General features: G+C 41.1%; 3 protein-coding genes and 1 long non-coding RNA gene across 6 annotated transcripts; 1 reads left to right on the forward strand and 3 right to left on the reverse strand.

Moving 5' to 3' along the window:
• Positions 1-1,764: 1,764 nt before the first annotated feature.
• On the reverse strand, positions 1,765-32,633 carry rbm46 (RNA binding motif protein 46). 2 transcript variants are annotated; one of them, XM_026163171.1, is made up of 11 exons: positions 32,494-32,633; positions 31,848-32,027; positions 30,772-30,952; positions 30,418-30,574; positions 29,511-29,640; positions 27,806-27,903; positions 24,624-25,017; positions 13,425-13,624; positions 11,469-11,571; positions 2,692-2,956; positions 1,765-2,416 (listed from the first exon to the last, which is right to left on the reverse strand). In XM_026163171.1, exons 1-10 carry the CDS (start codon positions 32,510-32,512, stop codon positions 2,694-2,696), a joined length of 1,725 nt encoding a protein of 574 aa, XP_026018956.1. In that variant the 5' UTR covers positions 32,513-32,633; the 3' UTR covers positions 1,765-2,416; positions 2,692-2,693. The 2 variants fall into 2 exon arrangements, with proteins under 2 accessions (XP_026018956.1, XP_026018957.1); XM_026163172.1 differs by lacking the exons at positions 1,765-2,416; positions 2,692-2,956 and adding an exon at positions 9,652-9,967.
• Positions 32,634-33,147: 514 nt separating this feature from the next.
• lratb.2 (lecithin retinol acyltransferase b, tandem duplicate 2) lies at positions 33,148-38,110 on the reverse strand. The gene is made up of 5 exons (XM_026163173.1): positions 37,474-38,110; positions 37,223-37,328; positions 37,023-37,097; positions 36,127-36,279; positions 33,148-33,507 (listed from the first exon to the last, which is right to left on the reverse strand). Exons 1-5 carry the CDS (start codon positions 37,689-37,691, stop codon positions 33,352-33,354), a joined length of 708 nt encoding a protein of 235 aa, XP_026018958.1. The 5' UTR covers positions 37,692-38,110; the 3' UTR covers positions 33,148-33,351.
• On the forward strand, positions 33,365-37,543 carry LOC113019444 (uncharacterized). Of its 2 annotated transcripts, none has more exons than XR_003272014.1 (3): positions 33,365-33,423; positions 37,034-37,368; positions 37,488-37,543. It is a non-coding gene; the product is annotated as an uncharacterized LOC113019444 (long non-coding RNA). The 2 variants fall into 2 exon arrangements; XR_003272013.1 differs by having other exon boundaries at positions 37,034-37,379; positions 37,488-37,532.
• Positions 38,111-38,238: 128 nt separating the features above from the next.
• Positions 38,239-43,996, reverse strand: LOC113019445 (lecithin retinol acyltransferase-like). Its single transcript, XM_026163174.1, has 2 exons — positions 43,119-43,996; positions 38,239-39,430 (listed from the first exon to the last, which is right to left on the reverse strand). Exons 1-2 carry the CDS (start codon positions 43,692-43,694, stop codon positions 39,278-39,280), a joined length of 729 nt encoding a protein of 242 aa, XP_026018959.1. The 5' UTR covers positions 43,695-43,996; the 3' UTR covers positions 38,239-39,277.
• Between the last annotated feature and the right edge of the window lie 11,791 nt (positions 43,997-55,787).

Below are 55,787 nucleotides of genomic sequence, written 5' to 3' on the forward strand. Positions count from 1 at the left end.
AGTTTTTTGATTTAGCCTTCTGTTATGTGTAGACACAACACTGGGTAATCCCTCGAGTTAGGTGCGGCTTTTAATGTTTGAATGACACATAGATCAGTGTTAAGTGGCCAAGCAAACAAACAAAACAATTCAGGTACACAGACTGGACTGAAATGAGTCAAGCCTACAGAAAGTCCTACAAAACCCAAACCACTGCTCAAAACCACTTTCAAATTCAAGAAAGTCTGGCTTCTTGGGATCAAAATGAAAAGAAATGAATGGGGACTCGAGACTTTTGTATAGTACTGTATTTTATACTATTCAACCATTTCTTGGGACAAAAAACAGTAGAGGTGTACGTGAATCAACTGTGGCAGGGTTTTATTCCAAAATACTCCCACTGTTTAATTTTTGGAAACAAGATTCCTGAGACTAAACTACAACACAGAGATTCACATGAATACACAAAACTCTTTATCTTCATGTTCTTGAAATTTAACTGTGTGGCAAGTTTATAAGCAAACCCTTCATTACTTTTTGTTTTTGAGTGCTGTGAAATACTTCATATCTGTTTTTAATAAATACGGTCACATTGGGAGCAACTAAGATTTATTCTTTTACACACTATCGTGATTTTTGATTGGACTTACTATCACTATTGTTTCTGCTTTTCTTATTCACGACTGAAGAGATTTCAGTCTGCTGTCTGGTTTGGATTTCACTAAAACAAAAACTGGGACGAATATTCTGACATGCATTAAAAATATTCAGATTCTCTGTCACAAACAAAATCTTCTGTCTGGTTTTAAACACAAATTAAACCTTTTCTCCTAAAAATCAACAAAGTCGAGCAGAGCAATATGTTGCAGGAACTTTGTATGAAACAAGGGAATGAACATGAAGTAAAACTATGCAAACACAGTCCCTGTAAATACATATAAAACATTTAAAGTCCAAGCAACATGCATCAGTCAAACTAATCAAGAAAGAGAGAAAAAACATGAACTTAAAACACTCCGCTGTTACTTTGATCTTAAAAACGATCGATTTCAAACCTTCAAGCACAACTTTCAGTGCGTTTGAATTCATTTATTAAGGAACCGTGTACAACTCTCTCCTCTCAACTTCAAACTCCCCCATTGCACAGCAGAAAAGTATTTATAAATTCTGCTTGCTTTAAAAGTGTAAAACTGCAAGAAGAAAAAACATACAGCACGCCCTCATCTCCCAAATATTTATGCAAAATCTGTAATTTTGTAACAACTTTCTGTAAAACGGATCACCTTTAAACATTTATAAAATTTCTAGAAAATTTTATTTGGAATTTCAAAGTGTCTCCAAAAGAAAGAACAAAACAAAATAAACAGCATTTATCTGTAGTCCTACCATTAATAATTGTACTTTTAAACTGATCAATCTGCTGATTATTTTGGCAGTAACTACTACTACTACTACTAGTTTTAATTGAAAACTTGCCTAAAAATGAAGTAATTACCAATAACAAGTGAATTTTGGGTCCCATAAAGAGAAACTCTAAAACATAAAATACTAAAAAAGAAATACTGAGTTATTGATTTTTATTAAACATTCTACTTTTTCGCCATTAACTAAGGACCCCCTTTAATTAAAGGTCTAAAATGTTATGACAATGAAAGTCTCCAAAAATAAAGAAGTACCATCAATATTATCACTAAGGCATGCAACTACTAATTGTTTTGTGAATATAAATAAAAATGCTGATTTTATGATTTCTTCTGCTTTTTTAGTTGTAAATTTAAAAAAAATAATAATTAAATGCAAGCTCCAATTGTAAAGCCAATATAATAAATATTAGGGGATATTTACTCAGGCGGCTGCTTTTGGATAGATCAACGCTTTAAAAGGACCCCCCGCCCCATTGTTGTTTTTTTGAAATTACTGATAAATGAACTTTTCTTTATGAACACTAAACAACTAGAATGTGAAACAAAACCATGAGAAACTAACTGTGCCTCTGTTTGTGCTGAATGCAGTTTAAATGAGACTAAAAGCCCAACAACAAAAGTTGTTGCAGAGCCTCCTTCTTCCTCGTGCTTAAAATCAGCCTGGATGCAAAGCAGCTCACACAAAATAAGAAAAGACAAAAATGGTCTTTTGTTTTGGAGCTTCATATTTAGAGTCGGATTGTGAAGGAAGTCAGCAGCTACAAAAATTCCTCTAGAAGAAGAAGAGGATGATAAAACAGTGACTCTGCCCCCTCCTTCGCCACATAACAGGAGGACAAAAGTTAACATAACAGAGGCTCTAATTTAAAAAAGCACATTAACAATACAATTACACCGTGTGCAGCGTAATTGTAAGAAACACAGCCTGCCTTTTCTTCCTCGCACTTTTCCTTCAGTAGATCTTCCTCTAACTTCTGACCTTCAGGCGAGGCAGCGCCTCTGGCAGAAAATGACTGGAGGGCATAAAGAAAAAAGACAAAAAACATAAGATAACATGCTCTGAAGCGCAAAAATAAATAAATAAACCCCAAATAATGTCACATAAAACTAGTTATACTGAATTAGGGCATAAAATCAAATCGCCTTTACTCTGTCTCCTTGGAAACCTTTCTTATATTAGTAGGACACAAAAAGTCTTCAGAGACAGTATGTATCTCCTCGACGAGGCAGACTTTGAAGAACATTTGATTAAGCACAGTTTAAATCCCTCCTCACTGCAGAGTCTCACCATCAGTAGAACGGCGACTGCGGGCTGATGTAGAGTCTCTGAGTGTGAGAGGTGGCAGGGCTGAGCGATGAGAGAGAAGACAGGGTGGAGAGGGGGTATGGGGACTGAGGTGGTGGAGGAGGTGGAGGGAGGCAGGAGGCGAAGGCCCGGCTGGCGCAGGTCAGGACACCTGGAGTGGTGACAGTGGCAGCAGGTGGGGAAATGGCGAGAGGAGGAGAGTTGCTGCTGGGAGAGTCGCAAGATGCTCCGCTCAGAAAAGACAAGTCTGGAGGAGCAAAGACAAGACGGGGGGAAAACATTATTTGTAAAGCACTTCTCAAAACACTCAGGTTGAATAAAAGCCACCAATTGAAGATATATATGCTCCAGCAATAAGACACATAATTAACGATAAAGGTCTTAAAGTCATCACAAGATACATACTTCCATACTTGTATGTTGTTTCACTCTAGTTTTTATTACTGTATCTGTAGTTCTCAAAGGTTGGTCACTGCATTTGCCTGGTACCTGCTTTGCACCCAATGAGGCAAAAAGATAAAAAAGTGAAAGGTGCAAAGATGCATCTACGTGCATCTTATAACCTACGGTTATTAGGTCCTTCCGTACAGCCCCACAGGGGGGTGGGTGGGTTTGAAGCCCATCCTACCTGTTGCAGGCCTTCATGCACTCTAGTCTTGTTCTAAGTGAGTGCATTGAAAGCAATGCAAGGAGATTATCTGCTCTCCTCGCCCACTCTCATCAAATGATTAGCTGTCATTAAAGGGTATGAGCTGAGCCATTTCCAGTCTGAAGCCAGCACATATCACAGGCCGGCAGGAAACACTGAGATCACATTACACAATCAATTAAGGTTAGTTAAGCACTGGCAGCTGGTGACAGGTAAGTCCTCCCAAAAACTCCCTGTAGAGCCTTCAGCTGATCCAAAATGCTGCAACAAGAGTCCTGACAGGGACTAGAAAGAGAGAGCATATTTCTCCTGCTTTGGCTTCCCTTCATTGGCTTCCTGTTAAATCCAGAATTGAATTCAAAATCCTGCTCCTCACATACAAGGTCTTAAATAATCAGGCCCCATCTTATCTTAATGACCTTGTAGTACCATATCACCCTGTTAGAGCACTTCGCTCTCGCTCTGCAGGCCTACTTGTTGTTCCTGGAGTATTTAAAAGTAGAATGGGAGGCAGAGCCTTCAGTTTTCAGGCCCCTCTTCTGTGGAACCAGCTTCCAGTTTGGATTCAGGAGACAGACACTATCTCTACTTTTAAGATTAGGCTTAAAACTTTCCTTTTTGCTAAAGCATATAGTTAGGGCTGGACCAGGTGACCCTGAATCTTCCCTTAGTTATGCTGCAATAGACGTAGGCTGCCGGGGATTCCCATGATGCATTGAGTTTTTCCTTTCCAGTCACCTTTCTCACTCACTATGTGTTAATAGACCTCTCTGCATTGAATCATATCTGTTATTAATATCTGTCTCTTGATGGAGTTTTTCCTTCACACTGTCGCCATGGTGCTTGCTTATAGGGGGTTATATGATTGTTGTTTTTGTTTTTTTTTCCATTTTCTTTGTCTTACTGTATAAAATTGAACTGAACTGAACAGTTTAGTGTGAGACAGCGTCATACAATGGAAGAAAGCTGAATGCCGGTAGTGTTCATTGCAAAGCAAGAGAATTGTAGGTGTGACGCTCAGGAGTGCCTCCACCTGCTGCTCAAGTCTGGTATGAATGATAGTCGGCATTATTTTGGTCAACAGTGAGATTACAAATATTTGACGTGACTCATCATAGTTTGATTTGATTTTGATTTGATATACCTTTATTAGTCCCACAAGGGAAATTTCATAAGGCTGCCGACCTATTGCACGCAATGGCGGCGCCATCTTACCCTCCGACCATACATACATTACACAAAACATCACATGGGGAAGACAGGTCAGAGAGGTATAACAATGGAAAATGCACCACATGAGGAAAGATAAGGAGAAAAAAATAACTCCCCCCAGACTGAGCTCCAACATGGAGATCAGTTTGAGAACAGAAAAAAACACCTCTGCACAAAGCACATGAAAAAACTTAATACACCAAAGAAACACATGACAAGCAACAGGGGTGGGTAAAGGGTGAGAGACAGCCAGTGTAGACAGTACATCCGGGCCTGCGTGCGCTGGTCTCCTTGATCCGCTGTCAGCATCGGAAGGAAATAAGCGTCGAAGGCGTTTGGAAAGGGAGGGGGAATGAGTGTGTGCATATCAGTGTATATGTATGTGTGCGTGTCCAGAGTTCAGCTGAGACAGTGTCTTTCGCCCTGCCAGGCTAAGTAAACAGTCTTCCAGCCAACCCAGGTGGCCTTGCATGGAATGGGGGGGACAGACTAAACACAGTCGTTATCAGGGTGTTGTTCAGCTCCAGCCTTGACACCGCAGCTGGCGGCAAAGGGGGTCTCCGCATGAAGTGATGGTGGTTTTTACTTTAGTGCGAACAGCTCATATGAATTTCAAAGCAGTTCTACAGTCCAACACTGGTCTCTCAATCTCCCGTTGGAGAGCCGTGAGCTTCGCCATACTTGCGTTCTGTGATGTTGTCATTTCTTGTGCTCAAGGAGCCGATTCTGAGAACTCACAGCAGTGTGCCTCCCCGAGGTGTGATCCAATTTACGCACAGAGATGTTATTCCGGGCTAGCCCTTCCGAGATGTATCCAGTCTGCAGTCAGAGATCTTATTCTGAGTATTCTGAGTATGAATGTGAGAGTGAATGAATAGTGGTATTGTAAAGCGCTTTGGGTGCCTTGAAAAGCGCTATATAAATCCAATCCATTTATTCACAGCAGCCGTAGCCTCTCCAAGATCTTATTCGTGCTGCACTCAATGAGCCCATTTTGAGAAACTCACGCCTCTCCCATCGTTTCAATCCCAGCGGGCAGCCTTGTGAGGGTTTGAACAGCCGGTTCCGCTTTCTTAATTCTTCGATAAGTCAGGGCCAAGCCAGCTCCGATCAGCCAGAACCCTGTTACCATGGTTCCGAATAGGTAGATATCTTCAGCAGTCAGGCTCACCCGAGCCCAGACTTCTCGTTGAGAAAGGGGTGTCAATTGCATTTAGGGACCAGTTGATCCAATCTATAATTCCTCTTTTAGGTTTTAGAGAACAGACTGTGAGAGAGTGTTCCAGGGAAAAGTAATACAAAAAACACAAGACTAGACAAGGACATAAGAGGCTAAGCAGGGAAGCTACGGGAGAGGAGGAGAGGAGAAAAGTGCGACCGCCTTCGTCAAGAGCAAGAGCAGAGAGATAATAAATACACTGTTTGTTCAAACTTTAAAAAAGAACAGGAAAAGGAAAAAAATCATTTTTTCAATTAAGTTGATATTTTTGAACTTCAATGTTATTTTAACTGCAGAAGTAAATGAAAGAGAAATGAATTAAACACGCCGAAGCCCAGAGGGGAATCAATGTGGACTTTTATGAAGGGGCAAAGGTAAAGAAAAGGTATGTGCTGAAAGGCAAAAGCAGAATATTATTTTTTCTCAATTATCTTGTTTTAATAATTGTTGGCAGGGAAAAAATGAATTCAAATTAACTTTAGAGCCCAGACAAAGAGCTGCTATTTTCTTCAGGTATGAATACAGACAGGCTTAGGGCAAAAAAAGTTTGAAAACCACTCTTTTTTTACACAACGAACTTTCATATTCTCGCTGCTTTATGGTGTTTTAGAATAGTCAGTTGTATTTGTTGATGTTGGGGAGTTTAGTTTGGTCTCACATGCATAGCACAGAGTCAATGAATGTTACAGCAGCAGTTTTTTTTTTACCTTGTCACACATAACAAAAGAAAGGTTATTACAATGAAATTAAACTACATTTTGTGTGTACATACTGAGACTTTGAGATATCGATGTAACATGGATAGTTGTGTTTTTATTGCTGCATCCATTATTATATATAATAATAAGACAAACAGAAAAACACAAGCAGTTAAACTTCAGTTTGTTCAGTCAGGAAGCAGACACTTTTGTGAATGAATATTAAACCTGCTTTGGTGTAAATAAAAGTAAGAATGCACTGCAAACGAGAGAATGGTTTAGGATGTGATGGCCACAGATCACTGCTCTGTCTTTATCCCTCTTGACTGATTTTTCATTACTTTGTGTTACTGTGTCTGTTACTGGAGCTGGATGGAACAGGGCCAGAACTCTACAACAGTGGGCTACTCACGCATGTCTCCGATTTAATCTGGCTCCATGAGGGTCCAATATCCTCATTTAAACATCATGTGCCACATCCAGCCCACGTTGACATAAGATGGACCAGATCAGTGAAATTCCCTTTTCTTTCAGCCTGATGTCTGCCACTCCTGCTCTTAGTGGGACCTCACTGTTTATCTGACTCTACCCAGAGATCACCAGGACTATTGGTGCCCCGTTATCTTCACAGAGGAGAGCAGGTTTATACTGGGCGCATGTGACAGATGTGAGCCATGGCATCCTGCCTCCAACATCATGCAGCATGACCAGTTTAGCAGTGAGTCAGTAATGGTCTGACTTTGGTTTTTCTTCTCATCTTCAAGTAGCACCAATGTATGCAAGATTTAAGCGTCTAAGCAGTGTATATATTTATATACTGTGACCTGGAGTGCCTGAAGAGAGATGAAGGAAGCCAGAGAGAAAGGGGAAGAGACTGAGGATGTGCAGAGATCTCAGGCTCCCCGTGGAGCAGCGAAACTGTTAAAAAATGGATTCGGTGCAAATAAGGCTGATTAAAAGCGTCCAGTCGCCGGGGCGCTCCCAGCTTTGCTCTACGCTTTTTAAAAACAACATCTTGTTTTCAAAAGGCAAAAAGAAAACACTTAATTATGTCAGGGTTCTGTGCTAGTCCGAGCGTCAAACCACCGGGACACAAACCTGCTTCCTGAAGTCAATTAAGAAAAACACCTGAATCGTATTTCAGCCTCTTGGTGCTTTAAAAATCACTTCTTCTTCTCCTCATCCTCACACTCATGTCCAGACGTCTTCGAGTTAAAGCTGCTTTTAAGCTCCAACCACAAGAGACCCATTCAGAGAGAAACTCGAGCTCTATTATATTTTCGTACTATCCTCAACTAGTAATCACTTCACCTGAGAGCAGCGGTATGAAAAGAAAATGAGGTCATGGGTGTTTCCGGCCTTGAATTCAGGAGGAAGACTGTGGTTTTTGTCCTGTTCGTGGTCATCAGGTGAGCTCCTTGTCCTCTCAAAGGTATTTCAGGGTGTGTGGGAGCTTGGCCATGGGAGTAGGCTGCGTTCCTCTGGATGTCCTGTGGTGCCTCAGGAGTTTGAGGTATCTAGTCTGTGCCTGAGCTGAGTATGAAGGGAGAGGTGTCGATTTACCGGTCGATCCACATTCCTACCCTCACCTAAGCCCACGAGCTCTGGTGGAGACTAAAAACAACGTGAAGGTAGAGACAAGCAGCAGACACGAGCTTCATTCAAAGGGTGGCAAGGCTCAGACTTTGAGGCAGGTTCGAGCTCAGAGTAGAGCTGCTACTCTTTAGCTTACAAAAAGGAGCCAGCTGAGGTTATTTTGGGCATTTGATGAGACGTTCCAGGCATGTCCTCCCAGGAGGAGACCCAAGACAAAGGAATCATGTCTCTCAGCTGGCTTAAGAATGCATCAGGTTCCCAAGTCAGTTGCTGAGAAAAGGTAGCTAGTGAGAGGGAGGTCTGGGTTTAACTTGCTTAGACCACTGCTTCTGTTATCTAGCTAATCACCAAGGATGGATGGGTGCCTCTGGCTGAATAAAATACAGAGGGGTGGTGTCCCCCTAACAGGTTTCCAGGTTTAATGTCAACCGAGGTGGCATTAAAGTGAGAAGAGGCCCAGTATTACACAAAGAAGGCGTATTTTGAACTGAAAATCATGCAAAACTACAAACGGTTTTCACGGGCCCTTCAAGTTTCGCCATTCACATGATTTTTCTTCACTTCTGTTCAAATATATCTATAAAATACTTGTAGACTTGGTTTTTTTAGCTGTTAAAAACACCTAGAAAAAGTTCTTCACTAACAGAGCTGATAAGTTTTATTCCCCGCAGCCTGCAGGTGGTGTTGATTTGAAATATCTCACTTTGAACAGATCCTCTCAAAGCTGCAGTGTTCAGGGTTCAGGAGACGCTGGCTCAGACAGGCAGCGCTGCGATTGGCTCCCAGGGAGATGCAGGTGGAGAGAGTTCAGCCTCCGACAGCTGCAGCGACGCAGCACGACTGCCAAGCAGCTTTTTCCTCTCAGGGGAAACAACCACGTTTCTTCTTGCCTTCCTTCAGCTTTTAGGTGACCTAAAAATCACTGCCCGCCAGAGTGGCCCCTGCAGGGTCCTGAACCGTGAGCCAATCAGTGGCTATGCTCAAAATGCTTGTTTCACTGTAGGTACATTAGTACTAACAGTTTAAATACTCTGGATATAAACACAACTGAAAAAACACCAATTAAATAAGAACATGACTCAAAAACTGCTATTACTTCATTTTAAAAGCTGAATTTGGTGGTTTTTGTTTTGTCTTTTTTATTTAGGCCCATGTCCGTTTTTCATTTTTAATGTTTTAATGGTGCGATTTGTTAGCTTCCACTTTGATAAAGACAATGAAATCTTTAAGGACTTGTTTTTAATAAGCATAATTACAGAACATACGCAGTGAAATATGGATCGAGATGCTAGAATGCATTTTGGGGTTTTCTTTTTTATTTAACACGTTAGAAAAGCCTTAAAGTGACTGAGAGTTGTTTAAACAGTGCAGGAACAATGTTGGAATTTCTCATCAATTTAATATTTATTTATCAATAAAGACTACATCCATTATTGTTGTAAGCTAAAAAGGTTGGAGCACACTTGACTTTCTCTTTTTGCTCAGTGTGAGTGTTACACCCCCTGCTGTGCTGATCCACGTTACTACACCCTAAAATGAAGGGTGCAGGATGAAAAAGGCGACAACAATGAAGCATCTTTTTTTATTTTTAAACACTCCATCTTCAAATGCGTTTTCCTAAAGCACATTTACAGGAAATGTGTTTTCCTTTATTTTAATGTCAGACTTTAATTCCCTGCAGGAACCCTGGACAACAACATGAATGAAAACAAATGAGAGACTGCAAAAAGCAGACTGCTGCTGAAAGGAGTCCTGCTGTATGAATACTGATGATGGAGAGAACTCTTATTATTATAACCTCATTAAAACAGCCATTAAAGTGAGAGAGCCTCCTTTTGAGATCCTTTACATCAGTGTGACTCATGAATCCTCCCGTCTGAGATGCTGTTGGAAGACACACAATCTGCCTTTAATTTGATAGTTGGTGACTTGTCTGCTTGAGTGAAGACTTTGTTTTCTTTTTAAAGACAGAAGTGCAAATCTGAAACTGTTGCTCTTTTTTTAAACTACACATGTTCTGACTTTACAGCAGCCTGTCCACTGACCCAGGCTAAGTATTTTAGACCTTTCTTGTCTTTACTTTTCTTATTTTCTAAAGAGGTTAGAGGAAGTTGGCAGGGGGGTGGCTGAAATCTATCCCAGCTACCACTTAAGTTGATCACAAGTTAACTTAACCCCACTAACTACATGTCTCCGGTGGAAGCCATGTGGGAGGAAGCCAAAGTACCTGGACAAAACCCACACAGATCCAAACTCATCACAGAAAGGCGTGACGGTGTCCTCCTGTGTGTGGACCTTGGAAAGTTTTACCGGAAACCTCAACTTTCTTTCCTTGTTTTCTGTCATTTACACGCCGCTCCAATGCTGGAGGTCGTTGAAGACCAAGAGGAGATGTAACCCCGACAAAACCAAAGCAGAGTGTCTGCTTGTTTGGCTGCACCTAGAAAATCTCTACATTGGGGCTGTGTTATATCGTCTGCTATGCAGTTACATTCTAAACGAGATAATATCGAGATGATATCATGTCAGAGATCTGCAAGCGATGCACGTCAGCTGATGTCGATTTTGTAGCTAAAAGGCGAGTTACTTCCAACAAAGAACAGTTTCCAAATTATGCAAGAAAACAAGCAGTTTCACTGTTGAGTACATCCAGGCTACGAAGGAGAAGATGCTAGCAGCTGGTCATGTGCGACCTAAATGTAAACAAACGACTGGCTAACTACGCTCCACATGATAGGAAGAGTAGGGACGGAAACCACTGATGTTGTTACATGGTGGGACTTTCAGCAGCTGGTTAAAAAGATTGACCTAACTTCATCCTAGCTAACAGGCTTTTTTACACTTTTATTTAGTTTCCAGAGAAAACACTACCTACGATACTTCTTAACTTCTATTTGCTGCATGCCAAGCTGCAAGCATCGATTAAAACACCGTTCAGTTCTTTTATCTATATCATCAGAAACATCGTTATTAACAATTTCTTTGAAATATTCTCCTACAATTTGTTACTGTCCAATTAAAGTTGTGAACTGTTACCAAAGACGAACCCTGGTGACGTCCACCGCACTCTCCAAATTAGTCTGACTTACTGGAAGAAATGCAAACCAAGAGTGGGGCTGAAGAGCCCCAAATAACAGACCCAATACTCTCAGAACATCCCTCAGTTACGACACGGTCCTAATCCGTGTCTAAGTCCTGGTCTGAGGTTCAACTCAACACACTCTGCTCTCCAGCACCCTGGCATACACCAGGGAGGCTGGGCAGTGTGTGGGTGTGGCACAAGCTACTCATTTATTCACATGAAAACTGTTTACAGTGTGTGTGTGTGTGTGTGTGTGTGTGTGTGTGTGTGTGTGTGTGTGTGTGTGTGTGTGCTGAGGAGTACCCAGGTTCCACAGGGTGGTCTGAGCAGCAAGCTCCTTGGCATCATCCAGCAGAGCACACAGCTTGTCAGGGATGTACGTCCTTCGTGTGGATTGTATCACCACCTACATGTACGTACACACACGCACACACACATAGTGTTTGGTTAATGTAGAAACAAACAATCGTTTCACTGAAATGAAGACACACAAAGACCGGGGAGGTAATTAATGGGGTAAGTCACAGTCAAAACTGCATTGCTGGGAAACAAAAGAAAAACAGGCGAGCTGCTGGCTGGTTTTATGACTGTTTCTGTAACTTTAACATCTTGTGAAACAGTTTAAATAAAAAAAATTTAAAAAACAGCTTTAAATGGAACTGCTGAATTTTCCACACACTACAGAATATAAATGTTATTTTTTTATGTTCATATGCTGATAACACAGGAAGAATCTGGATGTTATAACGGGATAATGTTAGAGATGGTCATGATATGTAAGACTTCACTGAAACAAGAACACGTAATAAGCAAAAATTCACTGAATATCAATTTATTTGTACTTTTAAAGTTGTGTTTTTAAATGTTTAAACTGAGTAACATAGAAATATTTCTCATCTATGTACATAATTGTGTTGCATTTCAGCTTTGTGACGTACATAATTTACTGCTGTGGACTTTGCAGCCCGCAGCACAACCCTGTCCCACCAGGCTGTAAAATAATCTGTCCTTGTGCCTGCAGCAGAATCACATGTATGGAATATATAGAAGCTATAAATAATTCAGTACGGTCAAGCTGTGTTTATATTTGTGGTTGCGTCATTAATGTTATGCATGGTTACAGACACACACATATTTCTGTATTACACCTTCTCGCAGCTGTTTATGGAGATTTATGGAGTACATGTTTATGCATTAATGCAGTCTGCAGTGCTCTCGTGCACAATCTCCTTTTTATTTTTTATTACTGTTGTATATAAAAATTTTGCACTTTAATTTAAAAACCATCTCAGCCTTGCCTCTCTAACTTTGCCTCCAAACCACTCAGCATGAGCTGTTCCTCTGATGTCCTCATTTTGTAATCTTTTCATCGTGTCCTTAGCATCTTCAGCTCGACTTCCTGTCTTTTTGTCCGAGCTGACATCCTCAAACCTTTCCTTTTACTCTTGCTGTTGTCCTTCTGCCACAAATCAACCCTCACACTCATCTGCACCCAATCCACAAGCTTAGCCCCCTAGGTGCTACATGTGGTACAGGTGGTATTTTGTTCATGTTAACAGGTATGTTAACGTTAGCTAATATTAGCCAGAAAAAAATCAGTCACCTATGTAATCAAGCCCATTTGAGCTATGACGGAAAACTAGTGTCAACAACAACAGGAAAACTGATTTATGGAGTGAAACGTTTAGCTTTTAGGGTCAATCCTGAGCTAACCTTAAGCAAGCTAACATTATTCAAAAATCTAGTCTGTGATTTGCCATTTCCTCCAAACTTCCAAGGCTGATCTCGTAATTTAGCTGACCTTTTTCAGATAATGTCACAAATCAGGAGTCACTTGATTCATTGAGTATAGTCAAGTTACAGCTAGGAGTTAGCTTCCTAACCTAGCAAAATGGCATCCAAATGAAAATGCGGATAGCATGAGCCACAACAATATTTCATAGATAATAGCAAACAGTATTGATTTTAGCCATAAGTCTATTGTGTAATCGCACAAGTTAAGAAGTATGACTAACACTACTTTCTTTAAAGACAGCTACAATTAGCGTGGATAGAGAGCTAGCTAACACTTAGTTACACAGCACATGAAGAGGTGCTAATGATCCAATACACTGTAAAAATGTCAGTGCAGCAACTCTAAATGTCATTAACTGGATCCTGCACATATATAAGGACAATGGATGTGCATAAATTCCGACACCTCTCAGATATGTTTAACTGCATGCATGTTTATGTGTTAACATCTAGTCAGTCTGAAACCTTGTACAGTAACAGAAGCTTTCCATCCTGCCCTGGTGTGGAGTACAGGTAGTATTCTGGGGGCAACCAGCAGTTTTTGCAGCAGTAAAAGTCGAGCAGGCTGACGGCCGAGGTGATCTGACTCTGCTTGAGCGACAGCAGGCTGGTGCCAGTGAGGGGGGTGCCGGGCAGCAGGGGGTACATGCAGCGCTCCAGGTCATCTGACGGTACAAACACATATACAGGGGAGCAGCATTAAGTTAGACGGGTGCTTCCTTCAGCTCAAGGTACATACGACTTCTTTAAGACCTCACAGAGTATAAGAACAACATCACAATGAATAAGAATTTGCAATTCGTCTCTTTAATTTATATACACCAGTAAAGCCAGTTGTAACTTAACCTGTGAACCCAAAATACTACATTGACCTTTACATGAAACTACCAGCAGCAGGAAAAAGTTTCATGTTATATAAACACTCTTGTGGAGCGGACAACACAGCGGAAAAATTGTGCCGTTTATGCTGGACAGCGTAAGTGTTTCACTCACATTTGTGACTTGAAAATCAATTTAACGGAGTATAAACCCATGTAGGAGCATGTGTGAATAAAAGGCCTTAAAAGATTCAGCTTAAATGGATCCTACTTTTCTCAAAAAGCCCACTGAAAACACCACAGCAGAAAAGATGATCCTGCTGATTTCACAGCCTCTCAAAAGCCTCTCAAAGAGGCAGTGAAGTCAGGTGGAGACAAATAAAATGTCTCTGAAGTCTCCACAACGGCAGCCCTGTGTACCCTTTAGTGCTAAAAAGACGAGTGATACTGACATGCAGGGGTGTGTCTAAAGGTGGGCATAGGTGTACTATAGTAATTTATTTGTGGAATAGTCATGAGGACAATTTGAAAAGATTTACAAATATATATCAGTTTTAAAAATTAGATTAAAAAAACCTTTAGTTTATAAAGCACCACATGAATGAAACGGGGTAATACATCGGGCCGTCTCTTCTCTTCCACTTATCCACTTCAGGTTCTGATTGTCAAAATTTATTTTAAATATTTAATACCCTGTCTCGTCCATATATCAAAACCATAGGGGATACAATGGTTGTACTGCACATTAAATATGGATAACTCGATATGATGACATTTAAAATACTGGAGGCAGCCCGTGCACTTATGGCATGAATTTGAAAATCCTAGTTGATTTCCAGTCTCAGTGAGCTTGAAGTCAAAGTCAAGGTCATTGAGACTTGAACTTGTCTGTGATTTTCAGAATCCTGTGTCACTTAGTCTCAAGTTATGGTGTTCACTTCCCCTCCTGGCAGGGGGAGTATTGTTGCAATAGTTTTTGAGTTAATAATTATGGATAATTAATAATTATGGACGTAAACAAAAAGATGTATAGACTAATATAACAAGGGAATGTGTATAATTATTATTATTTATTTATAGTGTATAACCAAAACAGATATATTTGATCAGTTAAATAGGGGTGGAATAAAAAAAAACCTTTGCTTCTTTTTCGGTTTTTGAGCAGGAAATGTTTTTGTGAATGTGAATAAGATGAATTTCATAAATTTAATGTTTACTGGTTTGTTTTTCGTGCGTAACATTTGTTACTTATATATTCACGACAAAGTGTTTGCTATGGGCGAGTTAACTCTGAACCACTGGCAGTGAGGTCAAGCGAGGAAACGTACTTATGGTGAATTTCTTCTTTGTTTAGGATTTACTCACTGGGATATAGAATAGTTGGGAACCCATGGCAACCATCAGAAAAAGCCTATTTTAGGTAGGAGTCACCACTGGAGAGCATTCTTGGTGAATAAAGGGTGGTGTGATGGCGCTGGATGAGCATCATTCCTGCCCCCCAGTTCTTCTCGCGGTTCACTGAGTTTAATACTTTTGACTGCAGCACAGTAACAACCAGGCTCATCTCATCACTAAAGCAGCAATCATAAAGTGTGACTGACTCAGCTCTGATCCATCTTCCCCAACTTTTCACTCAATTACTCCCTCACTGACTCTCAGTTTATCGGGCGACAAATCAAAACCCAGAAATAACTTTAATTGGTTTCTATCAGCAGGTTTTTTTCAATTATGCAACGTTTGAAACTGGTCTGAGAGGGAAATGTGGCAATAAATGAAAAGAGGTTGCTCAGCAGTCCTTTGGGTTTTCATCTGCACGTCTGTGTCGGTGCACCTCATCTTGCAGCCTCACTTAAAGAGGCTCCAACAAACTGAGCTCATGTACATCGTATTGTTTTGGTTTAATTTATGAAACTAATTATTTTCAAGTTGTTGCGTAATCCCCCTGTTAAGTGCCAAGGCTTTAGTCTTTTTAATGTGCAGCAGTGCTTTGATGAGTCCCCAGAAATCATCTGACGATCCTTCTTGCCCTCTGAAGTTTTCCATTAGCTCTGTTTGTGTGCAGCACGTCTTAAAGGTTTTAAAAACACTGAACACAGTTAGCATTTCAGAAAAGAATCACTCGCGGGTCACACTCAGGTTTGAGTGTGAACATTAAACTTCTATTGGGACTTTTCCATAGCGAGTAATCCAAACTACGCAGCTAGGACTGGGCGATATATGGAGATTTTTAAACATATCAATATATTTTTATATGAGATGTGACAATATCGTTTATATCGATATAGCATCTCTCTTTCGTCCGCTTTTGACTCTACGCTGCGTTACTCTGCCTCACCTCGCACCTTCACTGAACAACTCCCCCTCCCCCATCGCTTCACCTGCAGGTAACGACAAGATGGACATGGAGCTATCGAAGAGGAGCTGAAAACATTTGGAGATGACTATTTTAGTGCTGTCAGCGTTAATCTCGTTAAAATGACGTTAATGCCTTAACTTCTTAACTTATGGCTTTAACAAAAATATAGAGATATATATCTTATATCGCCATCCAGCTGAAGAATATCGAGATATGAGTTTTGGGTCATATCGCCCAGCAGCAACATATTCATGATCAACCTCGTGTTGTGGACGTTCTCTTGGTTGACTCAATAAGAGTAATGTATTCTGAATACTTTGGATTACTTAATATATTATCATGCTTTTTACAACTACATGAATGTACTATTGCTGTGACTGACTTATTACTATTACTGAAGGTTACTCTCCATACCAATACCAACTAGATTTTTAAATCTTATTATAAATGAGTAACAGTAGGTTGACATTAGGTAAGGCTGCAGTGGTTATTATTATATTTACATGCTTCCAGCTCCCGTTTCTGCTCGGTGACAGCTCGTACTTTTCCACTCTCCTTTTTCTCCCTCCCTCGCTCACAGACACATAATGGGTATGGCAGTCCATTCTCCCTGCAGCACGGACTACACTGCCCATGAGGCTACATTCTTTAGGGCTATGCCTGTAGCAGTCTGCTATTGCCTTCATATTAAATTATTAATTAAATAATCATTTTAAAAAAATATTACTTCACGTCATTATGTGGGCTGCAAGTAGAGGTGACATTGGCCGTGAGATTGAGACACAGACATTAGAGTCCCTTAATGTGTGTTTTGTTTGCGTTTCCACCAGCGTGGAATTACCAAAAATAGAGAGGGCACAGCCTAACATATAAAACAGGAAAATACCGCCGTGTAATCCATTTATTTCAACAAAGTCACTGTATTCTGAGTATCACCCTTTTAAACTGTAATGGAATACAGTTACTCATATTTTGTAAATACATAATGCCCGTACATGTATTCTGTTACTCCCCAACATTGACCATAGCTCTGTAGCTAGCCACCTAGTAGCACTTCATTATACTGCATGTTAACTAGCCCAACTGATAAAAGTTGTAGTAGCGCTCTACTGTGTACTTGCCTGTTTTTTAATAGAAATCCTTCAATCATAATATATTATATTATCTTTAGATGGAAACTAACTAGCTGACTTACATTTCATAGATATCTGTTAGTGCCCGTTTCATGGCGCTAACAGAATTTGGATTGTTTTTAACTCTTAGCAGCGCCTCAGCATTTGTTTTAGGCAATTTAAGGGGCATTTAGCCTTGAAATAAAAGATGGCTTAAGTGGATAACACTAAGACATTTCTAAATTTACCAGCTGCCATGAGTCATGGAGTTTTATTCATTCAGATTTATTCAGCACACCTGCTTTATGCAAAAATCACCAGTTTGAAGCCAGACAGAATGGCCTAGCAGAAGCAATCAGATGAGGATCATTGTGCAGCCTCTTAATGAACCATACAATGCCAGGTCTCCATGACACCGGACACTCATACATGTTTACAACTCTCTACTCGACACAACAAACGGCGAGAGTCACTATATTGTGGCACTTTCAGCACTTAATTGTCGCCTTAGAAAGGCTGAGGAGTAACAAGAAAACATAAAATGATAAAATTAAAAACAAGTTAATTAAAAAAAAGTAGAAGATAAATGATGCATAAATGATCACAAACAATAATAAAGGCTGAGGACAATAAAAAACAATGTTTAAAAAAAAAGAAAAAAATCACATAGGTCTATAAAAACACCAATGTGATTTTTTTTTTTTTTTAGAGGCGATGTGAGGGAATTCTGTGAGACATGTCTCCTCGGGCAAATCAATCCCAGCGATGATGGGGGGGTCGTGATGGCAGAAGTTATAGTTACATTTCAGATGTCTCTTTGATGGCTGATGGTGTAAAATTGAGGACGGCTGTACAGAGAGACGGCAGATTTTATTGTGAGCCGGAGGCCGAGTGGAGAAAATGATGGATGGGGATAAGCGGTGAGACAGATTTAAGAGAAGCTCGTTTGGATCATTATCTGAATGAAACTGAAGCGAGGCGCTGCGATTAATGGAAATTAAACAGCATAGTTTCTGCCACAGCAGCCATCATCGTAAGTATGGGTGACACGGGTCAGCCCGACCTCCAGACACCGGTCACTAATGCAGGACACTGTCCGCGGTGATAATGTCTGTATCTGCGGTCGTGTCGCTCTTTTTTAACGGTGGCAGCTGTTTTTCTTCTCTGTCAGGCCATCGGAATCTGAGGACGGTGATTTCTACAAAACTTCCTTTTTTATTTCTTCTTTTCCATCTTAAAGAAGAGGAAAACAAAGAAAAGAAACTGAAGAGGCCAGGCTGAGATCTCTGAAGTAGAGAATGGACAATTTATATCTGACACAAAGATGAGTTAAGAGTGTGAGCTTTGTCAGTGCTGAGGTGGTGAACGCAATAGACTTCAGAAATATCAAAAACAGAGTTCTTCAGCTAAATGAAGTGCCCGAACAGTAGACGGTGTTTGTGCCTTCTGGACCACTTTAAAGCAACTATCTGACAAACGATATGATTAGCTGTGAAGTCAATTGCACTAACAGCCCAGTAAGTCAGTGCTTCAGATATCTGTGTGCCAAGTAAGAATCCTGTTCCAAAATGGACAAAACACTTCAGTTGAGGCCTGGAAACATTAAGAAACCAGTCATGGTGGCTACATCTATCCAAATACCTGAATCAAAGCCCATGGCTCTAAGCTCTAAGTGACACAAAGTCAAATATGCATAAGGACCCTTTATGGAAAATAAAAAATGAACAAACCCTAAAGGTTGAAGGCTTTGTTGGAGAGATGAGTTCGGAGGAGTTTCGACTCTTTCCCCAATAAAGAGGACATATGACAACCTCCCCTTTACTTTTACAAAAACTTTACTTTTACAGAAACATGAAGGTCGCTGTGAGGGACAGCAAGCATAGACCCATTCTATATCACTCTGAATCCTTTTCAGCAGCATCTTCCTGCTGGGTTGGACGATGAGTTAACATGATGATGTCATCGAGTCTTCTGAGTCAGCAAAGCGCTGTAGATGTTGTGTTTCTTCTTCTTCTACATCAGACTTAATGCACTCTACAGCTACCATTTTGCCAGTTTCCCAATAACAAGATGGAGATTTTTATTTTTGTCTAATCTAGAGCCTTCATCTGATCTGAATCTTCTACAGAAATAAACCAACTTGACGCCTTCCTGAAATGGAGAGAAAAGACTGTGTGTGGCTGAATGTGGACAGTGAACAAGATCTGAACCCTCCCCAAATGAAACCTCTCTCTCTCTCTCTCTCTCTCTCTCTCTCTCTCTCTCTCTCTCTCTCTCTCTCTCTCTCTCTCTCTCTCTCTCTCTCTCTCTCTCTCACAACCACTTCATCTCTCCATATCCTCGTCTCTTTCTGACATCTTCCCATCATAAATATTTCACAGCCCATTTATAGCAGAGTTAACTCACAAACTTTTCTCATTTTCAGAAAATCGCCACGAGCATGAGGGAACATCAGCTCGTACTCTGACACCAGATTATTATTGCGGCTTTCTCAATATATGTGAGAGGCTTGATAAATGTGGTTTGTAATGGATGAGACACAGTCAAAACCTGCTCATATGTACAGGAAGAACAATCTAGGCTTATTTTCCTGGCAGAGTGAAGAAACAGAATGACCCTGTGTTACAAAAAAGGGAAAAATAAAAACAAAGTGCAGCTCATTAGAAAGCCGCAAGCGGTCCAGAAGAGTTTATTCTGACAGCAGAAAGCACTTTCTACTCTCCCGGGGAGGGGATATTGATTGTTTGGCACTACACATGATTTCCTGTTAGAAATGGGAATTATTTTAGAAATAAATAGTTAATGCCATATTTTGAGAATTTATCTGCAAGTCAAAACGCATGCTGTGTATGAACAAGCAGACCTGGACATCCATCCATTTCCTTCTCCTTATCTGAAGTGAGGTCGCATTGACAAGAGGGTAAACTGACCATTTTAGACCCCTTTCCCCACCACCACTCCCAGTTCATCCTGGGAGATCCTGATGTGCTCCCAGGTCAGGTGAGACACAGAGTTCTGGGTCTAATCCAGGTTTTACTCTCAGTTGTGGTAAAACCTCCTGAAGGATTCTGACCAGAGGCCTTCCCCACCTCACCTGGAACTCCAGCTTCTCACCCTGAGGCTGAGACCAGACAGTGTGGAGGATGCTTGTATCTGCGATGTTATTGTTTTGGTCATTACCATGATGATCTCATGTGAACAGGTGGTGGCTGGACAACCCATTAATTAAAGGTTTTGTGGTGTACTACTGAGGTTGGGCCAACTCTGGTGGAGTCAACACTAGGGATGGGTACCGGTATCTGACATAAACGGTAGTAACCAGACCGAAAAGCAGCGCACATTTCGGTGCTTTTTTTTCCTGAGATGTCATACACTTTGAATTCTAGCCAATCACTTTACGTTTCCGAGGATAGTAGGCGGGTCCAGGTACGTACGTTCTTTTAGAGCAGAGCTACATATTAAAAATGCCCAAGGCTAAGTGGTCAAAAGTCTGGCTGTACTTCACAGCAAAAGATGCAAACTCAGCAGCCTGCAACAAGTGCTTTAAGCTGATACTGTGATACTGTGCAAAGGAGGTAACTCCTCAAATCTGATGAAACACCTGGCGACGCATAGCGTTTTTTTTAAAAGCCAAAAAATGCGCCGTATTTGATAGCTTGCTGCGAGACCTCACACCGTGCACATCTACTGCGGGTGGGTTGCCTGTTATCGGACCCGGAGTTAGCAACATCCCCCAAAAACCCGAAGAGGAGAGTCCTGGCCCCTAGCCCTGCCAGTGTAGCAGAAATGATGACGGATGATGATGGCAGCAGCAGCCGTTCTTCTCTGCATGAGTAGCTTAATGTTGTTCGTGTGTAATTTACGTTGAGTAGGCTAATCACGTTATTACATTAATGCATGTAAGGTGAACTAGCAAACACCGTCGTAGCTACAGGCGGCTGTCTTCTTGTTTGATGACAGATACTCCCTTCACCCTGGCCAAAAAGGCTAAAATGACCAAAGAAAAAGAGGGAAACAGTTAAACATGAGAGGTTTTTGGACAAAGTTTGTGTTTTTTCCATTGTTTAAGCACTGCTTCCAGCCTAGAGTGATGCCATAAATCCCCTATAGCTGCAGAAAAGGCTAACATTGTTATCTTTTTACAAAAAAAAAAACAAAAAAAAAAAAAAACAGCTGAACATGAGAGGTTTTTGGACCAATTTTGTGTTCTCCATTCTTTAAGCACCGGTTTGAGCACTGTTTGAGCACCGGCACCATTTCAAAAGTACCGGTTTGGCACCGGTATCGGATAAAACCTAAACGATACCCATCCCTACTGACAACACGCAGTGAAAACATGCTCGAGCTTCAGAGTAGGTCCACTCCTCCACTGCCAGCAGAGATTTGATGTTACCCCCTAAATCTGAGGGTAAGACTCACCTATTTCCTGAGGAGGCTCTGTAGTTGGAGCACAAGCTCCTATTTTATAAAACTACTCTACTGCCATCCCCAAACTGGATTCTGTATGTTTGTAGCAAGCAGTGACCCACTAATATAGACACTGGCACCTTAGTTCTATGGTACTCAAAATCAACATCAGCCAGTATTTGTTGTTGACTCATTTTCCACCATAATTTGCAAATAAATTCTTTAAAAATCAGACAATGTGATTTTCTGGACTTTTTCCCCCTCATTTTGTCTCTCATAGATGAGGTATACCTATGATGAAAATTACAGGCCACTCTCATCTTTTTAAGTGGGAAAACTTGCAAAGTTGGTGGCTGAATAAATACTTTTTCGCTCCACTGTACTTTGGTTAATTCTCAAGGAAGCAAATGACTACAAGAGAAACATAAAACTGTATAAAACCGGTGACAAACTCAGCCAAACTTTAATCTACAGCTGGATTATTATGAGAGCTATTCGATCAGAACTGATGAGAGATGTGGTTATTATACAGAAAATGAACAATTTCACAAATAAAACATCAACTACAGATGAGGAGAAGATCTATGCTGCACAGTTCTATCTAAAATTGAACTGAGAATGACAGAAAATTCATCCACGTTGTTCAATGTTTCACAGAAAATATTTAAAACTGTCTGACAACCAGCTTCACAGTTTTACGCAGCCGGTTAAACTTTGAAAAGGGGGGACTGATTTGACTCCTCACAGAGGAAAAAAAAAAAATCCATTATACATTAAACTGATGACTTTTTATGTTTTTAGTTTTTGCTCATTAAAAAGTTTTAACAAATATTCTTCTTTTTTTCCTCCCTACAACTGCTGCAGCTAATGAATGCTTTCGATTAAAGTTGAACTTTCTAGCATGTTTTGGATTCATTATGCAGTTGTGGTCTCCACTCCCAACCCACCTGCAACCTCTCCTTCATCCTCCACTCTGCTGCTCCTATCACAAAGTCTGGCCCAGGTTTATCATCATCAGTCGACAGTATACCAAGTAAAACTAAACTAACAATTACAAGTTGTTGTGATAAAACATTAGAATTCACTTAAATAACAATAAAAACTCAATTTTAGTGAAAATTAAAACTAAATAAAAATATAAAGAAAATACTTTTAGGTAAATGTTATTTTGACTTTAGAGAAAACCTACTGGTTTTCCAGTAAAATTAAAATAGTCCAGTTAGTCCTGAAACCAAGTCCAAATACAATATGTGTTTGTTAATGTGAGGGAGAGACACGTAATAGTGAAGCTGCAACGAGCAGAGAACGTGAAGGTGGATTAGTTTAAATCCCCAGAGACAACCATCCAAAGAAGGAGAGGGGAAGACGAGACTGCAGTCAGGGGTGGTTTACGAGATATTAGAGAGAGCTGCTGTGATGTGTGGTTTGCAGAAGGTAGCACTGACAAAAAGACAGTGGATTGTCATAGGGCGTGTCCAACATGGACGAGATAATCAATGAGTACATCAGAGGGACAGGGCAGCAGTTTGAAGAAATTAAAAAGCTAAAAAGGCAAGGCTGAGATGGTTTTGGACACGTGAAGAGCAGATAGTGGAGACAGAGCTGCCAGGCAAGAGGAAAAGAGGAAGGCCACAGAGACAGGGTGAGGTGGAGGTAGACGGTCCGCTGCTGTGACCACTGAAGGCAGCAGTTGAAAGAAAGGAGAAAGCAGACTGTGACCTGAATAAAAAGCTGTCATTTTTAGATGTGCCGAATCTTCTCCCTTACATTACTTCATATTTTTGTCAGTGAAATCTGCTATTTTCTGCATAATGCTACTTCTACGGTAAAGTGGCTGTTGAGGTACAGCCGGTCATAGACTAATCCAGCCTGCATGCCAAAGTAACTGAAGCCCGAGTTGCTCTCTGGTGCGTTTATAAGAATGTGAGTGTGTAGGAGGGATGTGGTCTCTGGCCTGCTGCAGTGGAGAGGTGGTGCAGTGAGCTCATGGGGTGGTGCCGGGATGTCAGAGGGGACAGGTGATAATGATGGCACTGATGACTCGCTGCCCTTTTAAAGTGATGAAAGAGACTGGTGGAGCGCTGTGTGTAGCGGAGAGAGCCACAGAGAGAGCTGGCTCCGGGCTACAAGACAGTGCCAAACATAAAAAGACGCTTGTGGTCAAAAATAAAGCCGAAACCATGACAACTGTACACTGTGTGGGTCCGGTCATTTCACAGTGTTAGATAGAAAGCTGGTGTGAATGAGGCATGTTGCATAGAGTAAAAAAAAAACACTCTTTAAAAAAAAACAGTCCATTTGCCAAAGTTTACATCTGATTTTGTTTAAAGCAGAGCTTTCTGTAGAGTTTTCACTGTGTTTATTTGGGACTTAAAGTCCTTAAAAAGTTCAAATTTATCACTGACTGGTGAAAAAAATTGGAAAGAAGAAATCAGCAGTCACCCTCCATGTTCACTTTAGCTCAGTTAGCCTCTCATGTGTTTGACCTACACACGAGTAACACAAGAGTACATGAGGGGCTCAGCTCCAAATACTGGACGACTCAGTAAAAATAACTGAAGGGAGCCAAAACTTTGACAGCTGCTTCTTCATCTTCCCCGGGCATTTCAAAACTCCTGGCCTCTTGCCTCTGTCTCCTAACCCTTGGACTTCACTTTGAGAGAAAACGTCATTGACACAAGACCCTTTAATAATGCCAATCTGTGGATCTCTGCAGAAGACCGTCTTTTTCACGTCACTACAACATTAAATGCAGGTTATAGAAGCAAAGCCCACCAGTGGCTTCATTAAAAAGGCTGGAAATTGAAAGAAAAGGTAACCTGAGACTATCAAATTACATATTATTTTCTTATTTTTCCTGCCGGAGACTTTGTGCCTCTGGTTGGAATCGTACCAGCGACCTTTCACTTCTACATAAGAGGCAAAAACCCCCCCAAACATATAAAAGATTTCTATTTTTTCCCCCACTTACCTCGACTCCCACTGTAGAAGGGGTTTGTCAGTGGCAGGGACACCAGTCTCATTGGGTCTCTTCCCATCATCCCTCCATCATTCTTGTGCAGCCCAAATGTCCCGTTTCCTCCGTTCCCTCCTCCTCCTCCCTGACTACCTCTGATGCCGCACTTCCGGCCAGCTGCACCTCCGTCTTTGACACCCGCTGGTTTGGCCAGCGTCACCTCCACAGCGGCTCCGTCGATCTGGGCTCCGTTCATGAGGCTGAGCGCGGTGAGGGTGTCGCTGCGAGAGCGGTAGTGGACGAAGGCGTAGTCGGTGAGCTTCTTGACTCTCTCCACGCAGCCCGGCTTGAAACGGGAGAACTCCTGACGAAGAGTTTCCTCCGACGTCTCCAGCATGAGGTTTCGCACCTGAAGTACAAACGAGATAAGTGGCTGCTCAGGCTTTGAAAGCAGAGAATGAAATAAAACACACAGCAGACAGACGATGCAGATCACTTTTATTCCTGGTAACCATGTCCGAACAGCAGCAGGAACAACCCTCTGGCACCAAAGAAAATGTTAGATTTCACATTTTTAGTCAAACCTTTTCAAAAATGATCAAACAAAAGGCGTGTGGCATTACATGTCCTCGTTGATCTCACCACGTTTTGACCCAGAACCATTTTATTTGTCATGATTTCACCTGATGAAGTGAAAACAGGCTTCCCCACTCACACCTTACCTCAGGTGACCTCAAAAGGTCACATGACAGTGTGGTCTCAACCCCCGGTGATGATAATGGCTAAAGCCTTTTTTCACACATTGTGGGTCATGTGATCAATAGAGGGTTAACAGCCACCTAAGAGGAGAAACTCAACTACAGTTTAAACTCCATCTTTTGGTTTCAGAACTGAAAGCGCCTCTTGGGTGGGAGCAGAAATGTCTTCACGAACTTAAACAAGTGCAGCTGCCTTCTATTATTTTTACAAGCTCTTAAGGAGCCAGTGTTGGGCAGTGTTAGGAGAAGCTGGCTGAGATATGCACCTAGTTTTTTCAGGTTTTTCAGGAAACTAACTGTGACCAGACCAAGCTAATTCTGGGCTTAGACCCAGAATTAGCTGGAAAGATTATTTCTCTCGTCTGGCCTGGAAATTCCTCGGAAACTTCCAGGAGGAACTCAACTCTGGATGGAAATGGTGTCAATTAAATCACCAGAATAACAAAATAAATCCAGACAGGCAGAAAGTGCTGGGAGTTTAAGTGAAGAGCCAGATAGGAAGTAGATTTGCTCTGTCACTAACCGTTTATCAATACAGGACACTAGGTTGCCTAGGTAACCCTGTAAAGTATTTATTGCCCTGCCAATCAGCGGTACCCAATGGCTTGCCTCGAAGCTGAGAAATCATTTAATTGATTTCCCATCATCTCTGCTCGCCGCGTTGCTTCTGTTTGCTTCCTTTTGGTCTCGTGTGTTGAGTACAGATGAATTTAAATGGTTTTTTTGTGCATTTTTCTATTCAATTCAAACAAATCACAACCGCAGTCGCCTCAAGGTGCTTTATATTGTACGGTAGGGACCCAACAATATTACAGAGAAAGGCTCCTGTATGTTTAGTGTCAGCAGCTTTTGTGGCTCTGCTATTTTCTAGCAGCTCGATGGTGTTTTAGAGCAGCTGAATTCAGAATAAAGCTGTTCCCTGTTTTTGTTGTCAGACAACTGCACAAGCATGAAACAGGCACACACACCCTCCCTGTTAAGACCTAAAAACAACTTATGGCCATAAACAGTTGTTTCAGTTACTTTGCTCTGCTTTTTTATTTTGTTCAATTAGCCTTCTTGCCAGCGATAAACTTGTATATTTAGTTAAGCCCATCTACCAAGTCCTGCCACACAACTTTTCCATGACATGCTCAGCAAACTCAGCCCAGTTTAATGCAGAGATGTGCATTAAACTTAATGGTAAAATGATCGGGAACGTTTTGGTTGAGATTCCCTAGATGGAAGACCTGAACTGAAAACCAGCTCATTCGCGATGCATGCAGCAAACCAGCAGGATAAGCCTCAACTACCGTGGAGCTGCAGATTTATCCAGGAACAAGCTTTCTGTTTTGGACACGTGAGCTTCATCGAACTCCTTACAAACACCTTTAGAGTTTTAAAGATTTACTGTCTTTGTTACAGCCAAACCGAAGCAGAAGACAGTGGAGCTGGTGACTGAAGAGGTATAACAAGAGCCACCCGAGCACATTAAAAAGCATCCTGATTAGTGTCTTTGAAACTCCATCTAACACCAATGTTAGTGAAAAAGTCTTAACAAACTCAAGCAGTCACATTTTGTGCAGACGAACAGATTCTGCTCGACTTCTCTCTAAACTTCATCGCTGTGGCTGATGAGAGGCCGAGTGAACGGAGCAGCTGCGAGCAGGTTTTCTCGAGTCGAGGGCTTGGTTTGCTAAAAATACCCCTCGCACTGTACATGCTGGCCTCGGATCACACCTCAGTGTTTCAGCCTCCTCAGTAATTGATCCCCTGGAGGGTGAACGGCTCCTGCTGCTGCTCACCTTTGATATGGGTGAGGCAGATGAGTGTTTCATGGGTTTCTGCCTGAACACACGCCGACCTCTGCTGCACAGCGCAGCTTTCGTTACACTCGCTGAGGCCCGACTCGCTAAACCGAGGGTTGAAGTCAGGTTTAGGAAAGGATGGATTGTCACAAACGATGCAGCCAGATCCAGGCCTGTTTCCACCAATCAGAGTTCAGCTACTTATCACGCTACATTAAATCTACAGTGACAAATATTAGTTCAGTTTGTTTTCCAATCAATTACTGGTTCTGTCGCTAGCTAACATTAACTAATGTAGCAACCAATAAACCAGCGAGGTGGTGTCACGTTCTGTACCGGCAAAAAGATGGCGCTAAACAAGCTTTAGAAAATGTAAACACTTCTTACATCCAGCGTCACAGACGGTGTTAAATCTATGACAACAAGAGCACTTGCAGAGCGCAACACTTTATGTTTTTTATCATAACACGTTGCCATCGTTGTGATGTAGTAGGGCGTACATTGGACAGCTCTGTGTTTTCATATGATATATTACTCAACATGGTTCCTTGAAACTGTTTTTTCAAGGTTAACTTTAACCTTTAAACTTGTGGACACTACACTGCTAACAAACAAACTAAACACGTGTGTGTTTGTGTGTGTGTGTACGTACATAAAGGACCCTAACACGCTGCATGACCTCCTCATCCACATCTTTCTCAGGCTCCGCCCAGTCGACCTGGATGGAGTGACCCCACAGCTGGAAAGTTCCTGCGGGACACAGCAGCATCACGTGACTGTAACGTGAGGGTGCTGACGGTTTAAACCCGTCAATGAATGAACAACACGCACACAGCTGGCTCTCCGCTGGCAGGACACACACATAATAAGGGTGGCTGTTAAAAAGAGGAAGTTTTCACGTTGCTCTCAGCAGATGAGGCTCCTCTTCCTCCTGATTAACTTCCTGTTTCACACCATTGTGATTCTCATTTTAAATCTCACTTTCATTAAAAATTTTTTTTAAAGGGAACAAAAACCTTTTCATCTTTGTTTCCCTTCTAAAGTTGCTGCTGGTGGTTAGAGTAATAACCTCGGCTTTATACCTTCAGTTTCCTGTAGCTGCCCTGAATCAACACCTGCTTGACAGGTGTCCGACTCCACCGTGCAGGAAATCTGCAGGAGCAGCAGTTTGAAGATAAAATAAGCAGCTGGGGAACATGTTTGTGGTTAATCCGGTGAATCGATTGACTGAAGGATCAATGTCCAATGCAGCCCAGGGGCTGAGACAGGAGGGAACCGATAGCTTAATGGAAACAGCTAGCTGAACCTCCGGACAGCAGCGCAAACTCATCGGGAGGGGAAAGGAGGCAAAGGGGGGAACACTGCAGGGGTGTTCTCATACTCACGGCTCAGTTATCCAACATGATTAGCACTATTAGAGCCACTGAACGTGATTTTTTCCAAAGTTTGAGCTTTAAATATGAGTAAAAGTGAAAAATAAAGACAAAAGAAAAAAAAAAAGAGGCGGAGGTGAACACAGTGCCTCAAAGCAGCCACATGGAGCCTTCAATAACACCTCATCCCCTCTGCACACAGCTGGGTTACACCTCTGGGCACCTACAGTGTTTGGTTCAAAGGTTCAGTGGGATGCAGAAACTGCACACGTGCTATTGTCTGCACAATGTGTATTTTCTCAGATTTTCAGTTTCAAATTTCCAGACTGTCTTATTTAATCCACTTAACGTACATAATTCACTTACTTTCTGCATGTAATGCTACTTACTGCACATAGTGTCCTTCTGTATATATCCACTTAATGTATCGTGTGTCAGGATACATTCCACTGCGTGTTGCACTTGTATGTGACAGATAAATAATCTTGGCCACTCCCCTTGTCTTTGCAGACCGAACTCATCAATGCAAGACACACCATCTGTCCTGCTTCAGATTCATTACAGCAGTTTGTTTCTGCAGTACTCTTGTATCACAGCAAAAAGGTTGTGGGTTCAAACCCATGTGGAGTTCTGAATGTTCCTTCTGCCGTTACAAAAAGCAAACATGCCGGGTTGGGTTGTTTTCTCTCTTACATCATCGCTTTAAAAGACTCGAGCACTCCTGTGGATTCTACATCAGTGAACTCATCTTCTGCTGCTTAAACGATCAGAGCTTTGGAAGCTGCTGTCTTTCCTCTATAAACCCTCGGACCCAGAAGTCAGTCTGTGCTGCCCTCTGCTGGACGCTGAGAGGAACTGAGTCAGCTTAAAGGCTGCAGGTGCACACGTGTGACTCGGCACAGTGAAAACAAACAGTGGACACACAGATGTCTTCAAAGGTTAGGAAGGAAACACGTGGAGGAGGAGGACGAGGAGGAAGGCTACCTGGAATGAGCTTCCTGCGAGCCATCGCTGCAGCTTTGTGGGACTCGTACTCCACAAAGGCGAAACCTCGATTTCTGTTCTTGTCTGTGGTGCTCGGGTACACGATCGCATCCACCACGCCGTCCGTCACCTGGACACATAGACGCAGAGGGGGAGTAGCAGAAACTGAGATCTGAGAGACACACACTGCTTCAGAAAAGAGAGCAAACAGTACGACAGGGAGAGTGAAAGGAATCATCTGATTTTGAAGTGCCTTAACTTGTCCTGTTAGAAAGCCCTTTGAAATAACAATATATATATTATGTTTTATCATCATAAAATTCACAAACCAGCTCCATAAAAGTAGAACAGGAGGCGTCCTGCACAGATGTGACTCCCATCAAAAACCCAGTGTCAAACTAACAGACGGCCAGTGGGCTGCTCTGCTCTCTTTCCCGCTGAGGCCATTTTTACCATCTTTAACATGACGTTTATAAACAAATATCTGTAGGGGAACCATCTTTCTACTGAATATTTTCAGCTATTTTTTCAGGTTTTTCATCAAAGACGGAGAGGAGGAGGAGGTGGAGGAAGCTGCCAAGCAGCAGATCAATCACTGCTGAATTAAACAGCAGCTGTGCAGAGAGCAGACAGCTGAGGCTCAAACTGAGAGGTGGCCGCGAAACTCTGCAAAGAAGCAAAGCTTCCACAGTGAGGACGCATTAAAGCTGCAGAGCAGGCCAGACTGAATCTGAAATGATCCATCTGCTACCTGTAAGACTTTAACTTAGAGCATCTTCTTCCTCTTACAGCGGTCTGACCCTCCTCCATTTCCATTAGCAGTGATGAGGAATAAGCTTGGACACAAAGATGCTGGTATCACATATGGAAACCAGGAACTGTGGGTCAGTGAGTGAGTCTGCTTTACCTTCCTCATCTCCTCGATGATCTCGTCCTTCCTCTTGTCTTTGGGGATGGAGCCGATGAAGAGGCGGCAGTTGTCCAGACTCACGCACACGCCGATGAACTTCCCAGGGCGCACCTCGTAGTTGTCCAGCATCTGGATGGCTCTCTGCGCTGCTTCTCTGGAGCACAGAAACACTCGTTTTTAAGCTCTTTGCACAGGTTTCACTTCACTGGACTGCTTAACTACTTTTACCAATAAGAAAAAATAAATGAACATATACTCAGTGTGACGTGACTCAAAATGCCTGTGTCCTACACATATAAACACCTGAAAAACAAACGCAAGAGTCAAAGAAAACTGAGGAAGACGAGCGACCTGTCGGTGTACATGACGAAGGCGTAGCCGCGGTTCTCTCCGCTGAACTCCATCATCAGTCTGAACTCGTAGATCCTGCCGGCTTTCTCGAACAGTGGCACCAGGTCATCCTCGTACATGTCTCTGGGAATCTTTCCAACGAACACCTCACAACCCCGCGGGGGGGCGGGACCCTCCCAGCCTGTACCACAGACACAGAGTCAGCTGATCAAAGCCTTCATATTCATAAACACTTCTATCACTTATTTGATCAGATTAGAAGGTATTTCTGGGATTTCTACTGGGATTTTCGACTTTTTAATTAGGAGCTTAAGTAAAAAAAAACTATTATTATTATTAAAATATGTGGAGTGGAGCAGATGCTGCTGCAGGTATTTTTGACAGCTGTGCAGATTACAGCAAATCTGATAAACTGAAAGCAGCATAAATGTAAAAAATGAATGCATGACTTACAAAAAAAAAGTTTATGTAACAAATTAATTTAATAATTGAAATAAATTTAAATACTAAAATTAAAACTTAAATAATTTATATTAAAATCAGTAAACTAAAGTGTCAAAATAAAATTTAGAATATATAAATAATAATTTATTATTGAATTGACTTTTTAATTAAAACAATAATTCACATTTGTAAAAGTAAAGAAAATTAAATGTGCAAAAATAAATTATTTGAAACTCATTAAAGCAAAATGAATATATAAAAGACGTGTTTATCTGTTAGTTAAACGAGTACTGTATACTAAAAATAAAATCACCAAATCAAAAGAACAGGATGCAAAATATTTCAGTTTTACACAAATACAATGAACTGCAATAAAGAAGAATATCATCAGTTATTTAAAAAAGTGCAAATAATTAAAATTTGTGAATTCAAATGTATGCCTTAATAAAAATAAAATGGTTTTAATGAAAACAAAGCCCACAGTTTCCCCTCCGATCTCTGCTTCACATCTAACCAGGAAGCCACCTTGGTACCTGCCTCTCTCATACACATCTGTTTTGACACAAACGGGACTCCACAGCTACCCCGGGGCTGTTGTTTGTCTCTTTTACTTGTGTCGCAGGTTGACATACCTGGAGGTGGACCTCCGTACTTCCTCTGCCCGTTCTCCTGCACCATGTTGTAGCCCGTCTTATCGATCAGGGACAGCAGAGCCATCTCTTTAGCACAGATCACCTTTAAGTCCTCCTCCATCACCAGCGGCCTCGCCTCTTCACCCGAGTCCGTGTCCACGTCTCCCTCCATGGGATCCTCTGTCCGACAAACAGCTAGGTTACCTGCCAGCTCAGGTGAGACTGCAACACTCAGAAATTGAACCCGAGGGTGATGTGAACTTTTAGTGTCTTATAATTGATTTTACTCTCTTGAAAATATTATCTGTGCTTTTTGCCTGTTTTCTAAGTCACCGTTTTGTATATACTAAAGCCGCTATAAAAGCTAAACTAGCTTTCATTTGCTTTTGTAGTTTATTTTTCACACTTTCAAGCGTTCACTTCACATCTTAACGCCAAACAGCAACATTTAACACTAATAGTTTCTTTCTAAACTGCTCGTGTAGCTAGCTTTATTCGTTTAAAGCTTAAAAGCAGCCAACGATCCGCTGCTAACTCAGCATGCTAGCAGTTCCGTGATATAGCTTAAACTTTCTCATCGTCCGACCGTTTGTAAACCATTAAACCATGATAATGAAACTTTATTTTGGGTCGGATAAAATCTTACCGCTTCTTTCCAGCTCCATTTCCTGTCACAATGAAATAAAACCCTCCCGTTCCCGGACGATGCTGCGCTCTTCATCAACGACTCACCGAGAAAAGAGGCCGGGCCAACCTGACACCTGTGAGTGACAGGAAGCTGGCCTCCCGTCAGCCAATCACAACGTTCCTCTGTATAGGCGGGGCAACAGAAAAAAGATAAAAAAAAAAAATCTAATAAAACAAAATAAAATCTTAAACTATGACCCTGAACTTTGGAAATTGTTTTATAATAATAATAATAATAATAATAATAATAATAATAATAATAATAATAATAAATTAATTAATATACCCCTCCAAAAATCTAAATGTGATTTTATTTACATTAAAAAAACAAATAAACTATAACACCAATGAAACGAAACAAGGAGCAATAAAAAAAAAACAAAATTACAAAATGTAAACGAAGCATGTGTAAAATAATTTTGGAATAATTATCTAATAAAAACAAAAAATAATAAAATGACACAAAACCATATACTAATCATGTTATGTTAATAAATTTGCTTCTTGAACTAAAATTGTGATTAAAGCAGATCTACACTTGAAGTAACCTGGAAAAGACAGAGACTCAAGTCTGCTGAATTAAAATAAAATTTTATTTAATATATGACTTGAACATACAAGAAATAAGGCAAGCTTATTTTTCTTGTTCTCCTCGACTCCAAACATTTTTTCTCTTGGTGATGACTCAGACTAAAAGTCTGTAAAATGCCAGGACTCAACACTTATTGAACTTTAAATATTTTATTGAATTTTCCTTTTTGAATGTTTTGTTGTTCAGGGGGCAAATTTCTGCAAGTTTGAATGGCTGGGTTTTTCTTCATGAGGCCATCCAGATGAGGAAAGGCAGTATAACAGCCAGTAGCACAGAGCACAGACTCACAGCCTGCAGGTAAAGCACCAAACACAGTGCCAGCACTGCCGCTGACTTGGCAACACGCTGACTCAGTAGCAGCTTCCTCATCGTCTTACAGAACTGATGAGGAGAAGAAGAAGAAAGGCAATAATGTAAAACCATCTATTATAGTGATGGTAATTTAAAACCCTTAATCTGCTCGTCTTATAGTGTGAGGAAAGAAATACACTGACGTGTATAGGGGGCAAATATTCAGTTTTGTGTTGAAATGAATTGAAAGGAAAAGTTTTTATTTTATTAGAGTGGTACCTGAAATTTTCCCAGTGTCACAGTCACAAGCCTAACTTTAGACACACCTGTTTAACTGCACTTTGACAAAAATATCTAATCGGCCAATCACATGGCAGCAGTTGAGTGCATTTAGGGCCATGATCAACCTGCTGAGCATCCGAATGGGGAAGAAAGATGATTTAAGATGATTTGTTGGGTGTTTCAGAAACGGGTGATCTGCTGGGATTTTCTCACACAACCATTTCTGAGGTTTGCAGAGACTTTTTTTTTTTCACTCCGTGTGAAAATGCCTGGTTGATGTCAGATGTCAGAGGTCAGAGAGTGTCTGGTTTGACTGATAGCAAAGCAACAGTAACTCAAATAACCACTCGATGCAACCAAGATATGTAAAAGACCAACAGCAGCAGATAACTGCACCAGGGGTGTCACTCCTGTCAGCTAAGAACAGAAAACTAAACATACAGTTTGCACGGGATCACCAAAAACAGAACATTGGACAACAGAAGATTTGAAAAATGCTTCTTGGTCTGATGAGTCTCCATTTCTGCTGCAGCATTCAGATAGTAGAGTCAGAATTTGCTGTAAACAGCATGAATCCATCCTGTCTTGTAACAACAGTTCAGGCTGCTGCCAGTGGTGTAATGGTGCTGAGGATTTTTTTTAAACCTACAGCCCATCTGAGTATTGCTGCTGACCATGTCCGTCCCTTCTTGTACCCATCTTCCTGATGAATAGTTGCCCCTAACATGCCACAAAGCTCAAATCATCTCAAACTGGTTTCTCAAACGTGACGATGAGTTCGCTGAGTTGAAATGGCATCAAAAGTCACCGGATCTATTTGGGACCTTTGGGAAGTAGTAGAACTGCTCATCATGGATGCTCAGCTGACAAATGTGCAGCAACTGTGTGACGACATCATGTCAATATGGACCCCAACCTCAGAGGAATGTTTCCAGCACCTTATTTAATCTGGACCACTAAGAATTAAGATGGCTCAGAAGGCAAAAAGGAGGCCCAACCCAGTACTAGCAAGGTATACCTAATAAATTGGCCAGTGAGTGTGTGTTCTTTTGGACTGCAGTGCAGAGTTTAAAATCAGCACTGTGTTTCCACTAGATGGAGTAGTTGCACAGTAATCTGGTTTTCATAGCTTTACATTTGTAGACAGTCACTTCTGAAACAAGTGAAAACCATCCACAACACATGCTTTTGTGCTTGTTTATCAGCTGACCGATAAATTATCTAATCTTAAAGGTACTGCCATGCTACCACACAGCTGTCTTTAATTACAACTTTCGCTTTTTTACAAGTCTTCTATCCAAATGACGTTCTTTAAGCCGCTTTGCTCTTTTTAAATTTCACTTTAATTGCCACACTCGTCTTCCTCCAGTTCATGCACTGCCTTCTTTCACGATTATGGTACATGCTTTTAATCGCATGCTGCAATCAGACGGCCTCGGAACAATGCAGCAACAACAAAAGAGCTTTCACTCAGGGCCTGTTGCTGCAACAGGGAGGCTTAACCCTATTAAAGAGGCAGGCTGGTCTGATCTGTGGTCAGTGTTAATCTGCAGCAGGAAACAACTGCTTCGCAGCTGAAGTGTAGGAAAGAAGCATGATCTGATGTGTGTTCACTGTTGGAGGAGCTGTTTGCTGTTCTTTCAGAGATTCTGAGCCTTAAGGTCAGAGTTTGGGTGAGAAGTTTTTACATGAGGATAGATTGTCCGATGGTTGTTTAAATGCATTCACTGATATGCTGTCGAGTGGCGCCCCCTAGTGAAGAATGTCACACACTGGTATTGCAGACTGAAACCGATTGAAAGCAGTAGGTTAGCAATCTGTCTGCTTTTATAAAGTGCAATTATTTGCCAACCAGGAGGATGCAGGTAATCCAAATTGTGGATTACAGGTCTCCTGTGCAATTGCCTTGCCATTAAAAAAAGACCCCCAAGAGATTAAAGATGTTGGTGAACAGCTGGTTGACCAGATTGGTTGCTAAATATGAAGAAATTCAATGAAATTGCTAATTTCCCCTGATCGCAAGGAGGTTCCTGTCCTGTTCTTGCTTTACTGTGACAGTCAGTTACCTTCATAGTTTAAACATCACAAGCGCTTCAACTGCTATTTCAGCAGCTTAACTTCTTAATTCCATTTTTCATTTCCAAAGTCAGGAGCAGGATTTGAATCCATGCCGCCCACTGAGGAGTTGGACCTTGAATGTTGAATTTTGTGGCATTTACCCACCCAGAGACGAACAAGTGGTGCCATTACAGCTGCTTTCAGTGCTTCCACATAAACTGAGGAGAACTACAATAATAAGTTGAGCTTTCTATCAGCTATAAAAGACAGACTGACAACAGTCGTGCAGTTGTGTGATTGATTTTCCAAACGTGACTTTAAGATGCATCTATTAATAAGAAAAAAACACATTATCATCTCTAAGATCACCTGAAATGTCTGGAAGCTCATGACAGTGCCGTATCTGCAGTACATGACAAAGTGTTCACAGTTGTACCACAGCAGGCTGTAGGGCACTTCTCCCTCTAGCTTCTCTGCCCTTCTGGCCACATCCTCCCCTTTCAGCACTGCGTGGCTTAATACCTGCACACAGAAGAGAGCAGCCCGCATGTTGAAGTATGTTTGGGCAAGATCCCAAACCCCAGGATTCCTCTGTGTGGGTGTGTGTTTGAATGTTTGATAAAATGCTCAAGCACAGGAAAAAAGTGTTTGTATGACTGTGTGAATAGGACTTGTAGTAAAAAAGCACTTTGAGGTCTCAGTAGTAGCAGAACCGTGATTAAGTGCCCGATTACAGTAGGAAAGTGCTTTATATTCACAATTGTAGTAAAAAAAAAAAAGAGCACTCAAATTGTAGTAAAAAGGCACTTAATATTGGTGAAAAGCGCTATATAAGTACACGAGTATTTACCATAACCCTACGTTGCCTGCAGCTGTTGCCACATCTATAATCCCTTCAGATTAACATTTATTTAGAAGGTTAGTTCCCAGTTTGTTGGCCAGAAACATTTGAAAAACAACATCGTGTTCTCTCTTTTTCTCAGTTTAAAGCTATAAAAGGTGTTGCTTCACAGGCAAGTGTTTCTCTTTTTACTCACTAATTTGGATTAACCCAACAGTGGGTTCATGTATATTAAGCCCACAGTCTAGCATAAAAATAGTATAAAGAATCCTTAAATGTAACTTTATGACATCTCATACCAATAAAGTGCCTTTGGGTGTATTACTATTTAGACTAAGGATTTATCAATAATAGAATAATGTGTTAAGTACTTTAATTATAAGATGTTAAAGAAGTTAAAATGTTTGTTTTGTCCTGATGTCACCTTATCCATAGGGTTGACCCGTATGTCTGCTCCATAGGCAAAGTCCTCTACTGAGTCCACCCTCACACTGCCACACTGAAGACACAAGACACGGGTTAGATCTCATTTACGACTGATTCTTTACCTGCTGTCATGTGATATGAGAGAATAAGCTGTTGCACATTAAACCGGATGCTCAGCTGCTGCACCACTTCGTGTACCTTAGCCAGTACTCCAAGTAGGAGTCTGGTGTTGGAGACCATCTGACTGATCCGATACTGGTCACTGGAGATGACGGGCATGATGTCTGGGATGAAATGAGCTACTCTGTGGAAAGGAAAGGAGTCATGAAAAATAAATGGAAAGTGTGAGTCATTGGTGAGAAAGGAAGGAAAAACATTTTCACTTTTTTGAAACAGAATTTAAACCTTTGAACTGTTTCACTGATATTCTAGCTGTCTGTCACCCTTACCTGTCTCCACCCAGGTAAATCCCAAAGTGTATGAAGAGAGTCCTGGGAACCTCCAGCAGGTCTCCTCTGGTGAATATTGTGTCATATTTACTCTTCCTCTTCTCCCCTCCATGACACTCCGGCTCCTCTTCACTCTCCTTCTCTTTCTTCTTCTCCGCCGGTGGCTCGAATCCCGAGGCTGAGATAAAAAGCAGACCGAGGAGCGGCAGGGGAAACATGTTGAGAGGAGACCAAGGGGAAAGTGGAGCTGTCTGCGGTGTGGTTTTGTTCTGCTGGTGGGTGGGGCAGAGAGGGGATTAGAAACTGCTGGGAACCTTTAAGAGCCTTTTTTGAGCAGCACACTCTACAGTCACATTTTACATTGTTGACGTTGATCTCTAACAACATTTTAGAGTCTTAAATGTGATCAAAGATCCGTGCCTTGGTCACAAATAAACTTTAAAATCTTGATGCAGAATCTCAAACTTGATTTGAAACATAATCTTACCATCTGTCAGATAATATAAGCTGCAGCCATTGTTTCCATGTAGTTGTAGTTCCCACATGTCACCAACAGATGGAGGTAACAGTGTACCAATCCACAGAAGACTACGTTTATAATGAGAAACATGAGAAGCGTCGTATGAAGCAAAACACTTGGGACGAAGCTTGAAAGTGGATATTTGGTGTGACCACCTTTATTCTTAAAACAGCCTGAATGTTCTATTGTAATTTTTATAAGTAGTCTTGAGGAATAGTTCTCCAGACTTCCTGAAGGACATTCAAAGCTCTTCTTTGGATGCTGCCTGCCTTTCGTTCTGTTCTGTCAAAATGATCCCACACTGCTTCAGTAATGTTGAAGTCTGGACTCTGCACGGTGGATCATACATTTTTATGTTGGACGCTACTTTTCATCATTTCATCAAAATCTCCAACGGCACTGAAATGCAGCCCCAAATGTTTCAGTGTTGAATCTCTTCACTTTGTCAGGTCTTTGAATTTCATTGGTAAAAATCATTTACAAGACTTAAAAATTCTAACAAAAGGAAAGTAGTTTTTCTAACTTTCACATCCTTGACTGACAGAAGAACCTCGGAGACTCCAACAAGGGTGGAATTGACGATGTGGTTATGTGGCTGATAAGGAATACAAGATATGTTTGCTTCCATTTCCTTTATTTACATATAAAACACAGCACATTGTTACAAAGGTAAAAAATAATTCTGTACAAAAGCTTGTGACTGTTAGGAAACAATCAGGTCATGTAGACTATCTGCAGACATTTACACACGAGCTTCACCTGGTTACAGTACTAAAAGGAACATTCAAACGGAGGGAAATTAAACGACTGACTTTTAAGACGGTCAAGATGGAAAGAGTTAATTTTTTTTTCAAGTCAATAAACCCTTCAGAACCGTATGTATGGTCTCAATAGAAAAATAAATAAGTCATCTTTGGTTCCTTTACCAGCACAACCTTTCACCTTGAGACATCATTAGTCAACCAAATTGCGTTGGAGACACAACATTTTTGAGTTTTGGTGAATTTTGAGCCTGTTGCTAATTCTGTTAACTACCCATCTCCAGTTTTTCCTCTTTTTAAAAAAGACAAACAAAAAACTGAAAAAATAAAAAGCAAATCACTTTCTGTGCAGCAGAAAAAAGCTACCAGATGGTGAAGTACAATTTTAAAAAGTTTTTTGAAAAGTTAAAATGTTTGCAGAAGACTGCGTTCACACTGTTGGTCTTCCAATATGGCGGCTCAGTGAGCTCTGAACCAGCGGTAAGGCTTGAACGCTGACAGTAAGTGCAGCTCCAGGCGGCTTTTAGCTCGCCATCCACAAGGTGAAGGGGATGAGGAAGGCTGGCAGGGCGGTGCTGACGGATATTCCCATATAAGCCATGGAAAGGAGCCCTAGCAGTGCTGTCAGCATGGCGTGTCGCTGGTCCCGGATCAGCAACTTCAGCCACTCGCAAAACTGGAGAGAGAGGACGAAAACGGGCACAAAATTAATTATGATCATATTAATAGAGCAGCTGAAGAGCTTTAAATGTGACAAGACAAATATAAACTCAGGATTAATTTTATTTCTCAGTGAACAGAGAGGAAAAAACCCTAATCAAATCAACGTGACACAGTTTTTAAAACCAGGGCAACTCCCCAAAACACTCAGCAGTTTTCCAAGGTGTAAAGCAGGTAGGTTGGTTGGTCTATAGGCCTTTTTTTTTTTCAATTTACACCCAGTGATTCGCTCAATACACAGATAAAACTATTAGACACAGGATAAGTTCACTCTATTCCCTCCCCCCAAAGACTACCCAAAAAGCTCAAATCAAAGAGCTTTTTGTGGTTGATACAAATGAAGCAAAGCACCAGTCTTAAGACTTTCTCTAAGCCGACCTCTTGTAGCAGAATAACGACCATAATTGACCTGATGTTTATTTTTGTGAGGGGCCCTCAGAGGTCCTTTTAAGAGCTTCTGTTGGCCCCTAGCCTCCCTTGAAATGAACCTGCAGAGGCAGACTCTGAGGCTGCAGACAGGTCTGATGTTTAGGTTAGAGATTGCAGGAAGTGAAACTTGATCAGGGGAAAGTTTCTCTGCTGCAAGAGAGAAACCACAGTCTGTTCTTTATTCCTGCTGCGTTTAGCTTCAGTTTCATTATAAGATAGGATAATATTTTATATACAGCAAGAATTTTCATTTTGTATGTGTGTTCAGAAATGCATATATACATATATATTTTTAATGTACAAGAAAATAAACTTTTAAATGTATTTTTCCTTTGTTTGTTTTTTTTAGCTGAGGAGCATGTACAGCTTTCTACCACTAGAGGTCTCTCTTCTGCACATTGTGCAAGACAGCGCCCCCTGTGACGTTAACTGGTTTGCCTTTTGTTTTTTTTACGTGTAGGTCAAGTGCATTAAGCCCCAGTTCCACAGGCCTACAGACTGCTTGCCAACCACTGGTCGCTAGGGAAACTGTAGCTGTGTCCCAAAACTGTGTATATACTTTAACGGGGTTGGTGGCGTGAAAGTGGTCGTAAAGATGTATTTGGTGGTGCACTAAAAACATCCTCGCGATTGACTTGGTCGCTAACTGATAGCTGCGGTCACCTGCAGTTTGTATGAAAGATGCTGAGTTGTTATGACTCGCCAAGCAGTAGTGACACTAATAACGCAAATTGTAAATCAGGAATCATTGACCTTCAAAGTAAGAGCTGCCTTCTTTTTTTTCTTTTTTACATGTGTGTGGGTTTTTGCAGTAAGCCACAACTTTTACTGTGTTCAGTTTTTTGAGTCACACTTTTTTAAAGATTCACTAAAGCTTAGAGTGTAAAATCTGTATTTAACGCAAACTATTGGCAACCATGGCAATCTTCCTCTAATGACCAATGCAATCACAAGGAAGTTGTTGGTGCAGCGCCCTTCAGCAACCTAGGGACCGTTTCATTGTGGGGTCTTTACCTTAGAATATAAAGCCCCTTTAGGAGACTATATAGATAAAATGAATAAATGAAAATAAAATAAAATGAAATGAATAAAATGAATCAAACTGAATAGACTGGAGGTTCCCAGGCGGTCGCTGACCGGTCTCTATGTGTGACTGAGGCACTGCTTAAACACGAACAAAGAAAAACAACAGAAAAATACAATGTTTGCTGAGTTATCCTAGCTAGCAAGTAAACTGTTAGCTAAAAATAGCTTTGGTGCTCAAATAATAATAAATGATATTCCTGAGTGTTAAATACTCAATATATTAATTACCTGTCAGTTTTTTTGTTTGTTTTTACTTTTTGGTGCTTTTATGTCAAATGTAATGAACATTTCACTTCGAACTTTTTACTTTGAACTTAGATGTTCAGAGGAACTGGTAAAAATGGTGTAACATGCTAATAATCTGTTTTCTCATTAGCATTTTGTATTAGCACGGGGCATAAAGTAAAGCTGAGGCTGACTGGAGTGTCTCTAGTTTTTCAGATATTTGGACAAACCCAAAAGGACTGCACCCATCTGAACTCAAACAGCCTCAAACAGAGTTGCTTCTGTGATGCCTAACCACAATCTGAATTAACCACAGAGAGGTCAGCTTTCTGATGTGCAGGAGCCTCTGCTGCATCATCATCATTATCATCATCAGAGCGTACCAGCCCAGATTCTGCTGCTGCCTTTTGGTTTCTGGCAGGCGACTCTGGTCTGAATGCAGCTCTTGTTCTCAGGACTTTTCCAAGGAGTGACCCAGATTTTCCTTTTCTGCTCAGAAGCAGCTTCACATTCACTTGGAAACAAAGGCAGAGAGCTGTAAATGTTGTTTTTAATGTCTGAAAATGAAGACTTAAAGCTCTTGAATAAATCACTGCGGTGAACAGAGTTAGCTGCACAAAGAGACCCCCCCCCCACACACACACACACACACATTCATTTTGGATGTGTTTTTAGCCGTGATTATTGCTATTATGGCTTCTTTCCACTCCTCTCTTCTACTCTCTGTAGGACTTTTAAAGATCTGTGGACAGGAAATAAGTTGCAGCCAGACTAGAGCATGGCAGAACACAGTGAGCTGGTTCTACAGCAATAATAATAACTAACTACTGACTGTTTGTGAACCTAAGCTGCAAACGATGCTGTGATCCTGTTTGCTGTGATTCTTTTTATTTTTAGGCCACTTAAGTGATAAAAGCTACTATGTTAAAGTAACGTCATTGCATTCAATCAATAATAATAATGTCATGTAGGTGACTATTTACTTTTAGTGTGTTTCACTGTGAAAACTGTTGTAATATTACTTCATCAGTCTAAACAGATGTCAAACATGCGGTTCGTGGTCTAGAATCAGCCCGGCAAAGGGTCCGATCTGGCAAAGTGGATGGCTTTGAAAAGATGTAAAAACCGAAAAGGATGAGGGCATGAATCTTGTTCTATTTCCTCGTTAAAAATGTGTAATGACACCAGAGTTTGAGCTGTGAATGTCACCTGAGGTCTGAGTCAGTGTCACGTTTTCTGCCAGCACCCACAGCCATCTGCACCAAACTAGGTAACAGATAAAGAGTTCAGATTCAGATTTTTTGTGGCCCCACATTTAAAAATCCAGCCTCAAGTTCACAAACCATCTACACATTCAAAATCGAATGACTGCTGTAAAAGAAAAGGAAAACAGGGCTTTGTTTACAGCCTTTTAAACACGCTTGGATGCACCTCGACTCCACATTCAAAAGGTTGAGAATAAATAAAGATTTACAGCAGAACAAACTGTTTCTGCTTACCGTGAATAAAGTGTATCACTGTGAAGCATCAGTGCAGCCCTGTCACTGTCGCTCTGATGTTGCGCCAAAAATTACACTTAAACTGTCATAAATGACTTGTTGGCCTATAATTTGTTAAAATGTGTCACACATCTGTCATAAATGATACGGAGTCACTCTGAGTGTCAGTGACACCAAAAATGTGTTTTTCAAGATCGATCTGGCAAAGAGGGCAATAAACCTTGTGGCAAATATAACTTAAAGTTTGTTTACAGAACTTTTTTTATAATGGAAATACAACGACACATAAACAGAGCAGGTTCTCCTTCATCGATCCTGTTCACTGCGATGTGTTTACCATCAGGAGAGATATTAGACATAAAACACCCAGCAAACACGCCGGGTCGGTCTTGGGCTCGGGCTCACCTTGTCCGTCTGCAGGCTCTGCGCGGTGCCGTAGCGGCAGTAGGTGACGAAGTGCTCGCAGTTGTTCCATAGCAGGCTGTAGGCGACGGTGCCCACCAGCCGCTCCGCCCGCAGCGCCACCTCCTCCCCGGCCAGAGGGCTCTTGCGCACCGAGCGGTCCATGGCGTTCAGCAGGATCCCGGCGCCGTACGCGAAGTCCTCCACAGAGTCCACGCGCACGCTGGCGCGCTTCGCGATGACTCCTACCAGCAGCCGTGTGTTGGTCACCATCTCCTCGATCTGGCGGATGTCGGCGGTCAGCGCCGGGAGGATGTCCGGGATGAGATGCGCCACCCGGTCGTCGCCCAGGTAGATGCCAAAGTGAGTGAAGAGAGTCCGGGGAACCTCCAGCAGGTCTCCCCGCTGGAACCGGTGAGAGGCTGAGGCGGGCAGCGGCGGTGAGTCTTCCCGGTCACAGCGCTTGCTGGTGGGCGGCGGTTCTGCGCACTCTACGCCCAGAGGAGGCAGCAGGCTGGAGAGCTTGATGTGCGCGAGGAGGAAGAGCTTCTCCAGGAGGAAGGTGAGCGTGTCCAGCATGGTGAAGCTGAAGTAAACCGGTCTGTGATCACTGATCTGCTTCTCTGTGGCCTCCTCTGCGCACAGCCACGAGTTTTCCTCCTCACTGTGGATGGGAGGGGGCGTGACGTCATGGCCGCAAAGAGAGGCTGCAAGAGAAAAGCGGGTGTGGGACTGGGAGAGGGAGGCAGAGAGGGGGGAGCTCTCAGGGATCTGCAATAGGTTTGTGAGTCAGGTATGAGGCCACGGCAGAAAAACAAAAACAGAACAGAGCTCAAACCACAGAGCGTCGTCCTCCACCGCGTTCACCACCTCCACACCAGCCAAAATGCAGAGAGGTCACAACTTCCTAGCACAGCAAAATGTGGCTCTCACATATTCATCACAACCACCTTCCTGGGAACTGTGCTGAGGTCGCAGCTTTTCCAAAGTCACCAAATGGCCTAACACACACACACACACACACACACACACACACACACACACACACACACACACACACACACACACACACACACACACACACACACAGGGAGGCAGAGTGAGCTGGCAGTGTGTCTGCAGAGCTGTGTGTGTTTGTGTGTGTGTGAGAGCTGCAGGCTCAGCTCCTGTTTGTTAAACTCAGAAAACTGATTAGTAAATAAAGTCATTATTCTTGGTGTCACTTTAAACTCCTTGTTTACTTCCGAGCTTCCACCAAAAATCCCTGTGGGGCCTTTAAACACATCATCACCTCTGGAGCTGGAAATGCCAAAAAAATGCCATTGTTTTTGTAGGCATTTACCGTAGCCTGGTACCAGGTACTCCTTTCTCTCTTCTTCTTTTTATTTCTATTATTCTATTCTATGGATGGATGATTCTATTCTTCCCTTTTCCCCCTGCTGATATTTCAGCTGTTCTTCTGCCTGGTAACAGATTTGGGGTTTCAGCTTAGATGCATCCATATATTAGCATATCTTGCTAATATATTTTGAGCCATAACTGACATATTTAGCATTTTTAAAATAACTAATTATGACCCAAATTCATTATACTTTAAAAAATCCTCCTGTGAGACACTGGCAATCCCCCCCCCCCCCAAAAAAAAAACAAACAAACAAAAAAAAAAAAAAAAAAAAAAAAAAAAGACTTGGCATGAGTTGAATTCCCACAATCCCCCCACTCTTTGCATGGCCATACAGCTACAACTCTGGACACCTACACCAATTAAACTTGCTGAGAGGCATCGTAAAAGTTATCACCCCCAGCTGCATTAAGCTAACATGCTGTATAGATAGGTGCCAGATTTCTAATTGGTGCAAAGAAAATATAAAATATAAAAAAAAATACAACCAATAAATATAAACGTCTGCAAACTGAAACATAATTAAAATAGAGGATTCATTAGATGAGCAGTGAGGAAACAATGACGGTGTACTCAACACACTGTATAAAAGTTCTGGAACAATTTCAGGACTTTCTTTTGGCTCAACGTAGATTTTCTGGGAGTGATTACACACCTAAGCCTGATTAGTCTCTATATAGTTCAGGCAGAGTCATATACTAACTTTTGTTTTTGCTCACAGCCACAGGAAGTCACTGGAGGGGAAAAAAATAGTTACATGGCGCTCCAGAGCAGCAGCCTTTAAAGCTGGGTCACCTTTGGTTATTAGACGAAAGGACCTCAGTGAGTCAAACTATGGAGTTCATTTTGTGTCACCGATCCATGAATGGCTTCAAATCAAATGAGGTTTGCATTTCACAGTTGAGAAAATTAGCTTTTCTCTAGCAGCTGAGGTTTTTAAAGCCTTTACAATCGAGGCGGAATTTGTCCAACTCATAAAGATGTGACAAAAGCATTAATAACTGTTCTGACAAAAGCTGTTTTACCTGCACTGTCCTCACACGAGTTTAAGGTTAAAGTCTACGCCATGTCCAATGTAACTGAATCGAACACTATGGCTGCTTTGCATGTGTGAAAACAGATTTAATTACCAATGCTGAGAGCAGCAGTTGTAGTCAGGAGGACAGAAGCTGTTTTCATCCACCTCTCATTTCTGTTATTCATTCTTCTCCTGCCTTTCTTCCTTCAGAGAAGAAGGGGATTGGGAGGGGATTAAGGGTCGATTATAGAAACACACACACACGGACACACTGAGCCGCCATCCCCCTGCTGAGACAGCCTAACTGGTGCTGAAAGATTGAGGAGGGACGAGATTTGCCTGCTGAATGAGTGTTGATGTGATCCCTGCTGAGACGCTGCTAAAAGGTGAATGGAGTTGAGTGACAGGCTGCTCAGCGGGTGTGTGGGTGTACCTATGAATCTGTTCATGTGGGGACCAGGAACTATTTCAGACCTTGTGAGGACTTTGTGCATGAAGGCATTATGTCTGGGTTAAGTTGTTATTTTGTTCTCATGTTTTTAACTCGATGGATTTTTTAATCTTTAGTTTCACTTTGATCTTCTTCTTTCTGTCGTTATTTTGTGTCTGTTTGTGGTTGTTATGAGTTAGTTTGCATCTCTGATACTGGTCATTGTCCCTGCCTCTTTTTGGTTGTTGTGAGTGTGATAGTTGTTTAGCACTTCTTTGCAAATATTTGCATCTTTTTCTCTCTTTCAGAAAACTCTACGTGACCTTTCCAAACCATTGTTATTAACGACGTCTTCAGCCATGACAGTGAAGATGAGCTAAACAGTGATGACATATATGCTGTACAACATGTGTTGTACAACACATCAGAGACTAGCATGTGTACTGAATATTGGAATAAAAAGTTAACTGTTATTAAGTTGCCAATGTCAGATACATGCTAGCTAACGGCATATGTTAGCGGTAACATTATTAATTTGTGCAATTACATGAAATCAATGAATCACGTGTTGAACATGATATTATCACTGTACACGGGTTAGCTGCAGAAGTGATTTGACAGGCTAAGCTAGCATTTCTAATCAGACCTGATTGTGTCAGTAATAACATTTGTACAGGCACTGGTAAATAGCTTTTTTGTGTTAGCAGGGTCACTAGTGTTAGCTAACCTTAGCAGAAGAAACACAGCTTACTGGGGATCTATGCTTCAGCGACAAATCTGAAGCTATATCATAACCGCAAACCCCTCTGAAACTTATGTAGGTTAAAGCTGTGCTATAACCTGCAGCGTACCTCCCTAGAAATATAACTTCACATCAGGTCTACGCAGCCTGCAACTACTGTGATTGTTCAGTATTCCTCATGTGCATTGATCGTTACTTTTTCCCTACAGTTGAACCATAACAGCCCCAAAAGGACTCAGAAAAGTCAGCAAATTCAGCGATTGACGAAACTATGGATGTAAGAGGATGTACAAAGAATTGGAAAAACTTGAGAGACAAATGTGTTTATCCCCAAAGAAAACTGACCACAACAAAGACAGGGACCCAGAAGAGGAACAATCCCCATCTCTAACTTATGTACAGTGGGGCAAAAAAGTATTTAGTCAGCCACCGATTGTGCAAGTTCCCCCACTTAAAATGATGACAGAGGTCAGTAATTTGCACCAGAGGTACACTTCAACTGTGAGAGACAGAATGTGAAAAAAAAATCCATGAATTCACATGGTAGGATTTGTAAAGAATTTATTCGTAAATTAGGGTGGAAAATAAGTATTTGGTCACCTCAAACAAGGAAAATCTCTGGCTCTCACAGACCTGTAACGTCTTCTGTAAGAAGCTTTTCTGTCCCCCACTCGTTACCTGTATGAATGGCACCTGTTTGAACTCATCATCTGTATAAAAGACACCTGTCCACAGCCTCAAACAGTCAGACTCCAAACGCCACCATGGCCAAGACCAAAGAGCTTTCGAAGGACACCAGGAAAAGTATTGTAGACCTGCACCAGACTGGGAAGAGTGAATCTACAATAGGCAAGCAGCTTGGTGTGAAAAAATCAACTGTGGGAGCAATCATCAGAAAATGGAAGACATACAAGACCACTGATAATCTCCCTCGATCTGGGGCTCCATGCAAGATCTCATCCCGTGGGGTCAAAATGATCATGAGAACGGTGAGCAAAGATCCCAGAACCACACGGGGGGACCTGGTGAATGACCTGCAGAGAGCTGGGACCAAAGTAACAAAGGTCACCATCAGTAACACACTACAACGGCAGGGAATCAAATCCCGCAGTGCCAGACGTGTTCCGCTGCTGAAGCCAGTGCATGTCCAGGCCCGTCTGAAGTTTGCCAGAGAGCACATGGATGATACAGCAGAGGATTGGGAGAATGTCATGTGGTCAGATGAAACCAAAGTAGAACTTTTTGGTATAAACTCAACTCGTCGTGTTTGGAGGACGAAGAATACTGAGTTGCATCCCAAGAACACCATACCTACTGTGAAGCATGGGGGTGGAAACATCATGCTATGGGGCTGTTTTTCTGCCAAGGGGACAGGACGACTGATCCGTGTTAAGGACAGAATGAATGGGGCCATGTATCGTGAGATTTTGAGCCAAAACCTCCTTCCATCAGTGAGAACTTTGAAGATGAAACGAGGCTGGGTCTTCCAACATGACAATGATCCAAAACACACCGCCCGGGCAACAAAGGAGTGGCTCCGTAAGAAGCATTTGAAAGTCCTGGAGTGGCCTAGCCAGTCTCCAGACCTCAACCCCATAGAAAATCTGTGGCGGGAGTTGAAAGTCCGTGTTGCTCGGCGACAGCCCCAAAACATCACTGCTCTCGAGAAGATCTGCATGGAGGAATGGGCCAAAATACCAGCTACTGTGTGTGCAAACCTGGTAAAGACCTATAGTAAACGTTTGACCTCTGTTATTGCCAACAAAGGTTATGTTACAAAGTATTGAGTTGTATTTTTGTTATTGACCAAATACTTATTTTCCACCCTGATTTACGAATAAATTCTTTACAAATCCTACCATGTGGATTCATGAATTTCTTTTTCACATTCTGTCTCTCACAGTTGAAGTGTACCTCTGGTGCAAATTACTGACCTCTGTCATCATTTTAGGTGGGGGAACTTGCACAATCGGTGGCTGACTAAATACTTTTTTGCCCCACTGTAGCTTACCTAAATTACCCCTCAAGCTCCACAAGGATTCTCAGCAGAAGTCTAAAACAGGCCTTAGAAGTTTAAGTCTGTATTGTGCTTGAAGCTAGTTGTTTGGTAACGTTAGTGGACTAAATTCAAATTCAAATTCAAATTTTATTTGTCACACACACACAACCATACACAGTATGACATGGGGGTGAAATGCTTGTAGCTGTACAATGCCCGACCATTAAATGACAGAAGAAAAGTTTTACAATATTTACAATTTACTACAAAAATTTACAAATTAACTTAGGAATTTACAGTAAAGAATGTGCAAATAGCAGAAGAGATTATAAAGATTATAAATTATAGGAATTATAGGATTATAGGAAATGTGTGGTGGTGCGTGTGGTGACGTGTGTGAGAGTCCAGTCTTATAGTGACGTGTTTGGGAGAGTCCAGTCCTACACCTGGTTCAGGCCCCGAATAGCCTGGGGGAAGAAGCTCCTCCTCATTCTCTCTGTTTTGGCCTTAAGGGAGCGGAAGCGCTTCCCAGACCTCAACAGTGAGAAGAGTCCATTGTTGGGATGGGAGAGGTCCATCATAATCTTCCTAGCTTTGGACTTGCACCGCTTGGTGTAGATGGACAGCAGGTCAGGGAGCTCTGATTGAATGATGCGTTCGGCTGAGCGCACCACCCTTTGCAGATCTCGTCTGTCCTGCTTGGTGCTGTTCCCAAACCAGGTGCAGATGTTTGCCGTCAGGACGCTCTCGATGGTGCAGGAGTAGAAGTTCTTGAGCACCTTCAGTGGCAGATGGAAGTCTCTAAGTCTTCTGAGGAAGAAGAGACGCTGACGGGCTTTCTTAACCAGGGTGTTGATGTGATAGGACCATGACAGGTCCTGAGTGATGTGGACACCCAGGTATCGGAAACTGTCCACTCTCTCCACTGGCGTGCCACTGATGTTGAGGGGTTTGTAATTCCTCGCCTGCTTTGTAGTGAAGTCCACGATCAGCTCCTTAGTCTTGCTGATGTTTAGGAGGAGGTTATTCTCCTGGCACCAGGTCTCCAGGTTCCTAATCTCCTCCAGGTAGGCCGTCTCGATGTTGTCGGAGATCAGGCCCACAACAAATTTCTAAGCTAGCGTTAGTTAGTGTTGCTAACTGTAGACTGTCATAGACTTTGTTAATCTTATACTAGACAAATTTACACATTATGACAGCACAAGGGTTAGTAAGAAAAAGTCAACTAGAAGCTATAACAATTCTACAAGTAACTCTTACTATTTATGAATGATTGCTATATAGAGTAAATACACAAATAGAAACATCTTTGTATGTACATAAAGTACATTGGGGTGGCAATATGTAGTCCTTTGTGTTTGCATTTGTGTACAGTACAGTCTAGTTTGACTGCTGTCAGGATGAAGAATCTGTGATAGTGTGCGATGAACATCACATTGTTTGGATTTTCACGGAAAACTTCATGCTAAGCCCTTCACAGTTAAAAAAGAAAAGAAAATGATTTTAATACATGAAAAAGTTACATAAGTGTTTCTGTGTCTACTTACGTTTTATTTAATTCATTTAGCTAATTATGTTTTGTGTCTCTTCTTTGTTGCTTTCATCTTTTGTGTTTTTTGTCTCATTTTGAAGTAAGGCCTTGGTTTACATCAGTTTGCATTTGTTGCGTGTCTGTTTTCTGTGAAGTTAGTTTTCGTCTGTTTGTGGTTGATTAATTTGTTTTCAGTCATTTTATTGTTTCTACAGTTGCATGCATCTTCCTGTTTCTGTCAGCACAAGTAGTTCTGGATCATTTTCTTTATATTTGTTGTTTTTCCAGAGCATTCTGTGTTACTTTGAAGCAGTCTGTTGGAGTGCATTTATCCTTTATTGCCTGATAGTGTTACAGCCAGCGCAGGGCCTGCTGTGAATTGGCCTGTCTGGATGTGTCCTGGCTGCTCTTTTGTCTTCTTAGCTGCTACTTTGAACATTTTGGAGGCCAGGTACAGGAGAGCTCCAGTATCAGAAACCCTTTACTTTGTAGCTTGTGAGCTATGCGTTTTGACTCTTGCTTCATGGAGAAGAAGGGATAATAAAAGTTTGATATTTTGATATATTTGTCCCTTTTTCCCCCCAATCCAGCGCCCTTTTTGTTACTTCCACCACCTAACAACAGGCCTATGGAGTAGGTGACAGTGATACGGATAAATAAGAAATAAATTCAAATATGAAAGACGGTAACTCGTAGAAATATGGATCAAAATCTGGTCCCCAGTTATAAATTCAAACCTCTCTGTCAAAAAGGATTCTTACCACAACAACATGCACACATACACACATGTGTTAATGCTCTCCAGCTGCTTTGAGGAGGAGATATGGGATAAACACAGCAGCTCATGTCAAACAAAACCTACATTAGCATCTTATTACAGGTGAAAGTACTCACACTGGGCGGAGATCCTAAAAACACAATCAGAAATGGCACCAGAACTTTTACAGCCTCTCCCATGTGTGTGAAAACAAATCATACTTTTTTATGAAATCCAATATTTATAATTTTAAACACAAGAAGCATACCTTGACTTTTCTGAACCAGAGTGAATCCTATTAAGTCAACGGACATTGAATGAGTCCTTATAAGGAGTAATAGCCATTTTATTTTAGCTATTATTATTTTGTCATTAACGACTCAGATCAAGGTACTTCTGGCATCCTCAAAACAATGTCAATTATTTCAGGGGAAACTATAAAAATAGGCTACAAGTATCTAGGTTATTATATACCCAGTGCACCAATAGAGACCACTGACAAAGACCAAAGGAAGAATTGGTTCTTGAAAAAGTGGGTTAACGTCAAATATGGACCCAACGTCAAATGTTTTTGAAGAAAACTGTTTTTTGAGGCTAATTTGAATGTAATTTAATGTGTCTGTAGGGATGGACTAGATTTTTGCATACTAATCCAATTATGGGGCAATCCTTTTGTGGAGTCGTACTCTGGGAGGTCACAGCTCCAAAATAAGACGTGAGAAAAGTGGGAAAGCAAAGTGAGAAAAGCCCAATAGACACAAAGAGGGAAGAAAAATGACCGATGGGGAGTAATTCATCTCCTTTTATCAATCTTGACAGCACAACAGAGCGACTTTTACCCTACTGAAACAATACGACTAGTTAGAGCACTGCAGGACATGCCATTAATTAAAAGAAGAGAAAGCTATCCAACTATAACGTCAATACGCTTTATAAATGAAAGGTTATTCATCTAGTTTGAGTTTTAGACTAGCTCAGAATTGATAAATTAAGAAATTGTGGAGGCAAAGTATTATTAGCATTCGTATGTGAGAAGCCTTGCGATATAAAAACCATCAAAAAATGACAGTGCAGTCTAGTACCTTTTTAGTGTTAGCTTAAAAACTAAAGCTAAGCTAAAACTTATACAACTATAAAATAATCAAGCCTCAAAGCCAGTGATAACCAAATAGGATATGTATCATGAATAAAGTTTAAGTTCATATTTAAAGAGTATAAGCAAAATAAAAAGCTTGAGCTGTGCTTAGAGTATCACACAAATATTGGTCTCAGAAAAAAAGATTTGCTAACCTAGCTTCCTACTTTAATAAAAATTTGTCTTTATTTCTCCTTCTTTATCCCACATAAATTAAGTATCACGTATAATAACAGACATATTTTATACATATTCACCACATACAGATAGAAATCGAGCAGATTCACCAACTAAAGTTAGGAATCATCTTCACTGTTATGTAGCATTACGATGTTTACCAGTTAGCTACATTTTGATTACTTTAAATGTTTATGTAGCTTATTTAACTGTTATAGTGTATTCAGGTGGCTCAGAATAATCTTTTTAGCTAAAATAATTCACAAATTTACTACGTTTTTTTGAAGTGCCTTAACCTAACCAAGTAGTTTTTATAATATAAACATGAGGCCTTGATTATACTGTACAGGACATGGACAGTTAGAGACGCAGTAGCCCTTCTTGTCAATTTATGTTGTAAATTTATGTTGCATGTAGCACCTTGGTCCTGGAGGAACGTTGTTTCGCTTCACTGTGTACTAACTGTATATAGTTGAAGTGACAATAAAGCCAACTTGACTTGACTTAAGGGCAGGTTTGCCTCAAGTATGCCTCCTGGGGCACATGGGCAGCTGACACATTGTAATATGAAGTCTGCATGGTCACAGAAAATTGGCAGTCCTGCTTGTGTCCTTCTTGGGCCCAAGCAGACACTAGTGGACTTGTAGATTCAAAGTATAATCAAGGCTTAAACAGGTTTTTAAAAAATAAAAATAAAAACACTAATGTTATTAGTGTTTTTATGTTACCATACTAGGACCTCAGTTTATGCTCACATAACCACAGACTGAAATGAAATTAAAAGCGAGGTGGAAATTAACTAACTTGAAAACACAAAGGTCTCATAATGCATTTCTTTTTCTCCCGGTTCTCACCAGCCACCACAGTCCCAAGCTAGCGTGTCAGAGCATGATGCTAAAGGACATCGCACACATAACTGGGAGACACAGGAGAAATTTGATGAAGCTGCATTATAAAACGTGTTGGGATAAACACACATAGTTTTTGCAGCACCACCAAACTTCTTTTATGCTCCAGTAGCTACCTGGTGGTCTGGTGAGCAGATTTCAACAAGAACTTGTTTGTGAGAAACATCTCCCATCCTCCCAGACAGATTTGGAGGCCCTCAATGTGTTGCTATACCTCGCTGTGCATCAGTCCGAGCAGGACAAAAGTATTGGCGCCGTGACAAACGATTCAACAAACTGGTGACCTGCTGCTTTCACATTGATTAATGCACACACACACTTGTTCCCATGCTGTCTGCATGTTCTGAATGTTAATCACCATCCTTCATCCTCTGTTTGTCAGTCTGATGTTCACCGTACTCTGTAGAACTGGAAAGGAATTTAAAAGACTTCCAAAATCCAACAAAATTGTTCTCTGATGTTCCACAAGGCTCCATTTCTGGACCTCTGCTTCTTCTTTCAAAGGAATACAAGTATTTTTTTCTAGACTGAAGTAGTTAGGCACTGTATGGGTACATATCACCAAATATGAATTGTATTTATCAAAAACTATTTACCAATGTTCCCTTGCTTATCATTAAAATTTTAATGTTTATTTTTGATTGCAAGTCTTTACTTATGGTCTATTCTCTTTGTTATGCTAACTGTTATTATTACACATATGTATGTTTATATACATACATACATGCATATATATATGTGTGTGTTCTTTAAATGGTAAATGGCCTGTATTTATATAGTGCCTTACTAGTCCCTAAGGACCCCAAAGCGCTTTACATATCCAGTCATCCACCCATTCACGCACACATTCACACACTGGTGATGGCAAGCTACATTGTAGCCACAGCCACCCTGGGGCGCACTTTAATTGTAGAGAAGAAATCTGCTGTTCTTTAACAAAACGTAAAACTCAAATTACAGGAAAAATAAACAGCAAAACAGAAAAATTAAGTAAAATTAACTTAAAAAAGCTTCTTTTTTTAAAAACTTTTATTAGTAACTCTGAGTATAAATGAAGGGAACAGTTAATGTAGCTTTCATATAAATTCTTATAATCCTATCCACTTTTACTGAAACATGTTTATTTGCTTATAATCTTTTGTCACTTTAAAAAAAATGCTTTGTTAAACTATCTGAGGCTGAAAAATTTAATTGGCTATTTACTTGGAGCATTTAATTGCATTTTTATTGTGCTCTCTTTTATAGTGTGGTAAAGTATTCTGTTGTTATTGTGCTGCTACTTTATCGGCACACGTTCTTTGGCGGTTTCACTCCCTTCTGGTCTGGTTTTATTTTCATTCATCGCCACAGCAGAACAGTAAAGTCTCAGAAACATACGGTACCCAATAGCTTAAATTAAACCAAATTTGGGGGTCGTTTGTTTTTTGCCTGCATCTTAAACTGTATGACATATGCATAATATACTCTACATGCAAAATGACTGGAATCTGCTCTGGAGTCCTAGAACGCCTGCTTTTAGGAACAAAGAAACACATGTTAGAGATTTCTGTCTTGTTGCTGTCGACACCTTTTGCTGCTCAGCTTCCTGTCACAAAGACAAGCTTGTTAACAAAAAGGGCACACACACAAACAGCGCAAACTGTAAGCAGAAGGTTTGATAATAAAAATATCTTTAATCTCTTTAGTATCTACAAAAATCACTTTCTATACAGAATATTTTAAATAGAAAGCAGAAAGCCAAAGAGTTAAACGTCTTCATCAAAAAATAGTAAATAAGTCTTAACATATTGCTTATAATCTTAATTTTCAGCCTATTTCAGACCTTTAATTACAAGAGTTTCGTCATTTCAAAGTACTGGTAAGTTTCAAGTAAATATTTCTAAAATGGACAAAAAACAACAATGTGCCCTTTAAGTTGGATATTTAATGAAAAAGTTACATGATTTTGATAAAATCTATGTAGTTGTACAACAGCACACATGGTTCCTCAGTAAGGCTTCATGATACCAGTTTGACTAAAGTGCATTGATTACGAATAAGGCAATGCTGGCAATTCGTACCAGTAAGAGAGAAAGCAAGAAAAAAAAATCAGTGGTGAGAGGCAGTGGTTCAAATATAATAACACAGAGAAAAGCTGTTAATAAGAAAAAAGCTACCATCAGAGTTTATGTTAAAAAGCTAATGCATTAAACAAAAACATCAAATCACAAAGATCACCCACTAACTTCAAACTGATTTTTTTGCAGACTTTAAAAAGTCAGCGGCTGCTTCTGTTTCTTTTGGTTGATGTAAACCTGCTGAAATAAAAAAAAAAGGCCTCTGGTGTTCCACAAGGCTCAATTATTGGATGTATGTGTTTGGACTGGCACTCTAAAACGACTGGATAGCTAAATATGAAATATGGCACAGATAACAGCAGGGAGCTTTTCTGTCCAGAGACCGTTGTTATTTAATATTGTTATTTATTACATTTTGGTTTTCTTAAGTCATGCTACAATCCCTTGATTAGCAAAGAAATGTCAAATATGTGGGGGAAAAGACTTCATAATTAAACTTAAAGATGTTTCTGTAGA

The sequence above is a fragment of the Astatotilapia calliptera genome, chromosome 3 (assembly GCF_900246225.1).
Source record: "Astatotilapia calliptera chromosome 3, fAstCal1.2, whole genome shotgun sequence".
In the NCBI taxonomy this organism is placed as follows: Eukaryota; Metazoa; Chordata; class Actinopteri; order Cichliformes; family Cichlidae; genus Astatotilapia; species Astatotilapia calliptera.

Coding starts and splice junctions, on each gene's coding strand:
- rbm46 (XM_026163171.1), bottom strand. Junction 13,625..24,623: donor CTTCTACAGTGGGAGTCGAG/GTAAGTGGGGGA, acceptor TTGTACCGTCAG/ATGACCTGGAGCGCTGCATG. Junction 2,957..11,468: donor GACCACCCTGTGGAACCTGG/GTACTCCTCAGC, acceptor TTGCTCCTCCAG/ACTTGTCTTTTCTGAGCGGA.
- lratb.2 (XM_026163173.1), bottom strand. CDS start 37,691: ATGTTTCCCCTGCCGCTCCTCGGTCTGCTTTTTATCTCAGCCTCGGGA. Junction 37,329..37,473: donor ATTTACCTGGGTGGAGACAG/GTAAGGGTGACA, acceptor TCCTTTCCACAG/AGTAGCTCATTTCATCCCAG. Junction 36,280..37,022: donor GGGTCAACCCTATGGATAAG/GTGACATCAGGA, acceptor TTCTGTGTGCAG/GTATTAAGCCACGCAGTGCT.
- LOC113019445 (XM_026163174.1), bottom strand. CDS start 43,694: ATGCTGGACACGCTCACCTTCCTCCTGGAGAAGCTCTTCCTCCTCGCG. Junction 39,431..43,118: donor AGAGCCTGCAGACGGACAAG/GTGAGCCCGAGC, acceptor CTCTCTCTCCAG/TTTTGCGAGTGGCTGAAGTT.